The sequence below is a fragment of the Benincasa hispida genome, chromosome 10 (assembly GCF_009727055.1).
Source record: "Benincasa hispida cultivar B227 chromosome 10, ASM972705v1, whole genome shotgun sequence".
NCBI lineage: Eukaryota > Viridiplantae > Streptophyta > Magnoliopsida > Cucurbitales > Cucurbitaceae > Benincasa > Benincasa hispida.
Genome location: NC_052358.1, coordinates 18315938 through 18388026, shown reverse-complemented (window position 1 = coordinate 18388026; position 72089 = coordinate 18315938). Strand labels below are relative to the sequence as shown.

General features: G+C 33.5%; 4 protein-coding genes across 5 annotated transcripts; 1 reads left to right on the top strand and 3 right to left on the bottom strand.

Moving 5' to 3' along the window:
• Positions 1-24741: 24741 nt before the first annotated feature.
• On the top strand, positions 24742-30025 carry LOC120088449. The gene is made up of 6 exons (XM_039045758.1): positions 24742-25499; positions 26868-27056; positions 27206-27319; positions 27518-27721; positions 28951-29115; positions 29403-30025. The coding sequence occupies exons 1-6, from the start codon at positions 25185-25187 to the stop codon at positions 29742-29744; spliced, it is 1329 nt and encodes a 442-aa protein (XP_038901686.1). The 5' UTR covers positions 24742-25184; the 3' UTR covers positions 29745-30025.
• Positions 30026-44235: 14210 nt separating this feature from the next.
• LOC120088173 (ethylene-responsive transcription factor ERF069-like) lies at positions 44236-45659 on the bottom strand. The gene has a single exon (XM_039045282.1). The coding sequence runs from the start codon at positions 45190-45192 to the stop codon at positions 44422-44424; it is 771 nt and encodes a 256-aa protein (XP_038901210.1). The 5' UTR covers positions 45193-45659; the 3' UTR covers positions 44236-44421.
• Positions 45660-46718: 1059 nt separating this feature from the next.
• On the bottom strand, positions 46719-49341 carry LOC120088174 (ubiquitin-conjugating enzyme E2 28). Its single transcript, XM_039045283.1, has 5 exons — positions 49189-49341; positions 48946-49041; positions 48483-48610; positions 48133-48237; positions 46719-47087 (listed from the first exon to the last, which is right to left on the bottom strand). Exons 2-5 carry the CDS (start codon positions 49013-49015, stop codon positions 46944-46946), a joined length of 447 nt encoding a protein of 148 aa, XP_038901211.1. The 5' UTR covers positions 49016-49041; positions 49189-49341; the 3' UTR covers positions 46719-46943.
• A 2289-nt stretch (positions 49342-51630) lies between these two features.
• On the bottom strand, positions 51631-57833 carry LOC120088433 (probable inactive receptor kinase At5g58300). Of its 2 annotated transcripts, none has more exons than XM_039045723.1 (4): positions 57626-57833; positions 57245-57431; positions 54727-56065; positions 51631-52476 (listed from the first exon to the last, which is right to left on the bottom strand). In XM_039045723.1, the coding sequence occupies exons 3-4, from the start codon at positions 55985-55987 to the stop codon at positions 51854-51856; spliced, it is 1884 nt and encodes a 627-aa protein (XP_038901651.1). In that variant the 5' UTR covers positions 55988-56065; positions 57245-57431; positions 57626-57833; the 3' UTR covers positions 51631-51853. The 2 variants fall into 2 exon arrangements, with proteins under 2 accessions (XP_038901651.1, XP_038901652.1); XM_039045724.1 differs by lacking the exon at positions 57626-57833 and adding an exon at positions 57512-57624.
• Positions 57834-72089: the final 14256 nt, after the last annotated feature.

Here is a 72089-nt window from a genome sequence, read left to right as displayed (position 1 = left end):
GCCGACTCAATATGCCTACCATTTTGAGGATTCGTCTAATTGGGGAGTTGGGAACACACTACACAAAATGGAATTCACTCATTCCTTAATGTCGAGGTAAATAGATAAATTACTCCTTTAAGGGTTGGTTCTATGACTTGAATAATGTGGTGCTACACCTTCTCTTGACCTTAGAGGGGTTTGGTCATTGTTGGACTATGACTTATTGTTCATTAAAGGGATCAGTGGTACTTAAGGAGTTAAATGTAACTACAGGGGCAAAACGATAATTTTGACTCAGCTGTACTTATGAGTAATTTGTGAAGGGTCATGACACCATTGATTGGTTCTATCCAATGGATACAGAAATATATTTGTAGTGTAAAAAATACAGTTGTCGGTCTTTAGTGGAATGATCAATAATTAATGAAAGTTGAGTAATTTAATTAATTATTCAAGTACTATTGGAGCTTCAAACTATAGGTCCATAAGATCCCATCGGTAGCTCAACTGGGATTATTGAGAATCATATTAATTCTCATCTAATTTGAATCATTCAAATTAATTAAGAAATTTAATTATATGTGATATAATTAATTTAAATTAATTATATGTGATATAATTAGAATAATGTATTGATACATTATAATATAAAGTTTACTTGAGAGGAAATAAATATTTGAATATGATTCAAATATTAATTATATGAATCAGATTCATATAAATACTATAGGTTAAATTTAATATAAATTTGATTCAAATAAAATACCATAGGTTTAGTGAGAGAATTTTGAACCATAAGTTATGTTTTATTTGATATAATATATACTATGGGTTATCTACATAACATATAGTATAATGTATATTATATAATAAGTGGGTTATTATAAAATTTATATTATATTAATTAAATTTAAAATTGGTTTTTATTTAAATTAATTTTTTAAATTTAATTAAAGGAGGGAGTTGAATAACTCCCTCCCATGATTTTCTCACGTTTGATTGTGAGATGGGAAGTTAAATGGGATCTTCATGTAACGCAGAAGAGAGATCTCAAACAGTGTATTCCCCCCCACCAAAAAAAAAAAAAAAATTCAAAACATTCATCTTTCTAAAAGATAATCTCTCCTTTTTATCTATACAGAGTCATGTAGAGATCAGATCCTGCAGCGGAAGTGTTTTGACAAAGAACGTCTTGCATCACACGATTCGATCTTACACTAAACAAAATCGTTACACTAAACAAAACAAATAGACACGTAAATTAGAATGCTTTTAGGAAAATGATTAGAACGATTCTTACCTTTGTAGATTCCCTAATGCCACGAACAAGTCTCTCTAAGGTTCCAACGAACGGATCTTCAAACGGTCTTGATCACGAACAACTCCTTGAACAATCTTGAACACTACCATGAGAGAAACCTTGTTATTCTCTTAGAATACCAATAGAGGATAGGTGGGATCCAACAATTGGGAGAGGGAGAGGAGAATAGTGTTTTTTGGAAAGTAGAAAGGCTAGAGAGTTGTGTATTGTCAAACTTTTTCTACAATGAAATTGTATTGTGTGTTTTGCAAAGGGCCATAGGAAGGTCTTTATATAGGGAAGGGCCAAGGCCTTTCCCTAATATATTTTCTTTTTCTGTAATTAATTAATTAATTTATAACATTTATTTAATTGATAAGTCCATTTAATTAAATAACACTTATTTAATTTACACAATTAAATAACACTTATTTAACTTTAATTTGCACAATAATTAAAAAACCAATCATACATTAAATCCAATTTAATGTATATATTTAATTATCATATATATCACATGTATATGTGCAATACCTCTCAATTAATTAATTCTTTATGAATCAAATTCACTTGAATTAAATAATTTGAATATTATTCAAATATTACTTTCCAATTTAATTATAGATCATATCCATAATTAATTATATATTAATCACATTAATATATAATTTCCTCAAATTTATTTGAACAATTCAAATTATCCCTTTTAAATATCCTTTAGTGAACTAACGAGGGGACCTGGTAGACTTGTAAATCAGAAGCTCCAACGATATGAGATTAATTGGCTAAGCTTATTAACCAAATTAATTAATATTCGTTAACTGTGGGTACACTCTACTAAAAACCCACAGTTGCACTCTTCTCACTTCAGATATATTTCTATATCTACGGATATAGACCAACATAGAAAATTAGTCCTTCACGAGTGTTCGTAACACTAACTGGGTCAAATTACCATTTTACCCTTGGGTTACCTCTAAGTTCTTAAGTACTAGTGCTCCTCTAATGAGCAACCTGTTTATGGTCCAACCAATAAACACAAACCCCTCTCGGGTCAATGAAAGGGTGGGATCCTTTGTTCAAGTTTGGAAGACATCACTTAAGGGAACACTTATCTACTTATCCTTAAGGCGAGAAGAAGTGAATTCCATCTTGTATCATTATGTACCCAGTGTCCCACTCAGCCTTGTCCCCAAGATGGTAGGCATATTGGGTCAGCAATCTGGCCACCCTCACCTATACAAATCAAAGGAAAATCCCTCGTGAACATGAGTTCATAATATACTTATGATTAAGATTAAGTTGCGTAGGTCATCCAATTGAAATAGAAACCTAACTAGTTAACGTGTTACATTTAATGGTTACTATTTCGCGGTCTAGTCTTATGCAAACTCATCCAATAGGATACCTCCACTCGCATGTCATCTACACAAATGCATTGGATCATTGTGTTTGTATCAAATACAAAGTGGGTCGTATCCATAGTGTTACCAAGATAAGGTACCCAGCCTTATCCCTACACTATAGACCTTTTAGGTTGTATCTTGAACATTGATCCCTGTATGTCTCCACATACAGTTCAAAACTCATAGGAAAACCTTGGATATTAGTTTATTGGATTTAGAGTTATTAAGACAAAATAGACAAATAACACAAACAATAACCTTTATTGAATTAACATCGATAACTCTGTAATGATGATGGTAACGGGTAGAAATGCACGTTATTATAGTGCTAAGTTATTAAACAATGAAGGTTTGCATTGATAAAATATAGAAGATTGCGTCCAAAAAGCATTAAGTACGTGACATTGCGGTCGCATGCGTTCATCGTATAAAAACAGTTAACTTTGTATTTTTATGCAGAATATACGTGGACGCAAGGTGGAAAGTGCGATCACAAGAAATCAACGGTCGAGTGCAGCGTTACCATAAAGCTTTGCGGTGATTTGTGCTCGCAAACATCTGCTCAAGAAGGATTTCCGCATAGAGCCGGCATAACATGGTGGGCGCATCTGGGTGAAAAGCATAATTAATCACGATGGGATAGAAAGCTGATGACGGTCGAGTCCAAATTAAGTTGGCAAGTCTCTAACGATCTACTGTATCAAGTACACTCATCTTTTCGGTGACAAATATTTGGCGCATCAAACAGAGAATTAAAGCCATCTCATCAGTGTAATCATAAGAGAGAAGACGCCTTTCACCCTGAAGATCTATAAATACCGAAGGCAACCTTCAAAAAAGGGGTTCAAAGAATTCTGATACTTAGATAACTTTCTCCATAGTTAGAATAGCCTTGTTATTAGATTTTCTTTTATTTTAAGGCGGAAGCGAGAGAAGCAAAATTGTGCCAAGAGATCATTTCCGTGAACTTGGAAGAGTGCGGGAAGCGTCGAGATCAGAGAGAGGGCCAGCTCCTGCGGAAGCAGGAATATATTTTGAACAGAATAGAGTTAACATTGTAAAAGCCTTGGGAAGCAAGGGATTGCTACCAGGCTCTCTATCCTTATCTTCTATTGTCATTTTGTACTATTAACTAATGTTTAGAAATGGAATTTACATCTTTATATCTGTTCACTCTCTGTTTATTACGCATGAGTAGCTAAATCTCTCGAATGGGTTGAGAAGTACTTAGCTAGCATAACTGGGGATATTCACTCTATGCGATTATCTTGTATTATGTATGCATCATTCGTCCATTAGAGATACTCGGAAGGGTAGTCTAAGGACAGGATCAAGGCTTGGGAAAGTCAGGTTAGAATCTAGGCTCGAGGGAGTCAGATTAGAATGCATAATCAAGAGATAGGAGCTTAGGAATAAGCACTATTTTCTATTAATTCATCACATGCATCCTAGAGATAGGATATGATTGTGTGCGGTCACCTTGTCTTTCTGTGCATCTTGCATCATCGCATAGGAAAAGAGTAGAGACTTAGGAATAAGCTCTATGGACATTATTGCATTAAGCACATGCATCCTAGAACTAGGAGCACCGCATTTGCATTGGAAAATGACTTACTGTTGCATGAGTGTAGCATGATCGCATAGTTTGACGCATTCCTGGCAAACGCTAGCTAAAGACCTTCTCAACCCATTCCTCAACATACTCAGTGTATCTCCGCATAATCGATCTTTTCTCAAATCTGCCACATACATTTATTTTATATCGAAAACAACAACACCAAACAACTATTTGATTTACCGATTATCGTAAAGTCTTTTGAAAAATTATCACCGCATACCGTTTTCCCTAGTCCCTGAGTTCGACCCTAGACTTACCAGGAAACTCAGTGAAGATATTTGGATTCCGCTGAGAAAACTTGTTGCTCAACGCATTTCCATCACCGCATTTCATTCTATTATTTCATCTCATAAAATAACGCATCAAGTTTTTGGCGCCGTTGTTGGGGACTTCGGCAATTTATTGTGCTAATGGTATTTTTTTTTATTTTTTTGTAGCTCTTAATCTCTGGCGAACTACGACTCAAAGATTGAGAGTATGTTTCGACGAAGATTAAGAGACAGCCACCAGCAACAACAACCAGATAAAGAAGATATGGCGGAGCAGCCTGGAAATGGAGCACCAAACAAAAACAACGTCATGGCGAATCCAATCCTACTGGCAAACGATCGAAATAGGCCCATTCGGGACTATGCATCGCTAAACCTCTACGATTTCTCTCCAGGAATCATGAAGCCTGCCCTTGATGGATCCTGATTCGAAATGAAACTGGTGATGCTATAGATGATCCAGACTACAGGATAATTTGGAGGACGGCATGGCGAGGACCCGCACGCCCACCTTCGGAGCTTCATAGAAATCTGTAACACTTTTGTGTTCCTAAATATCTCTGTTGAAGAAGTTCGACTAACTTTGTTCCCATTTTCTTTGTGTGATCGGGCAATAAAATGGGTGTATTCTCTCGAACCGGGAGAGATAACTTTGAGGGAACAAATCGTGGAGAAGTTCATGAAGAAATATTTCCTACCAACCGAGAATACCAGGAGAAGGAAATTAATAACAAATTTTGAACAAGAATCTGACGAATCGCTTAGCGATGCCTGGGCGAGGTTTAACAGGCTGGTAAGAGACTGTCCACATAACAGCTTGCCAGACTGCTTACAGATGGAGATTTTTTACCAAAGATTGAACCCTGCTTTGCAGACCGCTGCCAATACGGCAGCAGCTGGTGGTCTGCTTGACAAAACATATGAGGAGAAAAGTATACTTGATCGCATTTCCAAAAATCGCAAGGACTGGCGGGAAAGCGATCAAAGATTAAGAATTAAAGATAGTGACGTAAACAACGGGGCCATCGCATCCCTCCAGAATCAAATGACTGCGATGATGAGTTTGATACAAGGCATCACAATTAATAGCACGGGAGTGAAAAAAGGTCAGGTCAACGCAATTGCTCAAACGACCGCAAGTTGTGCCATCTGTGGAGATACCCATTCGGTGGAAGAATGCCTAGAAAATCTGCAGTAAGTATGACTCATAAAGAATAATTTCTATTCCAATACATAAAATTCCGGGTAGAGAGACCACCCAAATTTCATATGGAAGAATCAACAGCAAAATTTCCAATTTGTGGCGCAAAAAGAAGGGCCACCCAGATTTTTCCCCACAAAATAACGGTCAAACGAGCAGTCAAGCCAGTAGTTCGCAACCACCGCAATCTTCGTCCTTAAAGAGCTTGTTGAAGCAGTACATTGAGAAGAACGAATCAGTGCTTCAAAATCAAGCAACATCCATTCGAAATCTCGAAATTCAGTCGGGACAAATTGCGGGCGAGCTAAAAAATAGACCACAAGAAGCTTTGCCGAGCTCAATTGAGCTTCCTCGTAACGCTGGAGGTACTAGGAAGGAACAATGCTTAACAGTCTCCTTGCTAAGCGACAAAATGACTGCGGAAGTAGGGGTAAAACCCATCACGACCAACTTGAATGCGATGAAAACCGAGGATATGTTAACTTATAATTCGGAAAAGCTTGAGAAGATGAGCCCTGAAGTTGCGTCCACCCTTGAGCCTCTAGAACATGAGACGGAAGAAGTCCAACCACCACCATGCCCACAAAGATTGAAAGAGAAACAAAATGATGAAGACAAGATCATAACAATGGCAATAATACAAAATGTTATGATCCCACAAAAAATGTGCGACCCAGGAATCTTCACGATACCATGCTCCATTGGAGGGGTCTACAGTGGCCAAGCACTATGCGATCTTAGGGCAAGTATGAACATAATGCCACTATCAATCTTCAAATGATTGAATATTGGTACACTCATGCCTACGATAGAGACTCTCCTCCTTGCGGACAGATCCCGAATACATCCCGAGGGAGAGTTGAAAGATGTCGCGATCTCAATTGATAAATTCATCTTGCCGGCAGACTTCATCATTTTGGATTATAAAGCAGACAAAAATGCGCCCATTATATTGAGACGACCATTCCTCTCGATCGGTCACGCTCAAATTGATGTGCACAAAGGGGAAATCATAATAAACATCAATTGAGAAAAGCTCTGGATTAGGGCAGTTAAGATTTCAGAGGACAAAGAAAAGAAGAAAAAGTCGTCGTGGACATAAAAAGTCCAGCTTGCACCGCAAAATAAGCAGTCCCTGAGTACCTCATCAGGGATGCAATCCTTTTAAATATCCTTTCTCTGCATCAATATTTCATGAACTTTCATCACAATGTTGTTATCTGTTATCGCATATTTCTTTAAAAAAAATGCGATCGTGCTGAACGATTGCGGTAAAAGATTTTGTTTTGTTTAAAATTATTTAACCCTCTCAATGTTTTCTTTGCAAACAATCAAGGTACACGATTGCGGAGGCGCCACGTGAAGACGCAACTACTTTATTCTGTCATCGCATTGAAAAGAAAAAAGATCGCCACAAAGTAGGATATGTCAACAAACAATGCGGACAACAACGCAAATTTAGAGGTTGTATTTCTCCTTGACTTTATTACAAATTTTACACTATTGCATCGCATTTTAATTTCAAAAAATTTATCACCGCATCCTCTTTGATTACCGCAATCATTTAATATTGATAAATTTAGTAAGTCACCGCATGCTTTCTCTTTGCCAATTATGATTTCAATGATGAAATACATGCTTCTATTTTTTTGTATATACTAGAGTCAACTTAATTTTAGGACAGTCACCTCATGAAATATTTCTAGAAGTTAGTGGTCTGCTAGCTTTCTTTCAAACTGACCCTTTTACTAAACTTCCTATGAACATCGTATGACTTCTTTCAATCTTTTGGTAATGAGGACATTGCCGCATTTTAAATTTGGGGGTGAAGTATTTATTTTCGACCTTGCTATTTTTAGCTCTCTAATTAAAAAAAAAAAGAGAGAAAAATTTTGAGAATAACAACTCCACTGTCAACGCAATGGGGAACCCCATGTTGATAAGAGTTAAGTTGTGAAGGGTACTTACCCGTAGTTGGATGTCCGCAGACACACGTGGGGGCAAGCTAAAACAAAAGTAAGTCACCAGGATCAANAAAAGTAAGTCACCAGGATCAACGCATAAATAAATGACCGCAACTCCGCTGCCAAGTAAGTATGAGTTTAGTCTGAGAAAGAGCGCCTTGTTAGTAGTTTGATGTCCGCATGACACACGTGGGGGCAAGCCAAAACGAAGGCGAGGCACCTAGATCAGCGCAAGGTCAGAGAAAAAATAACAATATAAAAAATATGCAAAGATAAAAATCATTTAACACCCCAGTGAAAAAGTTTTTTTGAAATAAATCATGCGATGTCCTGGAATCTAGTAAAGCCCTTTTGAAGGTTAAGCTTGCGGTTCCTAGGCCTTAGAAATATTTTTAGAAGAGACTTGAATAAGAATTAAGGAAATTTGTGTGTATAGGATTTGAATGAAGTATCATTGAAAAATCTAGGAAAAGAGATTGCAGTCGACTTTCTAAAAGAAATCTTTAACTTATGCTTGAGGACAAGCATTGTTTAAATTTGGAGGGGCAGAAATGCACGTTATTACAGTGCTAAGTTATTAAACAATGAAGGTTTGCATTGATAAAATATAGAATATTGCATAAAAAAAGCATTAAGTTCATGACATTGCGGTCGCATGCGTACATCGCATAAAAACAGTTAACTTTTGTATTTTTATGCAGAATATGCGTGGACGCAAGGCGGAAAGTGCGATCACAAGAAATCAACGATGGAGCACAGCATTACCACAAGGCTTTGCGATGATTTGTGCTCGCAAACATCTGCTCAAGAAGGATTGTTGCATAGAGCTGGCACAACTTGGTGGACACATCTGAATGAAAAGCATAATTAATCACGATGGAACAGAAAGCTGATGACGGTCAAGTCCAAATTAAGTTGATAAGTCGTTAACGATCTATTGTATCAAGTACACTCAGCTTTTCGGTGACAAATATTCGGCGCATCAGACACAGAATTAAAGTCATCCCATCAATGCAATCATAAGAGAGAAGACGTCTTTCACCCCAAAGCTCTATAAATACCGAAGGCAACCTTCAGAAAAGGGGTTCAGAGAGTTCAAATACTTAGATAACTTTCTCCATAGTTAGAATAGCCTTGTTCTTAGATTTTCTTTTATTTTAAGGCGAAAGCGAGAGAAGCGAGATTGTGTCGAGAGATCGTTTCGGTGAACTTGGAAGAGTGCTGGAAGCGTCGAGATCAGAGAGAGGGTCAGCTCCTGCAAAAGCAAGAATATCCTTTGAACAGAATAGAGTTGACAGTGTAAAAGCCTTGGAAAGTAAGAGATTTCTATCAGGCTCTCTATCCTTATCTTCCATTGTCATTTTGTACTTAAACTTATCTATAGAAATGGAATTTACTTCTTTATATTTGTTCACTCTCTGTTTATTATGCATGAGTAACTAAATCTATCGAATAGGTTGAGAAGTACTTAGCTAGCATAACTGGGGATATTCACTCATACGATTATCTTGTATTATGTATGCATCATTCGTCCATTAAAGATACTCGGGAGGGTAGTCTAAGGATAAGATCTAGGCTTGGGAAAGTCAGGTTAGAATCTAGGCTCGAGAAAGTCATATTAGAATGCATAATCAAGAGATAGAAGCTTAGGAATAAGCACTGTTTGCTATTAACGCATCGCATGCATCCTAGAGATAGGATATGATTGTGTGCGGTCACCTTGTCTTTCTGTGCATCTAAAAGAGTGGAGACTTAGGACTAAGCTCTATGGACATTATTGCATTCAACACATGTGTCCTAGAACTAGGAGCACCGCATTTGCACTGGAAAATGATTTACTGTCGTATGAATGTAGCATAATCGCATAGTTTGATGCTTATATGGGAAACGCTAGCTAAAGACCTTTTCAACCCATTCCTCCGCATACTCAGTGTATCTCCGCATAATCGATCTTTTCTCAAATCCACTGCATACATTTATTTTATACCGCAAACAACAACACCAAACAACTATTTGATTTACCGGTTACCGCAAAGTCTTTTGGAAAATTATCATCGCATACCGTTTTCGCTAGTCCTTGAGTTCGACCCTAGATTTACCAGGAAACTCAGTGGGGTTTATACTTGGATTCTGCTGAGAAAACTTGTTGCTCAACGCATTTCCATCACTGCATTTCATTCCATTATTTCATCTCATAAAATAATGCATCAAATGACTGTCAATTAATAATGTTTACTATCTACGAGTTTTAGGGCATAAAACCCAACAAGCCTTACACACTCCTGTGGTTTTCATCCCTTAAAGAAAATACGAAAGTCTCACTATTGGTGGCATCCAACAAAATTGAGATTTAGTATTGCTATGTTTTTTGGGTGTTCGTGATCTAAAAAGGTTCGTAACCGGATCGAGAAGGAAATACATGAAGAATTATTGGGCTTCAAGGGTAAGTGTGACTAACCTTAATTTTTTTTCTTCACTGCATATTGGAAAAGCTTGTTGTAAACTCTTCTAGAATGCATATTTAGGTCTTTATAATTTTAGTTTCTGCGAATATAGAAAATTGGGACCGATCCTCGCTTCCGCATCAGACGTCACAGTCCTTCAATAAGAAACTTATCTGGTATCGTTACACAATTTAATGCCCGGTAATCCATGCAAAAGTGCCATTCTTCTTACGCACCAGTAATACTGAGCGATGAAATAGGTAGTACCACCCCTTTACATACTCCTTTGCTTTTACCACGTGCCTGTTCCCAAAATTACTCCATAATTGTCGTTCATGATATAGGCAGTCCCAATTAATCCACCACCTACTGAGCGATGAAATTGTGTGTTGCACCACAATAAATCAGAATTATAACCCTCTTCCTTTAATAGTGCCACACATCTTTGTAGTTCCCAGATTTGACAACCCTACCATAGAATTTAGCGATAATTCCATCGTGCCTTCATAGGTTGTAATGTCGGACCGGTATGGCAATTCTAGAGGAGGTGAATAGGATTGAATTTAAACTAATGAAAACCTTTTCCTAACAAGTAATTTAAACAATAAATTGATGCAAAAAAAATTCAACCCAAAGTAGTCAAGAAATTAATAATAATACTTTAAAGCATCCTATTTTATTTTGATAGCAAGATTGGTAATAAATGTATAAAGTGATAAGCGACCAGTCGAAATAAATCAATATGAACAATTAAATTCAAGAATAAAAATTACAATTAATTTCATGCAAATAAATAATACTAAGAAATTAATTATAAATTTAAATAGGAGAGAGATAAAGAAATTGACACCAAAAATTTTATAGTGGTCTAGTAAAACCGGCCTACATCCACTTTCCAAGCTCCTCTTGGTTATGTCACTACGAACTTGACTCTTTCCACAACTTAGAGTTGAACCACTACAACGTTTCTTTTATGGATGCAAAAACAAACCCGAACATCCTTTCCACGGTTGACGATCAAATCGTTACAAAACGCTTGCTATGGGTTCAAGAGTAACCCTTTACAATAAATTTAGAAATGAAGAACATGATGAGAAAAACTCTCTAAAAGAGCGGATTTACGTACTGTAGCACACAACAAATCAATTCTCACAATACATAAATCTCTCTCATGAATAAGATGAAAAGAACAAAAATTGAAGCTTAGAGAGCGAATAACAATGGTGGCTTTGAGTTATGCGGATAGAAAAATAATGTAAATTGTTGTTAAAATTTGGAGAAGATGAAGTGTTTAAAAAGAGAGGGAAGTTGGTGAAAATCACATTCAATTTGGGCAATTAGATGTTGGAAAAGAAAAATCATATTTTTGGTATAGTATAGAAAGTCTCAAATTTCAGGATCTTCCGCTGGTAGAGATTTTAAACAGGGTCAAGAACAAAAGGTTTGTAAGCTTCAAAAATCTATTTATGGGTTGAAACAAGCTTCTAGATCTTGGAATATAAGATTTGATACTGCGATCAAATCTTATGGCTTTAAACAGAATGTTGGCAAGCCTTGTGTTTACAAAAAAATCATCAATTCTACTATAGCATTCTTAGTTTTATATGTTGACGATATTCTACTCATTGGGAATGAAGTAGGTTACCTAACTAACATCAATAAATGGCTAGCAACGCAGTTCCAAATGAAAGATTTGGGAAATGCGCAGTATGTTCTCGAGATTCAGATTATTCGGAATCACAAGAACAGAACACTAACCATGTCTCAAGCAACTTATATAGACAAAATGTTGTCTTGGTATAAGATGCAGAATTCCAAAAAAGGTCTGTTACCTTACAGATATGAAATTCATTTGTCAAAGGATCAATGTCCTAAGACACCTCAAGAGGTTGAGGATATGAGATGCATTCCCTATGCTTCCACAGTAGGGAGCCTGATGTATGCAATGTTATGTACTAGACCTGACATATGCTACATAGTAGGGATATTCAATAGGTATCAGTCCAATCATGGATATGATCATTGGACTACCGTTAAGAATATCCTCAAGTATCTTAGGAGAACGAGGAACTACATGCTCGTGTATGGTACTAAGGATTTCGTCCTTACTGGATACACTACAAAACATTACTGATCCTTTTACAAAAGTCCTCATGGCTAAAGTGTTTGAAGGTCTACGAAGTTTGTAAACTAGAACAAGTGGGAGAATTTTTTGGCATATGCCCTAGTTTATTGTACTCACATGTTGCTTTTCCTCACTTAAATCCAACATTGTGATACTCTACTAGGAGTTTTAGTCCAAGTGGGAGTTTATTGAATTTTATGTCCTAAAACTTGTAGTTTGTAAATTGATAAACATATTATGTTTTGTTTTTCGATAAAATTGTTATTGAAATTGTAATCTTGAATCCAATAAACTAACTTCCTGAGACTATTTAATGTAGACTTGAACTTTATGTGATGACATAAAACATGGATTAAGTTCGAGTATATAGCCTAAAATGGTCTATAGTATAAGGATAAGGTTGGATGCCTTGTTCTGGGGACACTATGGATGCGACCCACTTTGTAGTTAGTACAAACGATTTGATCCTGAATTGTTCATATAGAGATATGTGAGTGGAGGCATTCTATGCAATGAGTTTGTATAAGACTGGACCACGACTTAGTCACTTTTACTTTATAACACCGTTTACTGTTTAAAACTGACTAATTCAAATTTGATGACCTAGGTAACTCGATCTCAATCCTGAGCTAACTATAAACTCCTGTTTATTTAGGATTATCCTTAGATCTGCATGGGTGAGAGTAGCTCAACAGGGTTGGCTCAATAAGCCTCCCATTTCAGGGGTAAGACCGGGTAAATAGCTGGGGACATAGGGTGCAAGACGGACTCTCCTACCCGTCTCTAAGAGTAGTAGATAGGTTGTTCTCTTAAGTGTTGACTTTGGAATAAGAACAAGGAGCCCCACCCTCTCACTAGGCCGAGAGGGACTGGATTTGTTGGTTGGACCACAAATAAATTGTTCTTTAAGGGTTCAGTAGTACTAAAGGAACAAGAAGTGTTCTTGGGGGTAAAACGGTATTTTGACCTAGCCAAGACCATGAACAACCTGTGAAAGATTGACTTACTGGTTATGGTTATATCAGATGGATAGAAATATATCTATAGTGAGGGGAGTGCAACTACATGACTTTAGTAGAATGACCCGTTAGTTAACAAATGTTGATTAATTAGGTTAAAGAGTTTTATCGGTTAATCTCGAATTGTTGGAGCCCATGATCTGTAGGTCCATTAGGTCCCCCTGCTAGCTCATATGGATTAAACTTAGAATAGTATGTTAGATTAATTTGAATTGTTCAAATTAGTAAGAGGGAGTAAAACCGACAAGTATATGCGATATCGCTATCGGTTTTTTTGTATAGCGCTCTATATTCAAATGTGATTTGAATTTCGAAAATATGAATGAGAATTCATGTTTGGGAGGTCAAAATTAGTCAAGAGGGTCAAAACTGTAAAAAGTCATAGGGTTGACTTTTTTGTTAAAAGTCAAAGTTTGACTTTGACCAAATAGAAAAAGATCATTTTGCCCTTGACTAAGAGTTATTGGAATTATCCAACATTTTTGTTGGATAATTCCACTAACTTATGTGGACTATGTGTAAACATTATAGAATGAACATAGCCTACTTTGGTTTAGTGCTTTGTGAGGTGTTGAATTTTGGTGAGCTTTTACATGCATTAGATGCATGTAATTGTTTAATAAAAAAAGGTTTTTGAAATCTTTTTCTCTCCTTCTTGAGAAAAATTTTCTATTTTTGGTTTCCAAAATTCTCACAAAAAAATCTCCTATCTTTCTCACATTAACCTTGAGCCACCATTTCTTCCCCTTTTCATTCCTTCATTCACCAAGTCCCACAACCCGGTTCTGAGTCCAGAGAATAGCGGGTAAACTCTAGTGGTGGTCCGGAAGAGTTCGGGTTGAGATTCAACGAGGAAAAGCTTTTTTCGGGAGCTACAAAGGTTGTACTCTACTCCTTTTTAATTTACTGTTTTTCCTATTTTTTTGCATGTTTTTTCCTTTTAATTAAAAGCAATTAGAGTGTAATTAGATCCTTATTCCACTGCGTATGTCTCGTGTTTCATCAATATAATCTATAGTTTTAATGTTGTATCATATACAATATTATCTATAGTTTCTTTTCTCTCTTATATGACCTTTAATATAAATCACATTTATATTAAATTTAACAATTACGAATCTAATTCATATTAATAATATTTAAATCATATTCAAATATTTATTTCCTCTCACTAAAGCTATAATATATCAAATACATTATAATGATTATATCACATATAATTTAAATAACTTAATTATATCATATATAATTAAATCCTCTATTAATTTGAGCAATTCAAATTAATCCAAAAACTGATTCTCATTTAATCCTATTGAGCTACCAAGGGGACCTCATGGACCTGTAGCTTGAAGCTCCAATCAAACTCTTTAATTAAATTATTCACCATCCGTCAACTATCAAGCACTCCACTAAAGATCGACAGCTACACTCTTCGTGCTACAGATATATTTATGTGTCCATTGGATATAACCAATCAATAGTACGATGACCCTTCACAAATTGCTCGTAACTATAGCTAGGCCAAAATTATCGTTTTGTCCCTGTAATTGCATCTAACTTCTTAAGTACCACTAATTTCTCTAATGAACAATAGATCATAGTCCAACTATGACTAAACTCCTCTCGGGCCAGGAGAGGGTATAGCGCCACATTGTTCAAGCTCTGAAATCAACCCTTAAGGGAGCAATTTATCTACTTACCCCGACTTCAGGTGAATTCCCCTCGTTCACATATCTATACATAAATGATCAAAATCATATCATTTGTGGCACTTTACAATAATTGTAACACCCATAAAGCGGGCCATACACATAGTGTCACAAGGATAAAATCCTATCCATCTACTGTAGACCATTTAGGTTATCACTTAAACTTGATCTATTGGTATATCTCTACATACATGTTTAAATTACAAGATAACCTTGGATGTTAGTTTATTGGTTTATGGTTAATGCAACTAAAAAATGGAATAAAATATCATATATTTTATTAAATAGACAATGAGTTTGAATAAAATATCATATATTTTATTAAATAAACAATGAGTTTGTTCGATACATTTACAAACTATAAGACCCTACAAAATCTAAGGCATCAACCCCAACACCACCATGTGTCCAAAACAAGCCGTTAGATACAAACATAAAATAATATTAAATTCATTTTCTTTTTAAAAACAATTCAAAAATCAAAAGTCTACTATGTGTCACTCCTCCATTGCTTGAAGTGACACCTTTCAATTGGTCCACTTTAATGAGAAAAATTATGCCACGTCTTCAGCTCAGAATTTTTCCTTTAAGATTGTTGGATCATATCTTCTTCGTTTGAGGTCCGATTTAGGTAATTTAAATTGCATTGGAACCATTGTTTCGAGCTCTAGCAATAGACACTTCAAAACACTCAATTTTTTAATAAATAAAAGTAGGTTTTTTTATCATCAAAACATTAATTAATTAATTAACTAAAATTGATTCATTTGAGATTAAGAGTCAAAAAGCTAACAATCTCCCATTTTTTATGATGACAAACGACACAAGAAAAATGAAATCCAAAGTGGTGTGTGATATGAAATATGATCTTGAATCATAAACAACACACACATATAATTTCAATCAACTTTAAAAAATAATATTTCAATAACAACATGTTTTCATTTTTCTTATCATCTCTCCCCCTTCTGGAATCAATCAAAGAAATGACGATAAAAATAATATAATGACATGAATGCTTATCCTAAAATCATGAACACATAATTTTTCATTTCTTCTCCTGTCAACATGCTTTCTAAAAATAAACAACAACATTATAAATTCAGGAGGCATCATATAAATTTAAGACCAATTTAACAAATTCCTCCCTCTTTTGAAATCAATTGAACACTCCCCCTTAATAAGGGACAAAAAGACATTTAACACATAAATCAACTCGGGATAGAAATATCAAATAAATTTTCAAGATATAATTTTACTCAAAATACAATAACTCCCTAAAAGGATAAGCAATATGCATAAGAGGGATACATAACAATAGATGAATATGAGAATCAATTTTTATTCTTACATGAAATTCATATATAAAAATATGTAACTCTCCCAAAAATCAATCATTCTCCTTCTAATAAGAAATCAATAAAGACCATGGAGATACAATCATTCAAATTAAATTAAGATACCAAAATATCAAATATTATGAAATAAACACCCGTTTTTGAAAAATAAATATTGATACCAAAAAATAGCAAATCAATATTTGCCCATCAATATAAGCATGGTATCAACTAAAATAAATTTTTACCCATCTTGAACAAAATGCTACTAGGAATTCAAGAAAGTACCAATTTTATAAATACTCTCCCTATAGAAGAGAATTTAACAACTCTTCAAAACAATATGATCAAATAACAATTTCTCAACAAGTATAAACAATATATTTCAAACTCAATATCCTTTTGCTCAAAACTTTTTATGAAAAAAACAAGGATAGAGCAAATATCTAATTGACCAAAAAGCTATAAAAAGCAATGAAAACAAATGCTACATAGATATATAAACAAAGATTACTCATGGCATTAAATCCCATAATCAATTCAATAAGTCAATTTTAAACAGCCCAGACTCATTCAATAAATTAAATTTTCACAAAAGAAACTAATAGAAATACTTATCTCAACAATTCAATAAAACATATAAAGTTACCAAATGTCATTTACTTTGTTGGACTCAAACAAGTCATAAAATTTGCTCCAATTTGAATTAATTACTCATTTGAAATCCAAGCAACAATTACTTCTTGAATCACACTTACCATAAAAGCTCAACCAAAAGATTTTGGTACCCATTTCTTGGGTCATTCATTGTTAGTGAGCAAAGACTCTATTATCCATTTTAAATTAGTTCCAACATTATTAGTATTCATTTTTGGCAAATAGCAAGTATTAAATTTATGTCCAACTTTGCCACATGAATAATAAGTAACACTAGGTAAGAATTTCTTTTTAACTAATTGATTTTTCACAATCTTTTTCTTAAAGAAAATCTTTTTAGGAGCATTTTTCAATTTGAAACAATTTTGTCTAATATGACCTTTAACTCCACAAAAATGACATATAGACACAAATTTTAGTTTTTCGTGCACATTTCTAATATTTTCCATGATTATGCACACATTTACCACTATGCATACAATAGTTTTGACATGTGAATGATGAGGTAAAAACTTTGATTTTTCAAATTTAGATTTAGCCTTTTCATGCTTACTAATAAATTTTATATTATAAGCACATTTTGATCCAGCATGAAGTTGTTTATGCATAGAATTTGATTTTTCATGAATGCTTCTACCTTTTTCATGCTTTGGCACTAATTTAGATTCAACATTAAGCACATTAAATAAACCATCTTGAGACATACTAGGGGTGGCTTTAACAAAAGTAGTACTCTTATAAGTAGATGAACAATTTTGCTTTACATAGCCTAATCCCTTTTGTTGTTACAACATTTACCAATGTCATTAATATCCAAATTTTGTGTACCAATAATTAATTTCTTAATAGACTCTTTTGCAAGTTCAAGCACTTTAGCAGCAAGCAATTCTTTCTCTTTAAACATTTGCCAAAGATTTTTTTTTCTCATCAACATCATATTCAAGAAATTTAATTTTATCAACAAAAGAAAATTTATCTTTTTCTAGAGAAGTATTACTAGTTTCCAATCATTAATTCTATTCTTCAAACTAGCAATTTCATCATCTAATTTTAAAAAAAAAAAAAAAAAAAAAAAAAAATCAATTTTCTCATTTTTATCTCTCAAATTATTCACTACAATTTTCAAATCACATGACAAAGATTTGAGCGCATCATTCTCTTTATCATGAAAATTAATTCTATCATTCAAGCCATTTTTCTCATCAAAACAAATATCAACCTTATTATACAACACATTATTAGCTCCATTTTTTAAGCTTGCATTTTCATCAATCAAAGTTTTATTCTCAATAATCAATATCTTAGGCTTCTTTGATAATTTCAAATAGAGCCAAGCTTATCTAAATCATGTTGTATATCTTCAAAAGCATCATATAATTCATCATAAGTTTGGGGGTTTTTGAGTTACCTCATCTTTATCATTTTCATTATTAGAATGAGTCGTTAAGCACAAGAGAGTTCCATCACATTTTTCCATTTTCACTTTACGGATTTTTTTATTGATTTTGAGAATATAATTCTCCTTCACATTAAATAAATCATTAGTAATACAAGGAGAATTTTGTACACTATACATATTATCAAGAAAGTTCCAAATGTCATATGCATAATCAAAATACAAAACTATATCACATATTTTTATATCCAATGCACAATATATGATATTAATAGCTTTAACATTAAAAGTAAGCAACTCATTATTCAATTGCAATTTAGACAACCATGCTCATACAAAATGTTCAAATCCATAGCAAGCATAAATGTTTTTGTTTTATTTTTCCATACATCATAATTTCTATTTCCAACAAAATATGGGAATCTATCAATAGAATCACCATTTAAAGTTGTCATACCTCTAGCAATTAAGCTTTTCAAAATATTAATAAGATTTTAAAAATAATTTATGTGGAAAAGCAACTTTGACTCTAATACCAATTGTAGGACCGATATGGCAACCTTAGAAGAGTGAATAGGGTTTAATTTAAACTAATAAAAACATTTTCTTAACAAGTAATTTAAACAATAAATTCAACCCGAAGTAATTAATAATAATACTTTAAAGTATCCTATTTGATTTTGATAGCAAGATTGGTAATAAATGTATAAAGTGATGAGTGACTCGTCGAAATAAATCAATATGAACAATTAATTTCAAGAACAAAAATTACAATTAATTCCATGCAAATAAATAATAATAATAAATTAATTATAAAATTGAATAGGAGAAATAGAGAATTGACACCGAAAATTTTATAGTGGTCTAGCAAAACCGACCTACATCCACTTCCCAAGCTCCTCTTGGGTATGTCACTACGAACTTAACTATTTCCACGGCTTATAGTCAAACCACTACAACGTTCATTTTACGAGTACAAGAACAAATCCGATCCTTTCCATGGTTGAGGATCAGACCGTTACAAAACTCTTGTTATGGGTTCAAGAGTAACCCTTTACAATAGATTTAGAAATGAAGAATAAGGTGAGAAAAACTCTCTAAAAAAGTGGATTTACAAATTGTAGCACACAACAAATCAATCATCACAATACATAAATCTAATAAGATGAAAAGAACAAAAATTGAAGCTTAGAGAGCGAATAACAATAGTGGCTTTGAGTTATGAGTATTGAAAAATAATGTGAAATTGTTGTTAAAATTTGAAAAAGATGAAGTGTTTAAAAAGATAGGTAAGTTTGTGAAAATCACATTTAATTTGGACCATTGGATGTTGAAAAAGAAAAATCAATGGTAGAGATTTTAAACTCAATTAGCCGTTAGACACAAACAAAAAATAATATAATAATATATATCTTTTAAAATCATTTCTTTTAAACCTGACAAAAAGCACATGACCACCATGTGTCCAAGACTAGCAGTTTGACATAAATATAAAATAATATTAAATTCATTTTTTTAAAAAAAACAATCAAAAAATCAAAAGTCCACAATGTGTCACTCCTCCATTGCTCCAAGTGGCACCTTCCTTTTGGTCCATTTTGATGAGAAAAATTATGCCACGTTATTCGGTGTTTTGATCATATCTTCTTCGTTTGCGGTCCAATGTGGGTAATTCAAATTACATTGAAACGATTGTTCTAAGCTCTACGCAATGGACACTTCAAAATACTCAAATTGTTAATAAATAAAAGTAAGCTTGTTATCATCAAAATATTAATTAATTAACCTTTCTTAATTTGAAATTAATGACCAAAAAGTCAACAAGTAGCTATATGGTACTTTCTTTGACACTCATCTCATCCACACAGCTTGGACTCTTCCGCATTTGGGTGTACGAAAAACAGCCGAAGTTCGCGCGTCTCCCTCGACTTACAATAATGGCCCGAAGTGAAAGTGAACTTCTCATCGCAATGAAAGCACCGACCCTTTTCTTTCCATGTCTGGAATTTTGCATTCGGCAATCGACGGCTTGGCCCCTCCTTCCTCACAATCCCAGCCCCTGACGATCGCAGTGTGATCGTCCTCATCATATAACCCTCCGAAGGTTTCGCTGTTTCTTGCCCAAGCAAAGCAATGGTTGTTTTAGAATATGTTTATTGGACCTTTTCCACTCTCTTCCACCCGTATTATCTCACATATTCTATTTTCTGGGCCAACCGCATCATCTAGCCAACCCGATGGATTCTGGGACCTCTAACTCGGCCTGAATTACTAGATCCAGCCCTTTCAGGAACGTCTCCTCCAACACTTCGTTTGTTAATGGAGCTACTAGTTTGTCGATTTGATTTGGTGATCCTTCACCATGGTTTCCTGCTTCATTCTAAAAAATTGGCTGCAGACAGTACTCTTTCTTGATGAACGAAAAATGCAATAGAAGCTTCATCTCAAGATCCTTCCAATCGGCAAACGGTTCCCTCTCTTCCTTCGGTCGTACCAATCAAGAGCCACGCCATCGAAGCTAATCACAGCTACATGAAGTTTTTCTATATCAGATAGTTTGTGGATTTGAAAATACGTGTCAGCATGAAAGAGCCACGAATACGAATCCTCTCCCTTAAACGCCAGCATCTCAACCTAAATTTGCTTTGATCCATCTTGCCTTCGCCGAGCTTCTCTTTGATCGTTGATTCGAGAATCTCATCTACTTTTTGAGAAATTTCCCTTTCTCCCTCTGATTTGGACTGAGGGGTCAATCTCTCCCCCATAATCGATTCTCCACCTCGCCTGATAATAGAAAATTCTATGGTAATCTTCGACAACCACATTTAGGTTTCTTCGAAGTTCATATGCCGTTGATCTGGTTGTTTGTTCAGCTTTTCCATATTTTTACTCATCCAAGATATCGATTCGTCCATCTTTGGAATTCCCTCAATTCCGTGCTTGATCGCTTCAATTTCACGACCAATCACATCCACCCGTTCTTCGAAGTTCTTCGCCGTCTTCCCAATTTTTCAAGACGATGTGCTCTGATACCAATATGTAAGGAACCTCCTTACACGACGATATTATTGACTGAAAACTTGCACTAAGGCAAGACAACCACTTCTCTTCTCTCCGTGAGAAGACCATACTAAATCAAAAGCTGATAATGAAAATATTTCCGTCATCATATATCACCCCTCCACACAAAGATGCTCACCTTACCTCGGTTCCCACACTCAACCTTCCTGCAACGTCGGTAATCCAAATAACTCTTATTAAAAAATGAACAAAACCCTTATTAAAAAATGAACATAACCCAACCCAACCATGAAATATTTGATTGGATTGGTTCGGGTTAATCAGGTCATTTATTTAAAATTTTGTCCTGAAAAGAAACAAAACGTAAATATGTAAAAATCTAATTTAATTATTTTCATATATTGAATTAAAATTAACTACTCAACGTGCAAATTTACTTTCGAAAGTACAAAAAACCTACTTTTAGAGTTTTTGAAGAATAAATTATTAAAAAAATATCTGAATTAAATAAAATTAAAATTAATATATGTATAAATAATTATGTTATAAGTAATAATATATATATATATTTTTTTTAAAATTAATAATAAATTCGGATTGGTTCGGGTTGGTTTGGGTTATATTGAGTGAACCCATGAACCAACCCAACCCATAAAATTTTCATTTATTTGAACTCAACCCAATCTAAATGAGTTAATAATCCAACCTAAACAATTGGGTTGGGTTGATCGATTTTTTCGGGCCATCGGATTTTTTTATCACTCCTATCCCGAGTAACTAACTTCCTTCCTCAAGTACCTTTCTACCATGTCTCTTTTATTGATATATAATTTAGGGTCTCACAAAATAATAACTTAGTTATATTTTGAATGATCAAATAAGTATAAATAGTGGTGTAGAATTCATATATGTATTTATAAAAAGCACATACAAAAGGTGAGATCTCATAGGGAAGAGTTTTTAATTTTAGTTTAATTAAGAATGATTCCTTATTGTGGATTTGGGAGCAAGATTTGAGTATTTTTAATTCGACCTAGATCATAAAAAAATAAATGCCCTAGGAAAAGGTGAGATCTCATGAATGATTATTTTTCCCTTCATAGATTTGGGGACAAGGTAAGAAATCATGAGTATTTCAAATTTGAACTCCAATTTTAAATATATTTATGAACTTATTTGTTTAGCATATTTAAAAGTCATCTTTTAAAATGAAATTAATGATAAAAATAGTTCAGGATTCAAACAATATATTTGAATTCTAATCGTAGTTATGAATGTATAGACAAAATTAATAAGATTTAAATATTAATTTAGTCTTGGTACCTTTGTTTTATTCTGTCTACTTTTTAAAAGTAGCCATTTTGATTTTTATTTACAAAACTTTAACCAAAAATTTTGTGAGAAAAAAAAAAAAAGAAGCTAAAAATGAAGATTGTGATGCCAAAATCATCACTTTGAGGTTTCTTTTCTTTGAGTAAATCTAACCATCTATGTGTCGATATGTCAATTGATATTTGAACATTTCGTGGTGTTCGACATCAATATTAACATTGAATCGACATTTCTATTTGATTGTAAAAAGTTCCATCAAACATAAAAAAAAAAATCAATAAAATATTCCTAATGTAATATTTTGATGCAAAATTTGGGACAGAGGAATGAATTTGTAATTCGAGAAAGAGAGAACCTCCAAAAAAAAATGACTCTGATGCCTCAATCAATAAAAGAATTGTAAAATAAGAAAATAAGTTAGAATAATTGGAGCTTTAATGGTCTATTATAGGGAATTTGACCTAGGATTTATCTTAATCCTATTAGGATTAGAAATGAATTTCCCAATCTCTAGTAAGCTAAGATCAAATCTCATATTATCTTTTATTATTTTATATTATATTATATTATTATTATTATTATTATTATTATTATTTGCTTTATTCCGCGGGGCCAAATTCCACTCCTCAACATAATATAAATCATAAATTTGTTAACTCATTAAGAGGAAAAAGAATAAAAATAAACGTGAGTTTTTATTTATTCTTTTATTATTAATTTTTTATGATTTTTTTAAAATATCCATTGACAACATCGATATCTTATCAGCTAAATGATATAAAATATCCCAAAACTTTGTAGTTTATTTAAAAAAATATCTTTAAACTTTCAAAAATTTCAAAAAAAACCATAAAACTTTTAAAATGAGTTCAAAAATACTTTTGTCATTAATTTTGGATGAAAATCGTTAATGTCTTGTGTATAAATACCCCTAAATTTTCAAAAGTTTAAAACATACTCTTAAACTAAAAAAAAATGTTAAAAAATACATTTATTGTTATATGAACAAAAACCGTTAATAACATATTCTTTTTTTTTTTTTCCTTTTTTTTCTCCTCTCTCTTCTTCAATATCCTCTTACTCCACTTTTGTTAACTATTTGACATTTGTTTATCTAAAAATAATAATAACAATAAAATTGTACACTTCAATAAAAATATATGAAGTATAATAAGAAGAAAGAGAATAATGGAATAGTTGCACGTTAATAGTTGAGTGTGTTTTAATAGTTATTGTTATGAATGGTGAAAGTGAAGAATAAAAAAAAGAAAAATAGAAGAAAAATGAGAGTATTTATATATATAAAAAATGAGGATATTAATCTAATTTGTTTTAAAATTAGCCATGAAGTATTTTTAAAGGTTTTTTTTTTTGAAATTTTAGAGTTATTTTGCAATGAGTTAATAACGGTTTCTGTTCATATAATAAATTGTGAGGGTATTTTTGAACTTTTTTAAGTTTAAAGGGTATTTTTGAAAGTTCATAAAAATACTTTTGACACAAAACTTTAACAGTTTTTTTCCAAAACTAACGACAATGGTAATTTTGAACTCTTTTTAAAAATTTAAAGATAGTTTTGAAATTTTTGAAAGTTCATGAGCATTTTTTTACATAAAATTTAAAGTTTAAAGGTATTTTTTATAATTTAACATTGTTAACACCAATATTGAAATGATGATTTTTTTTAAGGCCAACCTTGATGGACTTTTTATTTTTTTAATTTAAAGAAAAACAAAAAACTTGATTGAGTTGAATTAATATAATTCAACGACAGAAGTATCGAAAGGTTAAGAGAGGCCATGCGATGGGCACGTGACATTAAAACAATAGTCAATAGCCAGCGATTGGAAAACCTTGCACGGAGATACGGCCGAAGAGTTGCGATCCAAAGAGTAAAGAAAAAATGCGAATATTGAATTCCCAAAAATAAATAAATATTAGATGTGGGAATCAGGTCCATTGAAAATTAGCCGAACAAGAAAAATAATAAATAATAATAAATTCTAAAAATGAAGATCTAATCTCAACCGGAATTGTGGGCTCCGACGACCGGGGCGAAAGCGAAGAAAGACAGATTTCGAGTCAGAGGAGAAGAAATCCGAGGGGAAACGATTCGAGAACGAAGCCTCAGCCTCAACTATTCTCCTAATCGATTTTCAACTGATTTCTGGTTCTGCAACGATCCCCAATCGCCTTCCCTCTTTTGACCAATCTGAATCTGTTCTCGAAGTTTCACTGATTAGCTAGCGTGCAGCGCTGAAATTGAAATTCGACATTTCAATTCAGTACTTCTGCTTGTTCTTTCTTCTGAGCCGGAGGTGGGATTTGTTCGTTTCTTTCAGAAATGGTTTCGTTTTCTTAAGATAGGCCAAAGGGTTTTTGGAATTTAGGGAAAAAGACGGATATGGAGTACAAGAGGCGGCAGCAAGGGGCGACAAGACCTTCGGGTTTTGAAGAAGTAGCTCGGAATTCTCGGCGTCCTATGCGTTTTGTTTCTAATGAAGATGATGATGTTTATGATCTTAGTAGCGATAGTGGCAATGATGCTGTAGGTAGTTCGCGGTCATCATCTTCGCCACAATCTCTTGCTGCTAAAGCCATTAAAGCTTCATCGGCACATCGGGATTCTTCACTCTCATCTGCTTATGCTGCGCGTTCTGCTTCCCGCGTCTCGAAACCCACTTATTCTTCCTCGTCTCCTTCCCCCTCATCCGTTCAGGTTTAATTTCTGCCCCCCTTTTTTCACTCTGCAAACTGGTATCTTATGCAATAACTCTCTATAGTTGTTATGTTGTGCCTTACTCTTGTTAATTTGAGTTTGTTAATTTGAGCACTTTAAAAGCAGGTTTTGTTAATGCGTTAGTCTAAACTGAACTATCCGTTAGCGATTTGAACTTGTAAATATGGCTGTCGGCTCTATTGTTGTCTCTGCATATTGGATCTTTCAGCACCAGTTTATTTAAACCATATTTTATGAGAACTGACTTTACTGCTGGATCTACGTTACAAAATAAACGGGAAAGAAGAAAAGGAAATAATGCCTGCCTTTTTCTTTTTTTAATTCAACACTTGCGGGGTGGGATTGAGCCATTAATCTTTATGATGGTAAATGGTATTTTATCCTCTAAGCTATGTATGTTTTGGATTGGCAAATGTTGTCCGCCTTCTAAAAATGGCTCTATGAGATTAACCCCCTCTCCTTCACTATCTCTAGAACCTTCTTATGTATGCTATAGAGATGTAGTAGTGTTTTCCCTATGACCTGATTTGAAGAAGGTGTCATAGAATTTATGTAGGGGCAATCATCCTGCTCAGAAGACCAGCAGGCAGCAGAATTGCCTCTCTATTCCCATTGAATGTTGCACTTTATCTTTCTATCCCTGATTATCATTTACTCCCTGTTGAGTTGCTACAGAAAGAAGAATGAAATTAGTTAGATATTTTAAAATGTTCTTAACAGCTTTATATTCCCTTTTTTCACATCATTGATAAAGACTACTCTGCCTGCTGCTTGTTCATCTAAAATATTATCCTTTGTGCATTATATACTATCTGGTTAGAGATACTGGATACTTTTCCACCTGGCACTTTCTTGTTGTTTCTGTTCACGCACAGTGAAGTTTTCTCTTTGCATTTACTTTATCTAGTTTCTAGGAGATGTAAATTTCCTGCTACTAGTTCCCTCAATTATGGACTTGTTTTGCGGTTCTGTACAAATGGATTCTGTGGAATGTATCCTGATTTGAACAAAGTAAAAGACGCTGCTTATGATCAAGTAATTCAAGGTGAAAAGAGAAAATGAAGGGACTTAATTTTCCATCTATCTTGCACAACGCCCTCAATTTTCTTCAGATTTATATCTTTGGCGTGGAGTATCATTTGTGCACTTTATTCCTGTGGCACCTTCACTTTTCTACTGTGCTACTTACCATTTTTTGTTTCTTTCATTTTTTTTTTCTCAATGAAAGTTGTTTTCATCAAGAAAATAATAATAATATTACTTATCATTTTTTGTTTTGCACTCCATATTTGTACTGTTTCTCTTTTACTTTCTTTTCTGCAAAATTTATGGTGTGTATTAATGTAGGATTCAAAGGCACATGAATATACATCAATGAAAAGTTTGAATGAATCTAAACATGGATTCTGGGGTGCTTTGGCTAGAAAGGCCAAAGCAATTCTTGATGATGATAATGTCATCGAGCAACCTGAAGCACCTGGAAGAATGAGGGAGCAAGGATTTGGGACAGGTACAGGTTCAGCTACAAGGGCCAAGGTAAGAATTTTCTAAATTGAATTTCAAAATTGACCTAAGCATTCTCTGCATATGGGAGGAAATGTTATCTATATAATTTTTTAGTCAGATGTAAATATGTCTGCTCATAATGAACACCCAAGATTTTTGTATGTGTTTGCCATTTGCAGTATTATAACAGAAGTCAATCAGATGAAAGCCAACCAAAAGCAGAAAATTCTTCTTTCCAGAAAGGATTGGGCGCTATAGCGTCTTCCCTTAACTATATTGGCAATGCTTTTGAGGTGAGTCATTATCTGAATTTATAAATAGCCTATCTAATTAACCCTTTTCTATTTCAGAAAACAGGGATATTCTATGCTTCTTTTTGAAAAATATATACACCATTAAACATCTGGGGTAATGGACCATTCTGAGCGTTCTGAGATTACTTGATCTCTATTTTAGATTATTCTTAAAGACATTGCTTCTCTCCTTCCCAGGAAAAGCTTACGGCTGTGGAAAACAAAACTGCTGATATCATTCAAGAAACTCGCAAGCATATTAAGAAAAAGTCTGGTGGTTCAGTGGCACAATATCAGACACCAAATTCTGGGTCTACCATGGATTCTCAGACGCAGCCTCAAACCCAAACCCAAACCCAAACCCAAACTGGCCTTGAACTTCAGCTGAAGGCATCTCGCGACGTAAGGTGGCAACTGTATATCACTAGTTCATGAAATTATATCATTGAACAGTTTCTTAAAACTTACATTTCACCAATTTGTTTCTCCTCTAAAAAAAAAGAAGAAAAAAAAAAACTTATTTACATTTGATCATATAAATCAGTTAGCTTAGACAGAATGATCTGAATTGGATCTATGTGCTGTATTTTTTCTTGCAAGCCTTAAAAAAGAAGGGGGGAAATTTTGGTTTTATTCATTTCTTTTCCTTCGGTGTCTTGCCCTGTTCATTTTCAGAAGATTTGGTGATCCAAGGTTCATATGGAGGTCCAAGTCTTTGCTTTATATAGCTCATATTTACTGCTATGATATGATGCAATCTCGGGCAGAGGTTTCAATTATTTGTTTTCGTGTCACCTTTTTGCAGAGTTCATATGAAATAATCTGATTTGTATTTAGAGTTTTTCATGTTTCGGGCCTTATCACATTGATCATTTGGAGAATGTAGAGTATTCTAAATGAAATCAAAGGATTGAAGCAAGTTTCGAATGTTGGTATATTCCTGTTCTTCAGTGCATGTTGAATAGTAACACGTTTAAAGACAAAATGGAGAAAAAATAATTCAGTTGATACTTGAAGTCTTACTTTAATTTCTGTCTGATAGTTCTTGTGGGAAAAAAATTTGTAGATTTCTTTACTCTTTATGTTACCACCTACAGGGTTGGTTTTCATGTCGTAGGATAGTATTCTTTTGCCCTCCCTTCTTTATTTTTGTATATATTCTATATTGATGATATGTTCATACGTCCTTTATTTTTCCCCTATTGGTTTTCATATCATAGGATATATTCTATATTGGTTTTCATGTCGTAAGGATAGTATGATATGTTCTTTTGCCCTCCGTCCTTTATTTTTGTATTTATTTTTGTATCAACCTGTGTAAATGCACAAGTTGATTCTTTTTTTCCTTCCAAAATTGCATCCATGGATGTACAAATTAATATGAATCTGGATTGCCGTTTTAGCGTGTGTTGTATAGTCCCAAGAGAATTATGCATCTTCTCATCTGTCTTTTACTTCCTGTTGGTATTTAAACCTCTTTACAAATTTAATATGCACATTCGTTTTGTGACCCATTCGTTTCCTCATTGTATCTGTTTTTCCAGTCTTCATGAATTTATTTTCTTCTATGAACATTGACATTATCTAAACCCAATAAAAGACAGACATATTTCTTTTGTTTGACTCTATAGGTTGCGATGGCAATGGCTGCCAAAGCAAAGCTGCTTCTTAGGGAGTTGAAGACTGTCAAAGCAGATTTTGCTTTTGCAAAGGAACGATGTGCTCAGCTGGAAGAAGAGAATAAAATTCTTCGGGAGAATCGTGAGAGGGGAAACAATCTAGAAGATGATGATTTGGTAACCACTTTTTCCCTCTCCTTTCCATATAATCTTTTAATTCTGTTTCAAGATGGGGCTTGTGATATAAGATATAACGTTTTCTTTTGCCATAGCAATTCTGCATATAAATCCAATCCTCCAACTTGTCCCTGTCCGATCGATCTTTGTTCTCGGACCTTTCTTGGTTTATTATGTCGTCAAATGATGTTATGCTTTTATTTATTTTCCAATGTATGTCAAATGTGAGTCTTGAACAATTTTAATCAATTGATTTCAGTCCTAACTCCTGATGTTTTTCGACTTAGATACGACTTCAACTTGAAACACTTCTAGCAGAGAAGGCTCGTTTGGCTCATGAAAATTCAGTCTATGCACGTGAAAATCGGTTTCTAAGGGAGATTGTTGAATACCACCAGCTGACCATGCAGGATGTTATATACCTGGATGAGGGCACAGAAGAAGTCACCGAAGTTTACCCCATTAAGCTTTCTGCAGCATCCAATCTCAATGCTGTTTCTCCGTTACCGCCTCAGCCATTGTCGTCATCTTCTAACCGACCCGGGATAGGACTTGACATGAGTTCACAGATAACTCAGATTGTTCCTACTTGCCCTTTGCCCCCATCAGATCTGAGAGGAATCTCCTAAAGGTTTGCTTGCATAATCAAGCTGTTTTACATTTTTGAGTATGGTGGCTGCCATCCAACCCTATACTCTGATTCAAATGATAAGATACTTTACCTTGGTAGTTCTTCCTTTTCTACGGCTTGTGCTGTGTAATGTAACAATGTCATCTCATTGATTAATGTGACGCTATTTTCTTTTAGTGTTTGTTATGGCTTTGTTATGCGTTGTAGGACTTTCTAATCCGTTTTTTATCCACCAAGTTGTAGAGCAATGTTATTATGTTATTTTATTTCTTTTGTCTACATTTGTGTTGTATTAAAGAAATGTAAAAGCCCCCCACTCCAAGAAAGTGGAAATACCACCATAAATATATTGTACGTGGAAAGCTTCTACCAATGACCTCTTCCTAAAAACTTTTCTACCATTGACCTTTTGCCCATACAAAATTTCAAAATTATCCCTAGTTTTAAAAAGCTTTCAGACCGTTTGGTATCTGCAACACATTTATCTTCCTAAAAGCTTTCAGACCTTTTGCGCTACAAATACTTTACAACGATAGGTCCTTTCATTTCCATCTCAACGCATTTATCTTTGAAGAATTATCTCTCAAATTTGCTCTCGTTTTCTTTTAGAACTTTAGCTGAGAACTCCTCGCAAGTTTCTCGTCGGTCGTCTCTATGCACTTGCCACTGTCATCATCATCTGAAAGGTATGAAACTCTTCTCCTTGAAGAATGCATGTTGACATTCGAGGTTTGACTATCTTTTAAGGTTTAATCATGTATTCGTTCGTAATCGATCGTTGAGAGAATACTAAGTGATCGGATAGAGAATACTAAGCAAGCATTTAGAGAATATTAAGCGAGTGTTTAGATCTTACTAAGCGATTGGATAGAGATTATTAAGCGATCGAATAGAGAATACTAAGGGATCGTTTAGATATTTATTGTGTGATTGTTTAGGTTTATGTCATGTGATCGTTTAGCTAACTGCTACGTGATCATTTAGATATTTATTGTATGATCGTTTAGGTTTATATCATGCAATCATTTAGCTAATTATTACATGATCTTTTAGATATCTATTATGTGATTGTTTAGCTAATTGTTACGTGATCGTTTAGATATTTGTTATGCGATCGGTTAGTTTTTGTTATGTGATCGGTTAGTTTTCATCATGCGATCGTTTAGTTTTTGTTATGTGATCGTTTAGATTTTCTAGGCAATTGTTTAGATTTTCTTGTAATGTACACGATTGTCAGATTGGTAAGATGGTTGTCTTTGCTGAAAAATATTTTTCTGCTACAGTCGCTTGCCAGTCCACAAAATTGCCCCTGTGATTAAGAATAGATGAGACTGTATAGGAAAACGGCCTTTGGTCCACAGTTGGATATAGATATTGTTTTTAATGGACAACTTTTGCACCACTTTCTGTTGAAGGAGGTAGTAGATGCAAACCCAGACGTTATATCATTCAACATTCTAGGGAAGAAGGTAACATTCTCTCAAGAGGATTTTAACTTGATAATTGGGTTGTGTCCGACCAGGGAAACAATAAAAAGAGAAACAAGCGTAAAAGACTGTGACAACTCATTCTTGGACCGAAGGACTCAAATGGAAAGAATAGTTTTTGCAAGGATGTGGAGACCACATTCGAGAACTTTAATTTTATTAATGACGAAGATGTTGTCAAGGTTGCATTGACATTGTTTATTGAAACGATGATGATTGGAAAAGACAAAAAAATCCAGTTCGATGTAAATATATTTGGGATTGTCGATGACCACAACGTCTTCGTACATTACGACTGGTATTCTCTCTTTTATCAACGTACATTGAATAGCATAAAGACTATTATGCGCGGGAAGAAGGAGGCATATGATTCAACGAAAGCAGAAGGTGATCACCATGTCTCACATTACTGTATAAAAGGATTTATACTTGCTTTCCAGGTATGTACTTTTGTTTTTGATTCACTTTAATATACATTGAACCTGTGTATTATGTACGTGCAACAAAGTTTTCATATCGTAGGTTTGGACTTACGAAATTTTATCCACATCAAATAAGTTTATAGCCACCAAAATCAGCAAGGTTGAAATTCCTAGAATTCTTAGATGGACTTGTTCTTGTACTCCATCTTATAAATCCTTGAACAATAAAGTTTTCCACCCAAGAAAAGTAAGTAACCGATCATTTCTGACTTGCTCATTTGTTTATAGTTGCATGCATTCTGACTTGCTCATTTGTTTATAGTTGCATGCATTCTGACTTGCTCATTTGTTTATGTATAGACTATTGTTGTGTTGAGACTTGTACCTAGCACAGAGGAGATAAGGTACAAGGAGGACCGACTGAAAGGACTTAATGTGGTTCCTGTTGTTGGAGCAAGAAGGATTGAAGGGGTTGAACACTCCATCAATTCACGAGTCCTTTGAGGGGCACGAAGAGCATGAATCCCATGTAGAAAGCTTTGTAAATATGCAAGGTCTAAGCCAGAAGCATGTATGCCGATTCAAGCTAACCCAATAGAGATGGAACCACGTAGGCAACAGAAGTCCTCAAGACATAGTCATTCCAAATCATACAAGATTCTTAGGGATAAATTAAAGAAGTTTGCAAAGATTTCGCGAATTTGACTATCATGGTTTGTCAGTTGGAAGATACCTTTACTGTCCAACATCATTTGATGGGCCAACAATTGAACAAAATAAAGATGATGGTCCATCATCTGAATGAGGTATGCATTTCTATACAGTCGTTTTGATATTCTCAAATGGACGATCATTTAGAAAATCTAAACGGTCATTTAGATAATCTAAACGATCGTTTAAGACTATCTAAACGATCGGTTATATTTTATAGATGATAAGTTAAATATTACTTAATGATCAACTAGATCATATTAAACAATCATTTTGATAGTCTTAAACTATTGTTTAAATTTTCTAGACGATCGTCTAGATTTTCTAAACGATCGTTTACATATTCTTAAACAATCGATTACCTCCCTCGATAGAATAGCTCGTTTTATTTCTTCAGAATAGTAATAATACAAGGACTCATCATGATGAGAGGTACAATAATAAGGGACCTTGTGATGATAATAATGGTGATGGTAACAATAATAAGGGACCTCGTAATAATGATGATCCCCCTTAGACCGATGCAGAAGATCTCCCTCGTACCCACCAAGAAACCTACAATGTAGAAGATCCCCCTCAAACCGATGCAGAATAACATGTCAATGAACATGTCAGTGAACAGCTAGTCAATGAACAGCCAGTTGGGACGTTCAGTGAAGTCAATGAACTCCCCACTCAAGCGTTTAGTCTAAGGGGCCATTTCATCGCGCATTCAACCAAGATTGTGGGGACGTCAATTCAGAAGGATGTTACTGAAGTCAAGGTACGACTATTGCATGAATTAGTCTTCTTAATATTGTTTTGTCACTGATTTATAATTTAAATATAAGGAAAAAATGACAGAGAGTGCCGAAAAAGGAAAAAACTAACCAAGTTCACACCTGAGTTGGTGAAAAGGGGGAAGAAAGGAGATTCTTAGCCCTAATCTTCCCAGCCACAATCGGCCACAGTCAATCCCAACCCTTTGGTCCCTGTACCTGACTTCCCCATAAGGATTGTTAGTTCCTATGACTCATGCTTCACAGTCCCAAATATTCTGTGGAATGCATACAAAAGATGGAAAAGCCATCCTAAAACCAAAAATGAGGAGCGGACGATAGTATATACCTTCAGGACCAAGGTTTTCTTCAAAAGCAGAACACATGGGTGCTTGGAGACGTAAGTATTTCTGTTTATTCATTAACCAAGATTGATCATTCAAAAGTTTCTTAAGCTATCACATAGACAAGTTATATTTTTCTTTGTTGGACCAGATTATGAATCTTTTTTTTATGCATGTGCATTAGAAGTTGCACTCGAAACCTAACCTGTGCACGTATCGATTCACGGTGATTGACTTGAGCTTCACGGTATGGAAATTTCACATATTTGTTGAAAATACTCTTCACTCAACCATGTATTTACATCTTGTCTATCCCAGGATGCTTTGATGGAGCCAGAGGGTATTGCTTCTAATATCTGGTCAGGAGGTATTGAAATAGAGGGTGGCAAAGTGGCAGGCTGGTTGGATCATGAAGCACACATGAGGTTTTGGGCGGACTCTTACTTCTTTATTGACTACGTGTTTGGACAATAGGAAGAATACAAGCCAGCGTGGACAAATGTTGACTTTGTATTTGCACCAATCAACATCAAACAACATTAACTTATGCTGGCCATTGATCTAGAGAGGTGCACAATCTTTGTATTTGTCGTCATCTTTCAACAATTCATTGAGGCATTCTACTATATTTGTCGTCATCTTGTCATACCTACAATGGATTTGATAAACTCTTGCCTACCGTTGTAATCCAAACTCCTCAAGATAGGCCGTCACACAGGATATTAATGGAGCTTAGCCCAATACATCTGAAACTCAGATATTCTATAAGCTTTCGCCGCTAGGTAAAAGTGTGGGATTATGTCCTTATTCTTGAATTTGTCAACCAAATTGTTCCGAATATGGTATATACATAGAGCATGAAATGTATCAAGGAATATACTTACAATAGCCTTTGCAATTGAGATATGATGATCTGATATAATCATAAATTCGGAACATCTCCTATCGAAGCCTTCAAATGAGTCATGAAACAAGTCCATGATGCATTGTTCTCACCATCTACAATACTGAAGGCGATAAGATATATGTTATTATTGTCATCGATACACATTCCTATTAACAACACATCTTTGTATTTCTCGTGCAAATGGGTCTCATCAACAACGATTACTAGACGGATATAGTTCAAAAAATCCCTGATACACGAACCAAGTGCCATGAAGACATACGTAAAGTATTGTTCGTCCTCTACTTCAACCTCAAATTTCGTACCTGGATTTGCAAGCTTAAGTGCCTCGCCATATGCCTTAACAATAGCATGTGATCCTTCCCGCGACCCTCGTGCGAACACCAATTCGTACTCTCTAGCGCGATAAGCCCGCCCGTAACTTATGTTCACTCCATAATCTCTCGGGCAACCTCAATTATATCCCTCGGGCGGTATGTTCAACCAACTTGTTCGTATTTGGCTTGATTAAGTGTCCAATATCCTAACTTTTTGCTTGTCGATGATTACCCATTCTCATTTTAAGAGAACATGTATGTTCACTTGGATATTTTGTCACTTTGAAGGAATCACTTTCTTTCATTTTTTTTCGCACGGACCCTCCACTTACATTCCTCCACCGAACACCAGATAGTACCAAGCTCTTTGTTACTTTTTTACATGGTAGTCAAAGTTCTTTCGTATTGCAAGCATCGACAATTTAACTGATAATTCATATTTTGAAAAGAAAATTTGACCAACCTTTATATCCTCGTCATTCAGACAGTCATGAGGTATTGTGATGAGGTCATCATACGATGGACCGTATAATGGTTTGGATATATCTACAAATGGTTGGGTTAGAATGGTAGAATTCATTTGAACCGAAGGCATCACAACTGGTGGGACGGGAGCAGGTGGGGTTGGAACATGGATGTAAGATGTTGGAGAAGTTTGTGGTCCTGAAGATTGTCCATATCCATGTTCAATATTGAATTGTGAAGTACATCTGGGTTCATTGTTGTAATCAAACCAAGCTTCACTTCGGTCATCCCCCAAGTTACATAGTTCAATATGATCATCCAGTGAAGACATGGTGTGAATATTACGTATTGGAATGGTTGCAAACCCACAGTTTTGACTAGTTGAAATGGGTTGATCGGTTAGATTGCAATGCTGGTACATATTGTCTGTGTGTACTCCATGACTTTTGCAAGGTGTAATTAATACAAATAATGGCACTCGAGATGCATCATTGCCTTTTTAAAAAAAGTAAGGTTTTCATCGTCGATTATGTCGATTGGAAGAGCTGAGAACAATAAATTACAACAACATTTGATGTGTATATCAAACATATCCTGATCGATATTCAGTCGTTGGTGCATCATACTCACCGATTCACTGACGATTATATCATTTCTGACTTTCAAACCTTTCATATGACCTCCAACATAATTTCTTCCGGACTCATCCCAACTCCCATCAAATTGTACAAAGATGCAAAGTAGCGTTATTGATCTACAATGGGATAAGAAAATCTTAAGCAATGTCCCATAAAAGTTTAAGAAATCACACAGTAATTGATCGTATACTAATTTATAAATGATCGTGTAGTAATTTATAAACGATTTTTCATAAATTTATATATGATTTCGTATACAATACTAAGTATACGATCGTTTATAAACTACTACGTGATTGTTTATAAATTACTACACAATCGTTTATAAATTACTACAGGATCGTTTATAACTTAGTATACGATCAACTAGTAATTTATGACCAACCATTTATATTGTAATAAACAATTGTGTATATATTACTATATGATCGTTCATTTAATGCTAAACGACATTTATTATGAAAGCGGTTTGGGACAAGAATATTGTAGAATATCACTTACATCTCTCCATTTCTGAATCTAACAATGGAAGCGATCAACGAAGATGTTGGACTTAAACTCTGAGATAACACTCCGAGAGAACAATGGGAGAATTTTGTAAGAAGTTCAACAGAAATTGTTCATACCAATGTTCTTCAATGCTATTGGTAGAATATTAGTTAGGAATAAATGGTTTGGTAAAATGTTGATGTTGTATTGAATACACATTGAATGGTTGAAGGAAGAAGATGGAAGGCTTTGGTCCGAAGGCTTTTTAAAACTGGGAATAAATTTGAAATTTCGCTTGAACAAAAGGTCAGTGATAGAAAAGTTTTTAGGAAGAGATCATTGGTAGAAAAGTTTTTTGTCTCTGGGTTATTTTGTGAAAATTTTCCAATATTTTGACAATACTGTTATTTTTTTGTTTTTAAATTATAAATTTAATCTCATACTTTTAAGTTTTTTTGAACTTTCAATTAAACTCTTCAACTTTTGATTTTTTTTAACAATTAAGGTCCCGTTTGGCAATCACTTTGTTTTTTGTTTTTGTTTTTGAAAAATAAACCTATAAACAGTACTTTCACTTTCAAATTTTTTCTTTTGTTATCTACTTTTCACTAATGGTTTAAAAAATCAAGCTAAATTTTGAGAACTAAAAACAATAGCTTCAAAAAGTTGTTTTTGTTGTTGGAATTTGGTTAAGAATTCAACTATTGTCCTTAAGAAAGATACAAATCATTATAAGAAATGTGGATGAAATAGACTTAGTTTTCAAAAACTAAATGGTTATCAAACGAGGCCTAGGTTATTGGATTTTCAATTTTGTGCCTAATAAGTCTTTGATCTATTTCACATTGACCCAAGATTGGAAGTTTAAGGATCTAGACACTTTTATTTTTTTTTAAAAGTTCGTTAATTTTAAAAAATATTACCCAAAAAAAATATAAAACATAAAATTAAAAATTCATAAATGTATTTAACCTTTCTAAAGTTCATAGATTTGTTTCACTTTTTAAGTTTAAAGATTTATTAAACACGAAATTGAAATTATGAACTCCTAGGGTCCACAGGGGTGGTTAGGGCAAGAAGTGAAACTATGAACTCGAAGGAGTTTTGAAGTCAAAATTGATGTTTTCAGTAATGGGATCCACAAACTTCTTGGCCAAACAAAGAATGGAGTTGTAACGACCCAACCCCCTAGGACTTAAGTTAAGCCGTTACTAAACACATGCATGCATGAAACTTAAAATGACACTCTGTTATGGTGAAATAAATGCTAATTAAATAAGGTAAATTTAAAAGACTTTGCATTTAATTTCAAATATTAAAAACAATGGTAGGGTTCCCATAAATCATAAATAAAAATAAATAAATCTGGAAGCGATTCTTAATAGTAAGTTTTAAACATCAACACTGAAAGCTAAGAAGAACATGAAAAGAAGTTTAAATCTCATGAGCGGAAGCATAAAACTGGTCCCAGTGGCTCGATCACGAATTTCGCTTGTCATTCGCCAGTGCGTCCCTACTCTTACCTGAAATATAAACATGAGAAAAGGGTGAGTATAAAATACTCAGTAAGTAACCCCACTACTGGGGTCAGGCTAGACATCTATGTCCTTTAGATGCCTACCTCTAGTGGAACATATAAACTGCTCTAGTCCTCATGGGATACATACATACATGAAAAACTTATTTATATTTTACTGTAGTTAAGTATGTCCACTACCTCTAGTAAGTCCTGTAGGACCCACAACCTCTGGTGAATCCCGAAGGAAACACAATCTCTTACACACGCATGGTTATGCATACACGTCTTTCGTATACACATAACCCACTTAATGTGTACCTCTTTCATACACATGGTTATGTATACACCTCTTTCGTATACACATAACCCATTGAATGTGTACCTCTTTCGTACACATGGTTATGTATATGCCTCTTTCGTATACACATAACCCACTGAATGTGTACCTCTTTCGTACACATGGTTACATATACACCTCTTTCGTATATACATAACCCATTGAGTCTGTACCACTTTCGTACACCTCAGATCTTCTCTATAAATGTAAGGATGCGTACCTCTTTCGTACACATGGTTATGTATACACCTCTTTCGTATACACGTAACCCACTGAGCGTGCACCTTTTATGTACACTCAAGTACCCTCTAGGTATGTATTACTTTCATACACACTAACCCTAGTACATCTCTTTCATGTACTAGCGCCCTTGGACGTGCATCACTTTCATGCAGACACATAATCTGGAAAGGAAAAGATATTACATCTTAACTTCATATTACATATAACGTTCACATAATCATGAATTCTCTAAAATCTCCTGATCAAGGTCTTGATCATGTTAATTAACCTCAACATACGTAATTAATCTAGTATTAATGGATCCACTCTAATACATCACTTTCATGCACTAACTCATGTAAACAATCAAACATTTGAAATTTCATAATACATCATATAGCTTACACACTTTCATAATAAGTCACATAAATAAGCACATCAACAAATTGCTCCAACTTTTACCTAACTACATTCCCGTAGTAGTGCCGCTTAACTCATAATTTAGGGTCATGCTCAATCGTCCTTTTAATATATCTCAAAAAATTCTAAATCATGCTTATACATTAACATGCTTCAGACATATTATCACATGCTCATATATCTTTTCTAAAGAGTCCATTAAATCTCATAACAGTAACTAGTCTTACAATCCCCAACATAAATCATAAATTTATCGGCACAAAGGTGGTTCCAGTAGTAAGATTACTTACTTCAACTTGGTAAAAAACGCAAAACAAAATCTCCTTAGAACTTCTTTAGCACACTTGAATCAACCTAAAGTTGTGGCTTGGTCCAAGAAAAATTCTCATACTCGATTTAATTAGCCAATCTGATTATGAATTAAATCCAAAATCAATAACTTAATTTTCCCACTATTACTCTCAATCCAAAAGAATAACCATCCAATAACTTACAAAACTTACCGATCTTCACCAATTTTCTCCAAAACAAAATAGTATCTAGCTTGATGGTCAATGCCTCAAAAATTTCAAACATTGAATCTAAGTTTTAAACCAAAGAGAGATTACTAATTTAACCCAAAATCAAAGTGATGAACTTCATCTCCCAAATTATAAGGAAAAATAAGTCTTATCCAAGGTTTTTCTCAAAATTCCGACAAAGATCGGAGCAATGGCGGCCGACGGCGCATCGACTTGTGGCTGCATAGATAGGCAGCGTGTGTTGCTGTCGGACGACATAAATTGTTTAGGCTAGCGGCTGGTAGTGAGGGTCTTGCATGAGGAGGGTTTGCGAGAGTGGGAGGGAAGGGGAATTTCTAGTTTACAGATTTTATTCAACAGCGATTACGAACAAACCAGAGCTTAAAACAATGATCAAACCGTTCAAAATGAAACTCTATATGTCTCGAACAGGCTAACCAAATTTGAGCACAATCCAACGGTTCAAACTCTGAAAATCGACAATTTTGTGAAAGTTGTCGCTGAAAAACTCTCCCCAATTTTTGACCTCTTTTCACTCTCATTTAATTTCGAAAAAAATCTCAATTCTTTTATTTTTTCCAAATTTTGAAAACCAAAATTAAAGGCATAAGATCCATCAATTTGATACAAATTAAATCCTTCCAAATATATCAATTCAAAACCACATGAAATTAATTATCTCTTTTATTATTATTATTATTATTTTATGTTGGCCCTAAAATCCAAAATCAAAGGAAGCAAAATTCAATATTTTCAAGATAATCGGTTCGAATATCTAATCCATTAAATTCAATTTAACCAATAAAAGTTTTTCAATTATTTCAATTTAACCCCAATTTTCCAAATGAAGGGAAAATTTAAACTCAACAATTTTAGGTAATTAACTTAAATTTTCTTGAAATTCGGGATGTTACATGAGTTTACAACTTCACACTTCCCAACTCCTTGACCTAAACATTCTCTTAAATATTTTGAAAGTTTAGAGATTTATTAGACATAAATATGAAAGTTAAGGGATTGAACTCATAACTTTTTTTTTTCTTTATGATGAAGATTGATTTATTGAGCCTTTATTTATCAAGAAAAACATTTTATTGATGAAAAGGTTGCATAAATGATTTTAATAATCTCAATTGGGTAAAGTTATGAACGAGGCAAAAAGAGTATTAGAGATTCAGAATATTTAAAAGAAAGAAGAAAAGATAAAGCATTAGACAAGAAAACATGAAAGTTTTCATTGACAAAGACTTTAGCCCTTCTAAATTCCAATTGATCTGTGGGACATAACAAACATATAATATCTAATATATTTGATATAACTTCATAATCCATTACAATGGTGGGGTGGGTTCCATTCCATACCACATATTAAATTAATAAATTTTGCTACAAACGATGCCACAAAAACCATGGATCTAATCGTCCAAAGAAAAAAAAAAAAAAAAACTAGGTATTTAATTATGTCAAATTTTGATTTTTATCAAATATCCCAATAAAATGATCCACACATTCATCAATAAATCCAAAATGAGCATATACCTCAGTTATAAATTTTTATATTATCGACTTCGATCGTTAAAAATTCAATTTTCTATTAAACAAATATCAATATTTTTTAATTTTAGAGGTTATATCAATTTAAATCTCAAATTAATGATTATATCAATTTAAACCTCAAACTTTTATAAGTATATCAATTTAAGTCGTGAATTTTGATAAGTGTAACAATTTATATATTTCTTAAAATTTAATTTGAAAAATATCATGTAAAACATTTATTTTTTTCGGTTAAACTTATAAATAATTTTCAAATAAATCATAATTTAAGAGTCTAAATTTATATGCTTATTATGTAAGTTTAGAGGTTTTGATAAAATTACAAGTCTCACACGATGGTTATCCAAATAAAACATAATAGAGGATTTAAATTGATACACCTATGAAAATTAAGGATTTAAATTTATATAACCCAAAATTCAAGGTTTAAACTAATAGAATTATTATATTCGTCTAAATTGATATAACCCCGAAGTTCAAACTCCGAAGTTCAATGGTATAAATTGATGTTTGCTCTAATTTATTTTAAACTATATTATCTATTACATTTACCATTTTATTTTATTTTATTTTCTGCACTAAATTACCTAAAATACCCTTAAATTTTTTTAATTTGTTTCAAAGTTGCTCTATTCTTTCAAAATTTTCAATGTTATTCTAGACCTTTTTTATAAACATTTTAAAACTATTTTTGGTAAAAAAAAATCCTTACACTTTAGATGGAAATTGAGATATGAAATTACGTCCGAAAAAAAATTGAACCTAAACAATACTACACATGTTCTAAATTCTAACTTTCCTCTTATTTTCATTCAACATTTTAACGGATTTTTTATTTTTGTTTTGAAATATTTATAAATAGTCAAGAATAATATTGAAACTTTTGAAAGTGGTTTTTTTAAAAAAAAAAAAAAAAATCTTTTTTAAAATAAAAGACAAAGGTTTGAAGTATTATTTATAATTGACTTTTGTTTTAAGAGGCTCCAAAAATATAAAAAGGGAAGTGAACAGTGAAAGGCGGCTATTGAGAATAATGGGAAAATTGGGACCTTAGTTTTGGAATTATTGGTTCCTTAATATCTGTTTGGTAAACAAACAATGGACCCACCAAATCCACTTCCATAGTATTTATCTTCTCACCCTTTGCTCTTTGATGCATTCTCCATTATTAGTAACTAATCCATTTTCCTTTCTTTTGATTAATATTCTTCAATTATTCATTCCTCTATGCCCTTATTTCATGTAACTACACATCTCCCTTAAAGAGTTCATCTTCAATCATTTCATTAACAATCAATAGTTTATATAGTTGATGATATGAAGGGAAGAGTAATTTTTTTGATCCCTAGAATTTAAAGTGTTACACAATTAGGGTTATCAATCCTGGTGTAATCGAAATGAGATTACATTGATGGACCAAACGGCCTTAATCATAAACGTAATTGGGTTCTCTTTTTTTTATCATGTTTATTTAGACATTTTGCAAACCTAATCTAATTACGATTGAGACTTTTTACTTTGGATTGTTACCGTTTAGAGTCAATCAGTAACCATATATGTAATAATAACAGTAACTGTGACAAATACATGATTATCATATTGTAACGGTAATGGTATTTATAACGGTAATTTTATACAAAAATTGAAAAACTTGTTCAAACGTATCTGAAAAAAGCTAGTAGGTCTCATGTATTTTCAAACGTAATCGGATTGATCACCTTCTGCTCCTCATTCAAATTACGCTTTTTTATTACAGACTTGGAAGTGGGCTCTATTTTATGAAGATTACGGAGCACAAATAAACAACAACAACAAACGTAATCAAATGGGATCAACTTTTCAGATTTTCATTCATTTATTATATTTTTCTTGGGATAAACATGACCTACTTATAATTTTAGTCCTTAGGTTTTAAATTGTTACAATTTTATTATTAATATTTGAGTTTTATTTCAATTTGATCCTTAAATTTCAAAATTTACACTTTAAACATGATTTTTCATTAAATACTCACTTTTAGTCATTGACGTTAATGTCTATTAATTGATTTAAAATAATTATGAAGTAAAATTTTAATTTTAATAGTGATGAAAAGTTGAAATTTAATTAATTATACATATGGATTAAATATATTTTGAAAACCGATTCTTCCTCCAAAGTCGAGTGTGGAGAGACAAAATCCACCAAACTAAAAACCTAGCGATGGTGTGAGCAACTAATTTACAAACTCTATAACATTTAGAAGAAAAAGAGTTGAGGTGTAGCCTAGCCTACATCTAAGTCCATACTCCCCATTTCTTTATATAAAAATAATAATTTTTTTTTTTATAAAAAAGTTTAATTGTCATGTGACAATTTTTTTATTGTGTGTGGTGTAGTAGGCGATGTTCTATGGATATGTTCTTTTATGAAAATTTTTTAATACTATAAATTTGCCTTCATAAATATTTGTGAATCCCAAATTAATGTTGGTGAATTTCACCCTATTTTTAAAAATATGTTGACCTAACACACAATAAATGGAGATAATAAGAAAAATTATCCATACTCATATAGTACAGGAAAATTTTTAGTTATTTGATATTAATGTTGACATTTCTATCGCAACATACTTATCAAGTCATCATTTCTCTTTCTATCATTCTTCTTCTATCTTATCAATCTTTAGTGCACTAAAATTGAATAAAGTAACACATAAAAAAAACGAGAAAGATGTTATGTAACAATATTTCATTGATATAAGAAATATTTAACATAAAGTTTGAAAATAGACAATTTTATATTATAGGATTATTTAGGACTCATTATCTTAACATAATGTCTGACGAGCCACCTTAATTATGCACCTTCATTATATCGATTCGAACTAACTCCAAATTTCACAAATATAGTTAAAAGGATAACTAACTTTAATTTTTTTAAAAAATAAATAATTGTAGTACTTATATCTAATAAATTGAAAGGCATTGTAGATGATTGTGCCAATATTAAAGTCTCAATTAATTAAATAACTAGTATAACTAAAATGTATTAAGTAAATATGTCTTACTACAATATCATAAACTTATTATTCACTCCACTTTATTAGTAACCCAACAAAAAGAAAATATATTTATATAAAAAAAACACAAACAAACAAACACCTAAAAACTTACTTGTTTGACATTGTGTGCATCACATACACTTTTCTCCCCCTTTTTTTTTTTATCTTTCTTAATTTTTAATACAATTAAATGAAAAAAAATTTATCAAATCGAATATATCTCAATTGTCATTTGAATCTTCTAGAAAGTAATCTATTCACAATTATATTAAAAAAATATTAAAAAGAACTAATTATTTCCTGTTTTAAATTTAAAACTTCATCACATTAGCTTGATGGGAATAAAAAATCACAATATTACACTCCCACATACTTGTCATTTATAATTAATTTCAGCCACATCACAATTTCACCTAATATTTAATATAATATATTTATATATTTATCATCATTAATATTAAATCCGTAACGTCGTTGAATATTAATAGACATTCCACGCTATTCGGAACCTTCTTCCCTTAGTAAATGACGTCAACCAAGAAATAGTCCAAGTCCAGCTCCAACTCCCCGAAATCTTCGTCGCCGCCGCACTGCCTCCTCGCCGCCGGCAAGCTCGCCGGCGCCATGGCCAATCCAAACTCATCAACCTCTCCACAATACAGCATCTCCTCAATCGGAGTTAATACGCTGTCGTAATGGAGCACTGAAGCCGGTGACCAAGCCGCCGTCGTTTTCCGCGATTCTAAGCCGTCTTCCTCCTTGCTACCGCCGTCGCCCGCCGTTGTAACTGCTCCGTCACCGGAGAAGTTCGTTGTGGCGTTTGGACCCTGGAGTTTCACAGCAGCTTGGTCATAAACCGCTGCTGCTTCTTCCGCCGTATCGAAGGTTCCGAGCCAAATCCGTTTCCGGCGAATCGGATCTCGGATTTCCGCCGCCCACCGACCCCACGGCCTCTGACGGACTCCTCTGAACTTTTTCCGGCGAGATGGTTTATTAGACCTTCGTGATCTAGGGTTCCGCTTCTTGCAAATCTCCGAAACAGGGGATTTTGCTGTAGACCCATCAAGAACAGAGTAACGTTTAATAGTGATTTCTCTTACTTGTCTCCTAATTGCCGTTCTTGATCCCAAAATCAGTTCATCTTCACTAGAAGAATCAGTGGCGTCAGCGTCGGTGACGATGATCCTAACAAGCTTTTGCTTCAGTTTAGTACAGTCCCGGGAAGTTGAATGCTTCCGGCGGCAGTCGATTCCGTGCTCCGACAAGGAAGCCATGTCTTCCACAGACATGTTAGATCTGAAAGAACAATCACTCTAACAAGCCTGAGGGAGCGTTTTGGTTAGGATCACAAATTACAATTGGGGATATAAAGAACAGAATTACAAAGCAAGAAGAAGCTTAATCAGTCTGTAAAATCAGCAAAACAACGAAGAAGAAGAAGGATCAAACGCAAGCAAATCATCAGAATTAGCTTCCACTAAGGACACCAAATTGAACAAGAAACAGAGGAAAGGATCAGCCACCAAGAATCTATTTTCAGTTCAGAAACCAGAGTGAAGAAGAAGAATAAGAAGGGGAGAAAAGGCAAAGACTTTTGAGAGAAAATAAAAATGGAAGACTTGGGAGTGGAAAACCCAAGTCTACAAGCAAGAAGATTGAAGGCAGATATATAGGAATATAGTGTAAAGAATCACAAAAATGTTCAAATTATATTATGTTATTTGGTGGGATTTCTTCCAAAGAGAATCGGCCACGTTGTTACAATTTCTAATACTATTTCGTTTGTTCACATTGGTTAGACAATGAGATGATTATGAATTTATAAGAAAGTACAAGTATCTCCAATAACATGAAGACACAAAATTATGTGGACATGGTTACGTCCAAATAGACAATATCATATCATTGTAGAGACTAAGGTTCGAGGTTATTGTCATGTCTAATGATCTTTCCAGTGTTTTTGACGTTGGTCTTTCTTCTCTTTGGGCTGAAATTTATTCCCTAATTTTTTAAAATCTTTTGGGCTTTTGTAGATGCTATTCCCGATCTTCATCTCTATTCTATCCTTTGTTTCCTTTGAACTAACTGCAAGAGTGTCACCTAGCTTGAAGAGCACCTTCCATGGGTGAACTCTACTCTTTAGCTTGATTCGTCTGATCTCAATCAATTAGGGATGGTGAAAGACTCCAAAATTTGTCAACAATGTCAAGTGTTAAATGAAACAAATATGTACAATACTAGAACTATTCTCATAGACCCAGAGGACAAGTTATGAGAAATTTACAATCAAAGAGACCAAGACTTGATATTTTGTTTGGCTCTCTCCCATTTCCCACTAGGATCTGTAGTATCACAGGTGTGTGGATTTGAAGGTGGACTCCTATTGACTAGCATCAATCTACTACTAAAAGTCAAAGTTTATGTGCTCCAAAATAAATCTAGATGCTTCTGTGCAGTGAAATGATATTTATAATCTAAAGTTAATAATGAATTAAAGGAAGAATGATGGATGATAAAGAGAGCCATTTTGATATGTAATACTGGTGACTCAAACAAGCTCTTTGTCACATATTCGATATTTGACATATCAGAAATAAGGGGACACGTTGATATTTCATGATCCATCTCTTCGTAAGATGCTTCCCCACCAAACCTAGACCCTCATGAAGTACAGATTTTTATAGATCAAAACTTAAAATAATGTGAGCTCGATTACGATGTTTGAAGTTAAGAATCTCCAAAAAAAAATATGACTAGAAGTTATTATTAGAATGGTCCTCATTTCCAGTATAGGACAATCAAACAGCTTTCCAACTCACAACAAAAATGAAAACCAATCATTGGACAATATAGAGTAATATACGTTACAGATCTTCCATTATATAATTTCTTCAAATCAATATTCACAATGAAAGTCAGGTTCCTTGCAAAAAATTTAAGTCTTACGAATACAGAGACATTCAATTCTTTCACTTCATGAAAAACAAGGTTCAAGGGAACTTCTATCTTCGGAGGCTGAGTTGAGTGAGGCTGTAATTCACTATCCCATAGCATACTTTTGAGTCCAGCTGCGTGCAGTAGCTTCATACTTGGCTCTATCAGTCTTGTACATGTGAGCAATTTCGGGGACGAGAGGATCGTCGGGGTTGGGATCAGTTAAGAGAGAGCATATGGACAACAGCACCTGAAATATATTTAGTTCGTATTAAAGTTCAACTATAAGATTCTAACTTTGAATGGATTGTATAGAAATAAATAGCTACTTTGCAGAAGGCATGGCAATAGATGAGATGGGACCTTTGTGGGGGAAAAAGTTACCACTGTTGTAAGTTCAAAGGTTAGAAAGTGGAACTAAATAAGATTCCAGAGGCATACGACAAACATTCAAGTCAACATACAGTAGCCTGAAACACCAGCTCAACGTAGAAAAGATGTATTGGAGAACCATAAATGTAACAAAGCAAGATCCATATAATTATCCCGATTAAATTTAAAAGGGTCCAAGGATTGCTTTCCTAGGTTCCCAATCACGTGATTCATTTCAAAGAGATGAAATTTTACTGCTTCACAACAGTTAACGTAATTTAATAAAGAGGATGGGGAGAAAGTCGTAATCAAGATATACTATGATATCTTTCTAAAGCTAATTTTCCACGAAAGCTAATTTTCCATGAAAAAGTTTAACTACCAGTTGAAATCCTTGCTGATTAATCATTTAAACACAAGGAGTTCGGAGTCGGACATTCTGACAACAGAGGTGGATAGCTACCAATTATCAAGTAAAGAACTGAAATTATGCAACAATCTAAAAGGTGTAATATTTCGGCATTAAGTGATCCAGACTCCACCCTATCCTCCCCTAAAACACATTGATCATGGAAGACTTACAAACACAGCCATCAAAGAGAGAATCAATACTTCAGAAAAGTCAAAGATCTCAATAAATTTGGAAACAAGAACATCTTATTTCTATGCAGTGCAAAAAAGACTATACACAGAATTGCAATTTGAAGGTTCTTCAATCAGACTTTACAATTCCAAGAAGAGGAAAATATACAAGCAATTTATTAGTTTTGAAATATATGACTTAAGTTTGAACAGATACCAAATTATGGCAGCAAAATGAACAGATGGTTTACAGAAAACAGAGAACATGTGCAAACACCACTAATCCAAGTTAAAAACTAGTTCAATTGGTTAGTTTCGTGAGACTGTAAAGTCAAACTAACCTTAGAAATAGTTAGCGCAGGGCTCCACTGTTCTTTAAGAATGTCCAGACATATGCTTCCGTTGCTATTGATGTTTGGGTGGAACACCTTAGTCCTAAAAGCAACCTGCGAGGTATAAAAGTTCAGTTTTGGAGAATCATAGACCGTTGTACAATGACAGTGTAGCAATCAAGATCAAGAGCATCAAACTTCTCAACAAAACAATCTCGATATGTTGAATAGTAGGAATAGCCCACTGTCATACCAATACTTTCCTAATTCGAGTAAGTTGGAAGTAGATTCATGGGTCATTTCAAAAGATAACGGTAAAAGAAACAAAACGCAACCATTCAAACCAGAAAGGATTTCACCTTTGGGGGCTTGAAAGGATAGTCCGGAGGGAAATGAATAGAAACTAAGAATACACCTCCTGAATATGGAGAATCAGCAGGGCCCATGATAGTTGCTTGCCAATGAAACATGTCTTCAGCCACAGGACCTGAGGAAAACAGTATAAAGACAATAACCTATAAGACCGAGGCATTTTTTGCAGTCCATAAGATTAAACGGAAGAATACTTGAAAATAAATAAACAACCCACAGGTTACAATCATTTAATGTTCTTGAGGGGGAAACAAATAATTAATTAAGAGTTTAAAAGGGGGCAGACCATACTTGACAACTTCAAAATAGATAAGAACCAAAAGTAGGTTGTCTCATTAACAACAAACATTCCAGTGATTCCATTATGTTCAGAGCAAAAACAAGAAGATGCCAAATGAGCTGAGAGTTCAGGAATAAGATGAAAGGAAAGGTGGGGAAAGGGTTACATACCAGCGCTGCAAGACGTAGGAGGATCTTTCTGTAAATCCTTGAGCTCTTTAAGAATACGTTTTGAAGCCATTAATTCGTCGAGTACAAACGTGAAATCTGAAACCCCAAACACAAAATAGGCCAGAATTTTTCAATCAGAACAAAAGATTTCAGCTGGAGCAAGCACGAAAACAGCTAATAAACATTCAAAAGTTGCGGACCATTGAGATGAACTGCAGAAAGATAAAAGCGAAAGAGAATTACCTTGAGAGATGGATCGACGAAGGGTTTCACAATCTTGGATGAAGAAGGAGAGAAGCTGTGGTGAAAACAGAGAATCTTCGCAAAGGATTAAATAAGGAGAGAGATATTAGACGCTTCTAGAATTTTTTCCATTCTCGAATTTCTAAGTTCTAACTATTCATTTTTTTTTTTAATTTTTTAGTAATATGTGAAAGATTCGAATCTCGCTTTTTGTTGAACATCTAACTGGCTTGAATTATATAAATAAATAAAATGTAGCACTAACTACACTTCATTTGAAAATACAGTAAAACACGAAAATTTTCAAGATCATAGTGTGAATTTATTTTGCCATAAATTTTGTTTCTTAATTTGAAAATTCTATGGGAAGAATCTTCTATTTTATTTGATTCACAAGCTTATATTATAATTTCATTCTAAACATGAAATATAAGAACATCTTTTTTTTTTTTTTAACAATTCTTCCTATTTTTAGGTTTGGAATCATCATTATCTTTCTTTTACTTTCGTTTTAAATATTAGTTCATAATTCTTTGTTTTTTACAATGAAATCAGTCAAAAAAAAAAAAATCAAAGCACCACTTTGTAAATTTTAGAAATTTTAATGTCTCTCTGAATCTCTAAAGCATGTGTTCCAATGTTTGAAGGTTATACATTGAAACTTTTCTTCTTGAATTTTTAAATATCAATAAAGTAACTTAACAATCGAAAGATGAAGTGCTTTTGAATATGTTTTGTGATTAATGTGGGGTAGGTTAGAGGCTTTGGTTCTATTTTGGGATTATCATGGGCTAGTGAAAGTGATTCCTTAAAGGCTAGAAGCGATTCATGTGAAAAGGGATTTTGCTTTTGGAGACTGATGAACCAGTTGTTGGGTTCCAAATTTGAAAACTTATTGACATGTTATAGCTGGTTACAACCCATTAGTTTGTTGACAATTTTAGACGATTTTAATTAAAGGTATTTAGGAATCTTTCTTGATAAGGTACTAATATCTCATTTGCATGGGGGAGATAATTTGGACTTTTAAATAGTCGGTAACTATTTAATTTTTAATTCTTTTTGACATTTTCACAAAAGGAAAGTTGTTTTTATTATTTTTCTGAATGAAAAGTTAAGATATGTTATCCATCTTGCCAGCCCTAGAAATACTCAGTGATATATAACAGTTGACCAATAAAAATTTGTCATGTGATAATTTTTTTTTAAAAAAATAGATTTATTTATTTATTTATTGTTGTGTATAAAAGAAATGGATGATGGAATTAAGTACAGCCTAGGTAGGCTACACCTAATCATTGCCCTATAGAAATTACTTGTGGACGAGAAAGGGCTTTTTTGGACATATTATTGTTTTTTTATGAGATAGTGCATATTAATTACTGCTAAGTTAAGTTCATTTTAACTATTTCTATTGCACTGGGTGGATTAATAGATTGTAAGAAAATATATGTGGGAGATTTGAACCTCTCCTTATAGGTCGAGGTTGCATTGATCTCTAACTCATTTAGATTATAGAAATTACTTGTTCAAATGTGAGGTCCATGTGTGCAAAAAAAAACTCTTATGTACATATTATTATAGTTTCGGTAAGAAGAAAGTGGATATTTATTATTGTTGACCTAAGCTCATTTTGATTATTTTTATTACATTTAGTAGATTAATAAATTGTAAAAAAAATGATTTATTATTTGGTTGCATGAAAGATAATTTTGAGGTTTGCATCTATTAGGTTGATAAACTTTTAAATTTATAAATTTAGTTCCTAAATTTATGAAATTTTTAAAAATTCAAATAATCTGTTAAACATTTCATTGAATATAAAATTTAAATATACATTTAATAGATCAATCAATTTTCAGAGCCTATTTGACGCTTTGAAAAGTTCTCAGACCTTATTGACACAAAAATCAAAGTTGAAGATAAACTTATAATTTAACTGATATTGAATAGGAAAAACTGCTAAGAGGCACATGGAAAGTCAATTAATAAGCTACCATATTGCCAATACAGCGAATGATCTATCAACAATTAAATTAATTTTTTGAATATATAAGTTAGCTTTCACATCTTGAGAAATTACATAATTACTTATATCTAGCATCTACATTAAATTGATATTTAAATTAGTAACTTAAACCTAGCTCAACAATCAAAACATAGTTATGGATATCTATTATCTGAAAACAAAAATGTAGGCCTTTGAGGATGTCTATTTATCTAGTACCTCTCATTTATTTAGATTAAGATGTATATTTTCAAATATTGATTTTTCTCATGGGAGAAATATAGGGCACATGCTTTCAAAATATCTAGAGATATCAAGAATAAGAAGCTAGAATTGAATGGTTAGAGATAGAGCCATGCAAAATGGATATGGGATCCACTTTGTAGTTGGTACTAAGTTGTCGAGAATTTTGAACCAAGCATTGAAAAAACTAATGAATTCAAATCAAAGGGCAGTTTTCATTGGTTCACATTCAATCATTCCTGAAGAAACTTAAGAACTCTACAAGTACAAACTCATACAAGCCAAAGGTCTAGGGATAATGTTGGAAAGTATTATTGTGCATCTAGGTAAAAGAAAATGACTAAACTTACCTCCTAATTTGCACAATTCTTCCTCCTCAAATAATGAAAATAAACACAATCTAAATTAAAGAATTCATGGGGTCTGCACATTTGAGTCCTTCGATTTGTTCTCTTCAGAAGATGGCCGGTTCTCCGAGTCAGATTGCCGGATTTCCTCAATCATTCTAACTACTTCGTCCATGTTTGGTCTCATGTCGGGCAACTTTGCTACACAAGTCATTGCTATTTGTAACATCTGCACCATCTCTTCTTCAATATTCTGGTATCTCATTAGCTCAACATCGAAAACCTCAGCTGTCCATTCCTCCCTCACAACCGACTGGACCCACCGAGGAAGATCGACCATTTCGTCACGACCAGGTGATTGGAGGGGAGCTTTTCCAGTTAACATTTCCAGAAGAAGAACACCAAAACTGTAAACATCTGACTTGTGCGTGTGTTTGCGAGCTTCGATCACTTCAGGTGCACGATAACCTGCAGTTCGAGAAGTTGGGACATTCATAAGAGGGGTAAGGCCAAAGTCAGAGACACAAGCATTGACATCTTGAATTAGGAGGACATTTGAGGCCTTGATATTTCCATGGGTGAATTTTGGACCACCCACTGTATGAATATGAGCAATTCCCTTTGCTGTTGCAAGAGCAATTTTCACTCTTGAGTCCCAGTCAAGTGGAGTTCTTTCCCCTCCTCTGTTTCCTGTAATGAAATTATAGCCAACATGAGATATATGAAGCTGGTTCATGTCATTTCCATGAGTTGGTAGGTAACTAGCATATTTAGATCTTTGAAGTCTTCTACAATTATAGATATGCTGTAAATACTTCAAAAGATCGATCAGCCAAAGTTAACTACAAGGATTAGAAAACAAATTTGTACTCAGTTTGATGTCGAAATTATCAACAAAATGAACTTTTTGTTACGTCTTTAGTTGTTTTCAAACCAAAAACAAATCATTTAATGATTGTCCAAAAATTGAAGGGTAACAATGAATAGAAACATGTGTCCATAACACCCTACTTTTCTTGAACTGGAGTTTGTAAACAAAGGCAACTATAATAGCAAGTTTGGTGATGAAAACATAATCACATCCTGGAAGATGTGTGCTGAAGTACAAAATTCTTGCTTTTGTATGGAGGTCGTACAGCATTGTCGAAAATTGACAATCCACAGGCGAATAGTTACTTGAATGCCGCTTATTCTACCACAAAACATAAATTCCAGAAAACCTTTAAATGACAGGAATGCAAAAGAATGGACTATTTTGTAGCTATCAGTGTTGGGAGTTATAGGCAGAATCAGCAGAGGGATTCTAGAATTCAGTGAAGAATAGAGGCTGCTATTCCAGAAAATCTCTCACTTCAAATATCACTCTTCAGAGTTACTAGGAAGGCTATTTAGGAAGCCAACTATCCTAAGAATAAAGAGTTTCTGGTCTGTCCTTATTTCTCTGTGGCTTAAACAGATATGATGATAATATTCAGAAAAGAAACCCAAATTGGGTTCTTTGGCCATGCAAGAAAGACGGAAGTCCTGAACCATATGCTTTTGCATTCTCCATCTTTTAGCAACTTTATGCACAAAACTTCCGTGGGGATTAGTGGGGTGGGCCAGAGTCTATACAAGGCCCCAACACCGGATTAACCATAGTTGTTGGATGATCAAATGCCTTTCTTAGGAACAATGAGAGATTTCCTTATCAATTATCATTATGTTGACTACTCATCCCTGCAAATAGAAGGTCCAAATTCTCTGGGTTAACAGTACTTTGGCAACTCTTTGGGAGCTCCAGATGGAAAGAACAGACGGATATTTAGAAGAGAGGAGATAGTTATTGAGATCTCTTGCTACAATCATTTTGTTTAACGCATCAAGGAGTCTTTAATCAAAAAGCCTCCCGTAGTTATTCTTGTTTCTTAAATATGATCAGTTGGAGAGCTTATTCATAATCACTGCTTTGAACTTAATTTTTTGGTTAACAGAAGTTATGGCTTCTCATCACTCTGAACGTATTTTTTGGTTCATGTTAGTTTTGTTTCCTATCAAAATGAAGACAAAAAGGAGCAAATCCTCATTTTAGCTAGACGCAGGTTTGCTAGTAAATCAAAAGGTATATGAGAACGGCCTTGGATTGTGATCAAAGGCATTATTCCTCCGTGTTGTTTCTGCAATGGTGCACTCTTTACAAGAGGCATGAGTGGGATCTTGATCATTTATTGTGGGATTGCCAATTTGCTTAGTTTCTTTGTGGTCACTCGAGAACCTAGTTTGGTGTGTGTGGAGCTTGGGATAGGGATGGTAGTGAGTTGTTGGAGGAGGTGCTTCCAAATCCCCTTTCACGGAAAATGGCAAAGTCCCTAGGGCAAGCTAGCTAGTTTGTTGCTTTTTGGGGTATTAGGTTTGGAAGGAACCATAGAATTTTTAGAGACTGAGAGATTCAGTGAGGACGTTTGGAAGGTGGCTAGGTTTAATGTCTCCCTTGGGCTTCAAGCACTAAGCTTCTTATAATTATGGCCTTGGTTTTGTTCTTTTGAATTGGAATCTTTTTCTGCAATTAGTCCAATGCTCCTTTTGTTCCCTTTTTTTTTTTAATTTTTGAATGCCCTTATATTCTTCCATTTTTCTCAATGAAAGCTTGGTTTCTTACCCCTCCAAAGATAATATATGACCTTAAAGTAGAAGATAGAAGATTTCTAGTCATCAATCTAGTAACCTAAATTACATCCTCACTTTCGATACTATTACATTTCTCTTGGTCCACAAATTTGTTGTTGATAGTTTGTCTAAAAGGATGTTACATGAGTTATACTGCCACACAACAGCCTTTCTAAAGTTAGTATTAAACTACAAACAAAATGATTTTATACAAAATTAAGGTAGAGAAAGAGGTTACTGTACTTAAGAATTATGGAGTAGATAAGTAACTGAAGGGAAATAAAGAAAGTATACCATGCAAGAGTGACGACAAGCTGCCTCCTGGGACATAATCATAAACGAGGAGTTTTTCATCCTTTGAGTAATAATATGCTCGGAGTGGCATGACATTCGGGTGCTGCCCAACCCTTCCCACTATGTCCATTTGTTGTTCAAATTCCCTCTTCCCCACCACCACTTCCTTCAATCTTTTAACAACAACAGTGGTAGGTTCCTCCAGAACAGCTTTATAAGCTGTTCCATAGCTGCCCTTTCCAAGCACTTCAGCTGAAGCCCTTAATAGGTCTTCAAGATCAAAATTAAATGAACAACCTTCAAAAAACACAAGCTTGTTTTTCTCAGGCTCCTGCACTCCACTGCCAAACTCCTCTTTTGGTTTTTCACTTCTCCCACCACCAGAAACCTTCCCTTTTCTTGCGCCAGCACCTTCACTGTTCTTTTTCTTTAAACAGCACAGAACCACAAAAAGAACTACAAGGAATAGAAGGAAAAATCCACCAACTGCAATAGCAATGATGACTCCCATCTTCAGTTTTTTGGAGCTCTGCTTCTGAGAAATGGCAGGTGAAGGTGGAGCATGAGGAGCTGGAGATAAGACTAGGGAGCAAGCTTTTAGAGGTGATCCACATAATAAAGGATTTCCAATGAAGGATGAATTTGGGAATGTATTAAAAAAAGTTGGAATAGAACCATTAAGATGGTTATAACTTAGATTGAAATGCTTGAGCTTAGGGAGGTTGACATCTGGTATAGAACCAGAAAGATTGTTGTTCTGGAGGTTCAATCCAGTTAGTTGTGTCAAATTTTGTACGGTCTTTGGAATCTTTCCTTCTAATAAATTGAATGACAGATCCAATACATTAAGAGTAGGTGAAAGGGAGGAAGGAACATCACCAGAGAAGTTATTGTGTTGGAGGTAAAGATATTGGAGAGAAGGAAGTGAGGTAATATCAGACGGTATTTTTCCACTAAGGAGGTTGGAACGGAGACTGAGAATCTTGAGGCCATCGAGTTTCCCTAGAGTGTTAGAAGGAATTGAACCCACGAGTCCAATGCCAGGTAATCGGAGGGTAAGCACATGAGTTCTATCTGCACTGCAAGTAATGCCAACCCAAGATGTGCATACCGATGTAGTATCGTTCCAGTTGAGGCTCCGACGATGTGGAACAGAAGAAGCAAAGTCAAGAAGAGCTAGCTTGTCTGATTCCAGGTCAGCAATTGCAAGGTGAAGTAGATTAATAATAACAAGAAGCACTGATGCTAAACAGAACTTCATTTGGAATTAATTAACACGGGATACTTGAAGAAACCAACTGCAAAACTTACAACTATCTGTTCTGGCCCTGCTGTTTACCTGCCACAAAATTGGAAAGTACAGGTGATGCAGATTTTCAAAGGTAAGGTTTACAAGAGCTAACCAGGAAGAAATAAATAACAGTTACAATGGTAATATCCGAAAGTTTGTTTTTGAAGATGATCCAAATGTTGCCAACTATAGAAACATTCGATAAGAAAATAACAAAGAGCACGTTTCTTAGAAAAGAATTATGCAACATTATGTGCAACTAAAATGGAAATGCAAGGAACAAAAGTCAGAGTTTTGGAGTCTCTGACAATCTTATCTGCTAAAACGAAGGAGGCCTAAGTCATTAATCCTGAGGAATCTCAACTACTGAACAACTACGAGGATGAGTTGGTATGACTTTTGGTACGGTAGAAAGTGATTTAAGTTCATTAAAAACAAATTTCGAGATTCATGTAGTACCTGGTCAGAGTAATATAATTTTTTTAAAAGTACTTCACTCAAAAGTACTGCTCTTAAGAGACATCCCAAATTCACTTTAAATAATATCCTACACTAATAATTTTCTCAAGGTGAAAATTCAACATGCCGACTCTAGAAAAAAATTACCCCACTACAAAGTTTACTAGAAATGCATGCAAGGTATGAGAGCCAAGAGAATAGTGACTGTAAATTATGGCCAAAAACTTGGTTACAAACCCATATCGTCAACCAAGAGGTCAGAGAGCACATGTTGATTCAAAGAAGAGAACCCAATTTTCAGAAGAATTTTCTAGTTTCAGAACGAGGACATTTTTCAGTAATTATCATGACATTACAGCGTACGAAATTGACAATCAGAAAAATATAATTTCTGACAAAATGACAGGGAATTTGTGGTTTGTAAACCCAAAAACGGTGTTCAATCTTTTTTCAGCTTAGCTCTAAAAATTTAAGAAGAAGAAGAAGAAGAAGAAAGAGAAGCTGATGACTATGAAGTTCCTTCTCCAAAAACAAATCTCGTGAATGTAAACCTGAAAATTATCTCCAAATGAGTGTAATGCGAGCTCACAAATATACAATTCCAACTATACATTAAACCCAAATAAAAAAATTTATATAATTCCAACAAGAACGCAGATCTATCATTCAAGTAGCATCCATCCAGATGTACACTACAAACCAGAACTCAGTGAAAAGAAAAAGGAAATGGGGTTAAAACATAGCGAAAAACAACTGAAGAGAAAGAACCTGAAAATAAAGAGAGTGACACACTGACACCCAATCATCCGACGCCGTCACCGGAAGAAGCAGCCACCGGTGAAAAGAGCTAAAAAGAAGCTCAAGAGAAGGTCGCCATGGCAGCCGGAGCTGCAGCAGAGAACATTTACAGTAAAATGTGGCAATGAAGCTTCACATCCCGCTGTAATGAAGGGATCTGAGAAACGACAACGTTTTTAGCTAAAAGGGTAGTGGAAAACGAAGCTTAAAGCTGAAATGAGAGTGAAAGAAAGAGACCCAATTCGATTTTTGATGCAGAAATTGGAAATGCAAAGGCAAAAGCAAGAGATTAATGGAAATGGGTTTTGAAAAAGAAAGAGAGAATGAAGATTAGAAAGCAAAAGCACTCACAATCACCGCTCCTTGTGCTCGTTTTCTACTTTTTGTTGGGAGGAGAGAAGAATTGCGGTCGTTTTCAAGAGTAAAGTGAGGAAAAAGGAAGAAACCCACTGTGACTCTATGGAGGAGACTGTGAATTCAAGTAAAGAAACTGAGGTTCCATTAATTGCATTTCAAGGTTTGGCCGTTTAGAGTCCGTTGTTGTTGTTCATTGTTGTTCGTTCTTCAATGAAGCCACCCATCTTCTCATGCTTTCGTATGCAGGTACTGTAAAATTACAGTTTTACCATAGATAAATGAAAGGTCCAATTACTGATTTCATCCCCACTTTATTTTTTCCATTTTCGTCCTTATACTTGAGGACGAAATGTGCATTTTAGTTAGAGTATTTTCAACTTTAATTTATTTTACTAAAATAAACGAAATTCAATTGATAGATGTTTAGTTTTCCCATCATAGATATCGTAAAAAAAAAAAATAGTAGCATTTTTAAAATTAATAATTAATTGTATAACAACATTTTTAAAAACTGCAAATATAGTAAAATATCAATGATAGACTTTATCACTAATAAAATACCACTAGTGATAGACTTAGCTAGATTCATTTGGTTCATGTACTTTCAACTTTGTTTTTAATTGGTCCTTGAAATTGAAATAAAAACAAAAATAAAATATTAAAATGGCCACTTTTTAGAAAGACGTTAGAGAGATCAAAATGAACATTATGAAAGTATATAGACCAAAATAATACTTATCTGAATGAAATATATTACCGCTTTTTTCTTCAAGTATGTGGGATGGAGAGATTAAACCTCAAACCTTGAGATTGATAATCAAAATTCATAAAGGTTATTAGATGTTTTCAATGTTTGATATAGATAATTTGTTATCCATGATTTTTTTTTAGTACTATAACGATTTATTAATTAGAAGTGTGTATTGTACAGTACAGTATAGGGTTTAAATACAAGGAATACAATCTAAATATAGGACCTAAAATCTCTCTCTAATAAACCTAATTTACCATAATATAAGTTCACACTCTCTCTCAAACTCAAGGTGGCAAAATATAAACCAACTTGATTTTGTTAAGCAACTGGTAGAAGTGTCTGGATGACAAAGTTTTGGTAAAAGTATCAGTTAATTGCTCGGTGATGGAAATAAATCGTAAAAGAAGAGTTTTACTTAGGAGATGATGATAGACAAAAGGGCAGTCATTCTCAATATGTTTTGTCTGTTCATGAAAGATATCATTGTGAGTAATTTGGATGGCACTTCAATTGTCACAGTGAACGATGTCGCAAACTGCTGAGAGACTCCCATATTAGCAAAAAGCCAACAGAGCTATAATAATTCTGACGCTACTTCAGCCAGAGCGCGATATTTAGATTCAGCACTAGAACGAGAGACAGCATTCTATTTCTTATTCCGCCAAGAAATGAGATGGTCACCTAGGTAGAAACAGTAACCCGAGGTAGAATGCCTATTAGTAGGATCATCAACCCAATTAGCATCAAAGTAGTCGAATAACACTAGGGATGATTGTGAAGAGAACTGAAGTCCATGCCCTAGAGTACCCTTGACATAGTAAAGAATACGAAGGACAACGGTAAAATGAATGGTCTGTGAAGTAGCCATGAATTGACTAAAAATATGAACGACATATGCAATGTCTAGACAAGTTACTATCAGATAAATAAGGCTGCCAACAAGTTGAAGATAGAGACTAGCATTTTCAAACGAAACACCATCAAAACGGAGTTAGGTGAACATTGGGATTGAGTGGTATTGGTGTTGTGGCGGAGTTAGTGATGCCTGAATAGATCAATAGATCAGAGGCATATTTCGCTCGAGACAACAAATAACCAGCAAAGCTCATTAACACCTCAAGACCAAGAAAGTAACTGAGTGAACCCAAATCTTTCATCTCAAAGTATTCTTCAAGATAATGCTGTAAATCAGAAATAGCCTAAGGGTCATCCTCAGTAATAATCATGTCGTCAACATATAAGAGAAAAAGAACAATACCATGAGGCGTTTGGCGCGTAAAGAATGTCGTGACATGTGAACTAGAAGTATACCTAAGTTGAACAATGATAGAACTGAAAGTTGCAAACTAAGCTCGTTGAGCTTGATTTAAACCATACAATGCACGACGAAGGAGACATATTTTTTGGAAGTGGAGGAGAAATATCCAGTGGTGGTTGCATGAATACTTCCTTAGATAAGGCCCCATTAAGAAAGTCATTCTCGACATCTATCTGAAGAAGAGACCACTGTTTGGCAACAACAACTGCTAAAAGACTTCGAATAGATGTCATCCATGCCATAGAGTAAAAGCCTTTTCATAATTGATGTAATACTCTTGAGAATATCCTTTCGCCACAAGCTGAGCTTTATTGTTTAATAGAACCATCAGAGTAAGTCTAGATCTTGTAGACCCACTTGCAACCAATAGATATTTTACCAGGGAAAAAAATCAACACAGTCTCATGTGTGTATCTTTTCTAAAGCCTAAAGTTCTTCATTCATTGCTTGCTGCCATAGAGGGTTATTACTTGCCTCATGAAAAGAGGTAGGTTCAACCAAGGAAACAATAATGAAAAAAAACAATGAAAACCCCAAAGATGAATGGGAGGTACCTTTACCCAAGTGGAGCTTAGAACAAGAGAAGTAGGGTCATGAACAGGTTCAGATTCAACAGTTGAGACAAAAGGCTGATTGGGATCGATAGAGACTGGTGCAAATTGTTCAAGCTCAGTATCATGAATAGATTCAGACGAAGGAAAAGATCAATAGAAACATCATTAAGAAAGGGATGAGAACTCGAAAGAGAGGTATGGAAGGATGAGAGACTGGAGAAAATAGTATGCTCCCAAAAAATTGGCAAGAGACTTGTAATATATTAGAAAGAGGATCCCAACAACGAAAACCTTTATGTTCAGTTCCATAGCTAAGGAACAGAGAGGTGCACGCGGTTCTAATTTAGTATGTTCATGTGGATGAAAAGAATAAAATATGCACAACCAAATACCTTAATGTTAGAGTAGTTAAGAGGAGTACCATATAATCGTTTGAATGGCAAGATGTATTGAAGGACAGAAGAAGGGAGACGGTTGATTGTGTAGACAGAGGTAAGAGTAGCCTTACCCTAAAAATTCTCTAAACAAGAGGTAGAAAGAAGTTGGGCTCCAATGGAATCCAGAATGTGGCGATATTTGCGTTCCGCTCGCCCATTCTGTTGAGAGGTAAGAGGATAAGAGCGTTAAACGATAGTACCTTGCTGGGTGAGAAAAGAAAGGAAACTTGAGTCATTATACTCCATGGCATCATCTATGCGAAGAATTTTAATGGTACGAGAGAACTGAGTTTGAACCATATTAGCAAAATCAATATACATTTGAGATAAGGCGAAACAATTTTTAAGAAAATATATCCATGTAAATTGAGAGTAATCATCAATGAATAAAACAAAATAGCGATATTGACAGTAGTAGTAAGGGCAAGACCCCTAACATCAGAATGAATTAAGTCAAAAGGTTGATCATATATAGAGCTTGACTGGAAGATAATGCAAGTTGTTTTGTGTGGAACAAACTTGAAAAATTTATTTAAATTTTTAACATAAATTAAATGACGAAGCTTTTCAGAAGAAGTATGACCAAGATGGAGATACCACCTATATATAGTGGAGTCAGTGATAGGGGAAGAAATGGAACAAGTAGGGAGTTGGAGTGATGTGAGCTCAAACAATCTTCCTACTTTGCAACTCGCACCAATCATCTGTCTCATCTATGGATCCTAAACCTGACACCCAGCAGAAGAAAAAGAAACAGTTAAGCTAAGGACATACAATTGTCTGACCGACGCAAGACTAAAAGGTCAGGTTTGAAACACAATAAGTATTAAAAAAAATTTAATGTTGGAGTGTCAATTGAACCAACATGAGATATGGCCATACAATTGATGTCAGCAGCATAAATGGGGGGAAGTGATTTTGCAAGAGTAGATGTAGTCATAAGAGAAATGTCAGATGTCATATGATTGCAACAAATGGATTCAAGAAGCCACCAATTACCTGGAAAAACCGCAAGAGTGAAAGAATTGGATGAAATCACCTGTTTAGTAAGTCCTGTAGATCACTCATCTAAAAACGAGGCAGGAAGGATTGGGATTAGTAGAGGAGGCATTAGTAGCAATAGAGGAAAAAGTAGTTTTAGTAGGATTTCTTGACTTTTGAGGATGGCCTGAAGGTCAAGGTGGTCGTGTGGGACAATTGTTCAAAATATGGCCACATTTGTGACAATACCTGCACTTTATTTTAGGGCAATCAACAAACTTGTGCCCAAAGATCTTACAGTTCTTACAAAAGAGAGCTCCAGAGTACTATACATATGAGTACTTGCGAGAACAACCTCAGATTGCTTGGAAGGAACGATGTCGAGTCATTTTCTTCAACCAGGATTTCCTAAATCATTGTATCCAACAAATGTAGAGGACTGCGGTGTAGCAAAACAGCACAAATATATTCATATTCTGAACGAAGCCTCAGAATAACCTTGTACTAATTTTAGCTTGATCTAATTTCATCCAAATGGGTTGAAGAGTTGCTAAATATTCAGTAACTGATTGGCCAGTATCCTGATTGAGATTAACATCAGTATTGTACAATTGATAATAATGAACCAGTCCAACAGATTGAAAGTATGCAGATAAGAAATCCCACAAACTTTTAGCATCATCAAATGTATCAAACTGAACATGAATAGCATAAATAGATTTATTACCTAGCTAAGTGATAATTTGGTGATTCTTACCGTCCCAATCTTCTAAGTGTTCAATAAATTTATTATCGTCCTCAATGGTTATCCTGACTGGCTTAGAAATTCATCGGTGATAATGCATCATATCTTGCACCCAATTAGAAAAATTTTCATTTGATAGGCCCAAGTAGGATAATTGGTCCCTTCAAGACTAGTATTAATAGGACGAAACACATGACCATTTGGTGGCTTGGCTCGACTAGGAGACAGACCAGATTAGAATAGCGGTTCAGCTTGGCTAGGAGAGAACAGATCTGATCAGCTGCACAGCTCGATGGGAGAGAAGACAGATCGACGTGGCTCAACTGGGAAAGAGCAGACCCGATCAATGGTGGACTTGGCTAAGAGAAAGATTAGATTGACGGCGTAGCTTGACTGGGAGGGAAACAAGATGTTCAGATTTGAGGTCATGCGGCTCAGCTGGTGAAATAGAATTGAGGTCGCGATGCAAATCGACATTGTAGCTCAATATTGTTAATAGGACTGCTTGACATCGCAGACACGGCGAGGTAGGGTAGGATGGCGGACGCGACAGGATGGGTGATGGAGATGATTCAAATTGGAACCATATATGGGAAAATAATAGAGGTAGGCAGGGGTTAGTGCTGATCGTGAATATGAGATTATACAGACCCAGTTGGTTGATGCAAGACGACAATAGAGCAAGTTGTACAGACCCGATCATAAGGATAGGGCAGGGCAGGTCGGTTGGTCGTCGACGGAGGTAGGGAGGCAAGGCGACAACAGGGCAGGAAGCAGGAGAATAGACGGCAAGGCTGGGCTAAAAGAAAAATCCTAGCTCTAATACCATATAATGATTTATTAATTAGAAGTATATATTGTACAGTATAGAGGTTTAAATATAAGACATACATACTAAATATAGGACCTCAAATCTCTCTCTAATCAACCTAATTTACCATAGTGTAGGTTCACAATTACAAAAATTCCAGGGCGGGAACTGAACCTCCAATCTCTTAGGATGGAGTGCTTACTAATACCATTGAGTCAAGCTCACTTTTTCGATATTAATAATTATTTACTTCTATTTGTTCCTTTCATATTTTAATTCATGACATCTCTATTTGAAGACTTCGTACAATTTTTTGTTTTTTTAAGCATGAAAGATATTTCAAGTTTTGAAATTTATATTTGTAGAAGTTTGCTGTTACAATTTAAAATAACTAAAAGTTTTGAATTAAAGGTCCAATAGAGTTGTTATAAGTCTCTAAGGTTTAGTTTGATGAACATTTATTTATTAATTGTGGTTTTTATTTTTTAGAATATGCTTTAAAACACGACTTTAATAATTCCATCTTGTTTTGAACTTGAAGCGCATAACAGGAATACGGATACCAATATTAATATTAAAATAAATTCAATACAATATAATAATAAAATAAATAAATACTAAATAAATTAAACATAATATATGAATATATGAAATAAATAAATAACAAAGGTAAATAAAATAAAAAGGATGGATTTCTCCACTCTCTCTAATCTTTTTGGATTATACCCAATGTGTGTCTTCCAAAATCCACTAAATGCCACTATTTATAAGCAATTTGGCAAGTAGGGATGGATTACATGGACACTAATAATGTGTAATGTTAAGACACATAGACAATATTTTGGGAAATGAGGATATGACACATGGTCAATGGATACTGAGCATGAACATCTAATGGGCATATATTATCATAATATTTATAATAATCTCCAGTAGATGTTCATTATATATATGAAATATGCCTCATTAAAATCTTACTAGGAAGAAACTCAATGGGAAAAAAACCCTAGTGAAAGAAGAAGAGTACATATTTTATATAATATAATACTCTTAAAAAGAAAATATATTTATTCTCCTTCGTAGAAATGTCACTTCTCTGAGTCATCGTATTTCAATATTGTGCACCAATTTTTCAAAGGTTGCGGTTGGTAATGATTTTGTAAATAAGTCTGCTATGTTATCTTTCGAACAAATTTTGTGTACATCATTTTCTTCGAGGTCATGATTGTAGAAAAGCTTTGGTGAAATATGTCTTATTCTATCTCCTTTAATATATCATCCTTTGATTTGAGATATGCATGTTGTGTTGTCTTTGTATAATATCGTTTGGAAGATTTTTATTAGAAGACAGACTACATGTTCCACGAATGTGCTGAGTCATTGATCTTAACCATACACATTCTCGACTAGCCTCGTGAATTGCAAGAATTTCAGTATGATTTGAGGAAGTAGCCATTATGGTCTGTTTTACTGGTCGTCATGATTTAAAAATTCTTCTCCATGTACTAAGTAATATATGTAAGATCTAGCTTGTATGTGTTAGATAACTAACCTACATCTTCACAACCAATTAGATCATAATTAGATTCATTAAAATAAAATAAATCAATGTAAACTAATTCTCAAATAAAACATACTATATGTTTAACTCTACTCCAATATCCTTTTTTTTTTTAGGAATATCATATATATATATAACAAAATTATTGAAAAATACTACAAAATGCAGTGTATAAAGTAGGAAAGCTATATAAGTGCACTTATTTCTCAAAATATATGATTCTTTAGGACCTAATATTTTTCATCATCTTTTTTAGATCAGATGATATATCTTTTTCACATCGAGTGAATGAACTACCATAGGAGTGTTCAATGATGTACATAATCCATAAAAGATCTTTAATATATAAATTGATGCAATTCTGTTTGCTCTATGCTTTATTTGCAAGTTAAGGCAAAATTTATCATCTCATTTTCTTTCTTCAAAAATTCTATTGTCTTTGAAATCTCTTCAGTAGCTTTTGCTCAAACCATCAACATATACTAAATCTCAGGCCGTGAATTCTTTATAAAAACACATGGACATATTGGATTGTTTTGATATCCTTCTTTCACAAATATCCACTCAGGCGATTATACCACATTCATCCTAATTGTTTCAATCCATATAGCAACCTCTGTACCTTTATTAAATACAATTTCTGGGAATTTCATTTATATATTTCAGGTACCTTAAATCCTTATGGGATTCTCATATAAATATCATTATCAAGAGATCCATATAAATATGTTATGACTACATCCATAAGATGCATGTCCAGATTTTCATACAAAATCAAATCAATTAAATATCATGATGTAATTGCATCCACCACTGGAGAATACATCTCCTCATAATCAATATCAGGTATTTGTGAAAAACCTTGTGCAACTAGTCTTGCCTTATATCTTGTGACCATATTATTTTCATTTCTTTTCCTCACAAATACCCATTTGTATCCCACAGGTTTAATACTTTTTGGTGTTTGGACTATTGGTCAAAAAATCTGATGTTTTGAAAGTGAGTTTAATTATGCCTCGATTGCTTCTTTTCCATTGAAGCTAATCTTTTCTCAATCTTTTCTATGTCGATATTTTTCATACTCACATTCATAAATAATATCATAAGTAATATCGTATGAAAAAATGTTGTCAACTTATATGGTTCCATAATTTATTGATATCTCATTATTATCTTCATTTACTTCAATATCCTTATAAGTACTCATATCTATGATTTCTTCTAGAGCATCCTTATTCTTAACTGAGTCATTTATTGACTTTCTTTTTTGAGGATTTTTATCTTTGGAACTGAATGATCTATCACGCTTCTGGCGTGTCTCAGACCCATTAGTGACAACTTACTGTATTTAATGGAGCATTTGCAACTAGTATATGTCATCTAGTCACTTTATAAGCATTTATAAATGCATCTGGTAAATAATTTGCTATATTTACAAATGAATTATCTTCCGAACTTCAAGTTCACATTGATCTATACAATGATCTAAATGAGACAATAACGATGCATTCTATATAATTTCTTTTTTCAACTTTTTAATTTCTCCCCCTAATGTTGGAAATTTTGTCTCAAAAAAATGACAATCAACAAATTGTGCAGTAAATACATCATTCATCAGGGGTTCAAGATATTTAACAATTGACGAGGAATCATATCCAACATATATTCCTAACCTTTTTTGAGGACTCATCTTGGTATGTTGTGGTGGAGTAGCCGAAATATATATTACACATCAAAAAACTCTTAGATGGGGAATATTTGGCTCATGACCATAAGTTATTTGTAATGGCGAGTACTTTTGATAAGCTATTGGCCTAATGCATACAAGTGACACTGCATGTAAAATAGTATGTCTGCATACAAATGTAGGAAGCTTAGATCTCATAAGCAATGGTCGAGCAATTAACTACAAACATTTTATGAATGATTCTGCTAAACCATTTTGTGTATGAACATGAGTTATAGGATATTCAACACTTAGCCCAATAATTATCAAAAGCTTGGATGTAAATTCACTAGTGTTATCAAGACGAATGGTCTTAATTGTATAATCAAGAAATTGTGCTCTTAACTTAATTATTTGAGTGTTTCGACTTGATAACAAGCACACGTGTGACCATCTGCTGGATGTATTTATTAATACCATAAAATATTTAAATGGTCCACTTGGTAGGTTAATAGGTCCACATATATCACCATGAATTCGTTCTAAAAATGCACGTGATTAATCCTTATTTTAGTTGGTGATGGTCTACTTATCAATTTTCCTTGAGAGCAAGCATCACATGATGATGCATTAGATTAAAGAATCTTCTGGCTCTTCATTGGGTGTCAATTTGAATTCTCAACAATTCAATAATTCTTTTCATCATTATAAACCCTTGATGATCTAATCTATTATGCTAAATTGTAAATATGTCTAGATTCATAAACTTCAAGTTCATTATTGTATATGTTTCAATTACTTGTATATGAGTATGATATAATCCAAACGATAAAGTAGGCAACTCTTCTAGTATATGTTTTCATATGAGACAGTAGATATGGTATAAACATACTCTATATTATTCTTTCTTTCAGTCTCAATATGATAACCATTGCAGCGTATATCTTTAAAACCAGTAGATTTCTCTTTGATTGACTAGAGAACAACACGTTATCAATTGTAAATTTTGTTCCTCTAGGCAAAATAATATTTTCTTTTTCAAACCTATTAGGTTTCCAGACCCTGATTGACTTTTGCTTCCAGCATTGGCAGTTAGGAAAAGTATTTTCTACTTGCAAGTATTGTATTTGTAGTAGCACTGTTTGCCAAACATAATTTTTTTTTTTACTCATTTTTTAGTCAGTTAACATATGAAAATGATCTAGGTTTCTTCATTAAAAGTAAATAATTACAATAAGGAAAATAACATTTGGAATATACAAAGGTCAACATCTACTAAGAGAAGAAAAAAATGGAGATGAATAAAAAAACAACATTAAGTCTAGATATTTTCAAAGTCAAAGGAAATACTTGATGTTCCATCAATTATGCCGATTTTCTCTTCAGAAGATAGGTTTCCAGACCCTGATATTGTATTGATTTTTGCTTCCAGCATTGGTAATTTGGAAAAGTATTTTTCACTTGCAAGTATTGTATTTGTAGTTGCACTGTTTGCCAGACATAAATTTTTTTTACTCATTTTTTAGTCAGCTAACATATGAAAATGATCCAGGTTTCTTCATTAAAAGTAAATAATTACAATAAGGAAAATAACATTTGGAATATACAAAGGTCAACATCTACTAAGAGAAGAAAAAAAATGGAGATGAATAAAAAAAACAACATTAAGTCTAGATATTTTCAAAGTCAAAGGAAATACTTGATGTTCCATCAATTATGCCGATTTTCTCTTCAGAAGATTCAATGAAGTCAATCACATCCAAATTTTTCATATGGGATGGGTCAAATATGTAATTATTCTAATATGCAAAATTTTCTTCTACATTTTTCTCTTTTTTCCTTCAGGAAGACTTGATAGAGATCAACTAAGTGTTTTGACATACGACAGGTACGTGACCAATGCCCAGTCATTCCATATCAAAAGCATTTATTTTTAGCACTTTTTGAACTCTTATCTTGTGGAGTTTTTTATTTGTGATCATCATTTTATGTGGTTCTTTTGAAATTTGAATGATTAGAACGATCATCACAAAAATAATAATTATTTCTTTCTTTACCACGGTCATGACCTTGACCACGATTATTATTAAAATTCACAGCATTTACTTCAAGGAATGTCGATGTTTCAGTCGGTCGAGATTCAGATTTTTCATCCCCGATTATTAAAATTTACAACATTTACTTCACAAAATGTGGGCCTCTAAGTTGGTTGAAATCATATATATATATATATATATTATATATAATTATCAATAACTCGTTATTTCATTTAGTCACGAGAATACATCAGATGAGTGCAATAATACTCTTAAAATATTTCCTTCGATATTGCTACTACAGGACCATATCCGAATGTAGCAAATGTCTTCTCGAACATATTGATTTAAAATTTTGGAGCCTCAAGTGCATCCATTTTACGATGAGCTTTAGGAAGAAAATTTGTTTTTGATGATCACATTTTTGGCATCCAGATGTATTTTGGCACCAAGCACTAATGACAAAAAATTATTACTATAAAATATCCAATGTTACAAATTCTAATTTATTAATATTTTCATAGTAACACTATCACAAAATTTTATATTTATATTAGAAAATTTAATATATATCAAATATGTAAAACAACATTTAATTTATTAACTATAACGAAGAGAGAAAATCCGACATACCTTTAGGACCTATCTTTAGCGGGGAGCTTGTGCTGATAACGTATTATGAACTTATGGGAATACGAATACCAATAAAATATAATATAAAAAATAAATATAATATAATAAAAATAAAATAAATATATATTAAATTAAATTTAATAATAAATATATAAATAAGCAAAAATATAAAATAAGAAATTTCGCTGAATTCTCTAGTTTCTCCAATTTCTTATGAACTTTGGCCCAATGTGTGTATCTTTCCAAAACCCATCAAATGTCACTATATTATAGGCAATTTGGCAAGTAGGAGGTGGTATACATAGACACTAATAAAGTGGTAATGTAGACACATAAAACAATACTTTGGAAAACGACACCATGCACACATTGTCAATAGACACTAAGCATGAGCAACTATTTATCATAATATTTATAAATCAATCTTTGTTTTTTCTTTATTCGGTTTGTCTATTGTTTGGCCATGTTTTTTTTTTATTATAAATTTTAGGCTAAAATTTTATTATATATATATATATATATATATATTATTATATATAATATATATATATAATATATATAAATAGAGTTATCTAAATTTTATTTTTATTTTAAAATTGGATCATAATTCAAGTTTATATCTAATAGATGAAAATACAACAAATAAATTGAGAGGAAATAAGCATACACTAAAAATGAAATCGAACAATCTAATACACCTAATATTGAAAGTAGATTATATTTATAATAAGGTTTTGTGGTCACTAGAATCCTACAATTATGCAAAGCGTAGTATTTCTTTTAGTACAATAATTTAAAGTTGGGAGATTCAAATCTCCGATCCCATAGTCTAGAGTATATAGAGTATATACCTTATATAACCATATACTTACAATGGCTACAACCTCATAGTTTCAATAACACAATAAAATTGATTATTTTATAATTTGTACTTTAGTCACTCTCTCAATAGCCAACCATTTAGTTGGTTGATAACAAACTCATTTGACATCAATCATCGTTCACGCGAATATATTTTCTAAATCTCCTTCATAACTTATTTAATCTGAATCAATGATGCTTGGTTGCAATTGAGTCGCTTCATGACTATTAATTTGCTTGACATCAATAGTGGCAAAACACACCGAGTCCAAAAACGATGAGATTTTCCTCTTCACTTCAGTGATCTATTAGCGGTATAAGGTTTGTGATGCTAGAAGTATTTTTTAGGTTTAAATCATCCTTGAACATTGAATAATATTCTATTTTGATTTATAAACTTTTAACATTTAAGTCCTTAAACTTTGAATATTGTTTTATTTTGATTTCTAAACTTTTTAAAATGTTTGTTTTAATCCTTGAACTTTTAAGAAATGCTTATAAGAAATGCTTATTTTGGTCCCTGATATATTAAGATTTTGTTAACTTTTTAACAAATGGCAAAGTGTTTTGTATTTTTGGATGATTAGACTACCAAATAACTGAGCGACACTAAAAAAATCTAGAGTTTTAATTTTGAATAAGATAGCAAGCGGGAGAATTTAAAAGACATTTTTCGTTCAAAACTTTGGTTGTTCAGTATTTTAGTGTGTTCATTATTAGCATTTTATTTCACCTTCATCTTACTCAATACATTTAGAGCTTAGTCATCCAAAAATAAAAGTTCACTTACATTTTTGTTGAAGAGTTAACATAATTTTAATAGTAAAAACTAAAATAAACACTTTTTAAAATGAATGTTTTTTTAAAGTTTAAAGACCAAAATAGAATAAGATTCAAAGTTTTGAGGACTAAAATAAGATTTAAACCTATTTTTTAATTAAAAAAACATAAAGCTACAAAATAATCATTTTTTAAAATATGTCTTTTTAAAAAATCATTTTTAAACTGTAGTTAACGTGAAAGCGCAGCCATATCGCTTTTATTGTATTTTCTTCATTTTTCATTTTTCTTTTTAATAAACGCAGCCATCTTTAAATTAAACCCATGTTGTATTAATAATGAAAGATATAAAACATGTCTCACACAAAAAGACCTAACGTTTTGTTTTTTTTTTTGTTTTTTTTTTTTTAATAATTAATTTACATCTTTCATATTATATTCTATTTTTATAAACATCAAGGAGGATTTATAATTTTATTAATCAAATTTATAAACTTTTATAAACAAATTTATTTGGACTCTCCATTAGACTTTTCGTCGAAATTTGTTTATACATTAATTTAATTTTTTTATTCTCCTAATTAGAATATGAAAAAGTCTTGATGCAATGATGGTTTAACAACCTTAATAAATAGTTTAAATTGATTCCGACCATTTAAGAATTTAATAAAAAAAATTATTATCATGTATTTGGAATATATTTTCAAATATTTAATTTAAAAAATAAATCATTTTAAAAAGAATTAGAGTGTTTGACAACCACTCAAAATGGCTTTTAAAGTATATTTTCAACCATTTAAATAAAAATAAGTCTTTTTTAAAAAAAAAATTTGTTCTCAAGTGAATCCAAACCTTATAAAAATTTTGAGTTTAAATGGATATCATTATTAATTTGGATGGGTAGCAACTCAAAGTCTATGGGTAAAATATTAATGGTTGAATTGAGAACCTTTCGAAGACGAATATATCCTGCCGGACAGTGGCGGAGCTGGGGTTCCTCCGGCTGCACCAGCGGCGGCGTCCCTTACCTCCGACAATTGATAGTGGGCTGAAAGTTGGCTGCAAATGTGATGTAACACTTTAATAATAATTAATAATTTAATTCCAAACCTTGGATCTAGTGATTTTTATGGTAAAAATAGCCCATTCAATTATTCAATGAAAAATAATTGACTTCTGAGTTCTGGCTCCTAACATTACAAAATTGCAATTATCTACGCTCTCGGGTCTAAAATGAATCACACATTAGAAACGTGGAAAAATTATTTCAAATGATAAAACTATTGAAAATATTTATAAGATATAATAAAATTGTGTCTAT

Coding starts and splice junctions, on each gene's coding strand:
- LOC120088449 (XM_039045758.1), top strand. CDS start 25,185: ATGGAGTACAAGAGGCGGCAGCAAGGGGCGACAAGACCTTCGGGTTTT. Junction 27,320..27,517: donor ATATTGGCAATGCTTTTGAG/GTGAGTCATTAT, acceptor TCTCCTTCCCAG/GAAAAGCTTACGGCTGTGGA. Junction 29,116..29,402: donor ATCTAGAAGATGATGATTTG/GTAACCACTTTT, acceptor TTTTCGACTTAG/ATACGACTTCAACTTGAAAC.
- LOC120088173 (XM_039045282.1), bottom strand. CDS start 45,192: ATGTCTGTGGAAGACATGGCTTCCTTGTCGGAGCACGGAATCGACTGC.
- LOC120088174 (XM_039045283.1), bottom strand. CDS start 49,015: ATGGCTTCAAAACGTATTCTTAAAGAGCTCAAGGATTTACAGAAAGAT. Junction 48,238..48,482: donor ATCCTTTCAAGCCCCCAAAG/GTGAAATCCTTT, acceptor TATACCTCGCAG/GTTGCTTTTAGGACTAAGGT. Junction 47,088..48,132: donor CTGCGCTAACTATTTCTAAG/GTTAGTTTGACT, acceptor AATATATTTCAG/GTGCTGTTGTCCATATGCTC.
- LOC120088433 (XM_039045723.1), bottom strand. CDS start 55,987: ATGAAGTTCTGTTTAGCATCAGTGCTTCTTGTTATTATTAATCTACTT. Junction 52,477..54,726: donor CTTGTCGTCACTCTTGCATG/GTATACTTTCTT, acceptor ATTTCATTACAG/GAAACAGAGGAGGGGAAAGA.